Raw genomic sequence first — 71,609 nt, 5'->3', positions numbered from 1 at the left:
TTTCTACAAATGTTCTATTTTTTTCTTTTAGCCAAGCTATTTTGTTCGAGTGTCGTAGGTGCAGAACATTGATGAATAATTCCATGTTGTTTCCAAAACAAATTAAAATCATTGAAAAAATATTCATTACCTCTATCGCTCCTTAAAATTTTAATTTTCTTTTTTAAATAATTTTCAACCTCATTCTTATATATCTTAAACATGTCAAAGGCTTCACTTTTATATTTTATCAAATAAACATAATTATATCTAGAAAAGTCATATCTAAAAGTTATAAAATATTTATTTCCACCTCTAGTTAACATACCATTAAGTTCACATATATCAGTATGAATTAATTCTAAAATATTAGAGGTTCTCTTAATACTTTGACATGATTTTTTAATCATTTTAGATTCTACACATATTTTGCATTTATATTCATCATTTTCATCAAATGAGATCAAGTCATATTTTTTCATGCGTTTCATTGTATTTCTACCAACATAACCTAATCTAACATGCCATAATGAAAATAAATTCACAACATAAGTAAAATTACTTTTATTCATTTCATTGTCAACGATACATAATTTGACCATTTCTTCACACGAATAGCATTTTTCAACAAATTTCCAATTAAGGGATATTACAAGTTTGCCGGACTCATAAACACATTTGATGCCCGACTTTCCCAAGAGATTGCCACTAACTAGGTTTCTATTCATATTCGGAACATGTAGTACATTAGTTAGAGTAACGATTTTCCCAGAAGTGAAGTTAATGTCTACACTTCCTTTTCCAAACACCTTAGACCGTATCTCGTTACCCATTTGAATATCTTGTTCTTCATCCACTTCTTGATAAGTTTTGAACAAAGATTTATCATATGATACATGTACCTTAGCACAAGTATCATACCACCACCCAGGAACATTTCCTTTGATTGCGTTTACATCACTTATGGTGACCATAATTTTGCCATCTTGGATGGAATTCACTTTGGTCTTGAAGTTGTTTTGTTTTCGGTGCCTACAATCCTTGGCATAGTGACCAGATCTTCCACATTCAAAGCAACCTCCTTTTGTCTTCTTCTTGGACTTCTTAAAGTTTCTAGAAGGCTTCCTTTATTGTATTTTACTGGCGGTTCTATTTTTTTCACAGCATTTGCTTTAAAAGAGCCCTCATGAGAATTTTTAGTTTTATCACGTATTCTCGACTCCTCTTCGATTCAAAGATTCTTTTCCAATTGTTCCAAAGAATAATTTTCGGAACTATGCATGATCTTCTTTCGGTATCATTTTCAAATTTCGGGAAGTTTGGTAATTATAGCCCCCACTTGAAAGGTCTCCGGTATATCAATTTTCACCGCCTTTAATTTGTTGACAATCACTTGTAACTCATGCACTTGGGGGAAGAAGAGGGATATTTTCTAAAAATTTAAAATCAAAATACTTAGAAATCAAAAATTTCTTTGTACCTTTTTCTTCCTCCTTGTACTTACTTTCCAATGCTTCTCAGATTTCTTTCGCCGAAGTTGTATTGGTGTTAGATCATACAAACGATCCGACAATGCTTTCAAGATGTGGCCACGGTAAATCAATTCATCTTCTTGGCATTTTTGTCTCTCGGTCTTGATTGCTTCGGATTCTCAATTCGTTGGTTCCGGAAAAGGCGCCAAATCTGGATCAAGACTATAAAAAATCTTCAACGCCGTAAGGAGGAATTTCAACTTGTCTTGCCACCACGTGAAGTTAGTCCCGTCAAAACAATCCAATTTAACCAAATCATGATTCATGAGTTTGATGGTTGTCATAGTTGTATCATTCTCCATTGCAAAATATAGTTTGAGATTGTTGGAAAATAAGGGGTTGAAGAAGAAACAACAACAAAACTATAGAAACAAAATGAATAGAAATCACGAAATAGGTCAAGAACGAATTTGAGGCTTGAACACGAGATCGTTGTCCTCAAATTATATTTGCCCCCTCTCAGGATTGAATGAGATGCTTAAGGATTTTGACAAATGGTTTATAGGATTATATTAAGCCTTGTAAATGATTTAACACCAAAGCACAAGTGCAATCCTTCAAAACTTTAAGAACACAAAAGAAGATCTTGAATATGAATGTAAATCAATAGTTTGATTCAATATGAAATGATATATGGATCTCAAGATATTTTTAATGATTCTAATAATGTTTGTATTGATCATTCATCACCTATTTATAGGTCTCAATCAATACACCACGAAATGGTGCCAAAACAAGATGAAGAGTGGCAACTTTTCATCCAAAACGGCTCCCAAGTTTCAAATTGAAAAATTAGCCAACGACTATTTTTTAACACTATACATACGCATAGTATAATCCGTGCGTACGCATAATAGAAGCAAAATTCAATTCTGATTTTGCCAAGACACATCTCGCGTACGCACAAAAATAAGTACGCACGTGCAAAAAATCAAAATTTTCATTTTTCAATTTCTTTTGATTCTACCAATTCCACAATTGAGTTTAATAATTAGTCCATTATCATTCCGTTGATTTTGAACAAATATTCAACAGTTTCACTTGCCAGAATGTACCCGATTCATGACAGCATTTGGTTCTCAGAACATAAACATTATTGTAGGCATGGATGGGAGATAAGGAGCACTTTGTCATCATCTTCCATTTTTTTATTACAGTAATTTAACATTTGTAACTTAAGCTTTGCATTTATATCCAACCATTCCACGAGTTGAACACATTAAAATATTACTTGACAAATTTTCGACTATTTGGCATCAGGCCATCTCCAATGTATGCACCAATTCACCAAAATGCACCAAATTTTGGTGCAAATTTCCTCCAATATGGCACAAACTTTGCACCAAAATGGTGCAAAGTGTATAATGTCATTTTTACCTTTGTTTTTCCTTTTTCAAATAAATTGATTAAGGGTATTTGTATTATTTGTGCTATATATTTTTTACTACAATAAATTATTATTATTATTTATTATTTTTAGTATTTGCATTTAAAATAAATTTTAAATGTTAAAAATAATAATTAATGAACTAATTAAAAGAAGAAAAAAATAAAATATAACAAACACGATTATTTCTTAAAGTTAACATGAAATATATTAAACGATGACATACTACGATAATCTAATTGTATTTAAAGAAACGATATGAATTTCGAAAATTAAATTGTAATAATATTTCGATTTCGTAATATCGTAATATCCTAATTCAAAATGCATTGCACTATTTTTTAATGACATGATTTAATTTTTCATTGTTGTAGTATTTTTATTATTTGTACTATTTTTTTATATTTATTAATGAATTTAATCTTTTCCGTAATTTAACTTAATTATTTATTTAGTAATTTATGTATTTATAAAATAATTACATAAATAAATTTCAAATAAGTAAATTATTAATCAAATACCTCAGCTTCCTTGATGAATAGAATTGTGAACCCTCACAGTTTCGTGAATCATTGCCCATTTTGCAACCTACTTCATGCTGTCTACCACTATACACCTTGTTGCAATACAGAGGACCAATCCAGGAAAGATTTTCTGAGCCCACAGACCATCACCACTAGCCCACAGCTCTTATTCAAAGCATACTATAGTGCACTCTATTTCTCATTTGGCTGCACAGGAATCTGCACCACAAGTAGATTGTTTGGAGTCTTTGAGGTAACCATTATGCTATCGTGAAAACTTGCCTTTATTTCAGTGTTTGGCCTTTCATTTTAAAAACAGAACAAAGAGTCACATAATTGACATGTACAAATATTAATGGAATAAAAGGGATATTTGCTTTAGTTTTTATATCTAAATAAAACAAAAAAGTCCTCTTACACCACATACACTACACATAACAACTCTTATACTCACAACACATCATTAGGTCTCCACCATGATCATGTATCTTCTCCTTGCATTTACCCACATAATTTTCCTCCATCTGGAAACTTTATCGAGGATGCACATTCATTTTCTAGGCAAGCTGCATTCCAATTAAGAGACTTTGATGGTCTCACTGGTCCTGACTCATTTCTTGATTAGCTCGATAGGCTTGAAATGTTCTTTGCCTATCACAATTTGAGTGACTCCCATAAACTTTGTCATGCTAATATATCATTAGTTGGTCTTGCTAAGACTTATTGGAGATCATATTTATGTAATCATCTAGGCCAACACATTGTCACCTTATGGGATGAGATGAAAAAATTCTTGAGTCTTAAATATGCTCTTGTGTATTATCGAATTCATTTGTTAAATCAAGTCTCTTTGCACTGCAAGCAAGGTACTTCCACTCTCAGTGCGTATCTAACCCATTTCAAAGAGTTATTGAACAATTGTTATATTTATGAAGCTCCCCAAATCATAATGTCTAGATTTATCAATGGTTTGAAACCTGAAATTTTGCTTAATGATATTCCTGCATTCCAATCGTTAGACAACGCTTACCAACAGGCTAACTTATGAAACATATCCTTTCATCTTCACCAGGCATGTCATAAGTTAGGCATATCTTCCCAGTCCCAACAATCATCTCCCGAGTCTAGTTGTATTCTTCTTGAGAAAGATAATGAAGTTGTCATCGTTGAGCCAACTGAATATTTTGATAGCGAGGATGAAAAATTATCTATAGTGTTACCACCTAAGTCAAACAGTCCACCTATTCTCAATTACGTGCCCAAGTTGATATTGCTTAATCTGTTGCATGATTCCAATGTTGACTTTGATATGATTTTACCTCCACTCTGTAATGTTTCTTGAATTACCACATTGTCCAATGTCATTGTTCATTCAATTACTTTTCCCGCACATGTAAAGAAAATATTGAATTTCTCACTTGAACTTAATTTATTTGATTGGCCATTGCACTTAAAATGAGGGTTTTATTTTAATTATAGCAGAATTATTTCCTTATCGAGGCACATTAGAGCCATTAATGTCTCACTCCTTTGTTTCTACAGATCAGTCTATCATTTTAGTACATCATGGTCCTCATGCGGAATCCATGGTACATTGTTGTGGATGAGTTGCACATATTGTTGCTTACTGGGGTTTCTCATCGATATTTGGTTAAAAAGAAGGATCGTCCACCTTTGTCAATTCAGATATTTGGGGTTGATATTCAGTTTCAGTTGCCGTCGCCTAATTGCTTCCTTTATCTGATCAAAAAGAAAGATCTCTCTCCTTGGTTAAGAAGTTGTAGTCTATCTCGTCGAAGTCGAGTACTTTCAGTCGGGGATAAATAATGGAATATTAGATTAATATTATTATATTTAGTTTTCCAATTTTAGTTCGTATTTTAGGAAACATAATTAAGTTTAATTTAGTTGCTTTTATTATATACTAGTCAAAGTTGAACGTGCATTGCACGTTATTTAAAAATAATTTATAAGTGATGAAAAAGTAATATTTGATATCAATTTGTTGGGGGATTTGATGAGTTTAGGACGGATTAAAGAGAATAAAATTTAGTATAGAAATTTAAGAGAAGAAAATTGCACTCTTACAACTCAATATCTATGATTCAAATTTTTTGTAATGATGAAATATTATAAATGAGCAATATTTTATATTACATTTGATACATAAAAATTAATTGTTAATACATAAATTTAAATATCCAATAAAATCTCTAGATACATGATGATGCGAACCCGCGTAGCGCGATAACTACCAAACCCACAACAAATTGAGAATCAAACCCAAGAAAGCCAAAAACAAGGTTTTAAATTAAACCTAATAACCTAGAACCAAGGAACCCGAATCGCCGACAATATGCGGACATCTTGATTACGCAATTTAAATGAATCTTACCTGATTGATTTGAACGTCACAAGATTAATCTTGATAAGTTCACAAGTTGTTCAACGAAGAACGAGAGAAAGCAATTAATGCTTCACGAATAATATTTAATAATTTGAGAGTTGTAATGTTTTACAATAAGGAATAAAGCATTTATAATATTCTAGAGAACCTAAGTAAACTAGGAAAAATATCTAAAAATAATGCAAAATTCGTTCACAATAGCCTAATTATGGTAAAAATCTACTAATAATGAAATTCTATTAAAATAAGGAAAAACGCGAAATTTGAAAAAATTCGCCTCGGACTTGGCCTATGCGATCGCATAGTGCGATTGGTCTACGACTTTGGGACTTCTACTGGGTGTATGCGACCGCAGGACTTTAGACCTGTGCAGCCGCATGGTTTAATGCTCCCGCTCCGTTTTCTTTAGCTTTAAATACGTTGATCCAATACTCTTTGACTTTTGTCCCCAACACGAAACTTGCTCCATTTTACATCCTGAATATTTTTTCATCAACCGTTGCTTTGACGAGCAATTCCATCGTCTCTTTCACACGCTTGGCTCTCGATTGTGTCATTGGCCCCTCGACTATCAACGGATCTTTCCTCGGGTTTGACTCTGGACTTGACTTTGGTACTTATGCTTCCTGGATCACATCATCCCTTCCCTCTTCGAAAGGATTCGACCTCGAATCTGCACCTGCATCGAAAAGAGATAAGCCAGAAACATTGAAAGTTGCAGAAACATTATACTTACCTGGAAGATCTATCTAATAAGCGTTGTCGTTGATCTTCTCAATCACTTGGAACGGTCCATCTCCTCGTGGCAATAACTTTGATTTTCTTTGCCCTGGGAATCGCTCTTTCTTGAAATGTACCCAAACCCAATCTCCCAGTTCGAAAGTGACATATTTCCGGCCTTTGTTTGCATGTGTTGTGCGTTGATTGTTCTTCCTCTCTATTTGCTCCCTTACCTTTTCATAGAGTGTCTTCACAAATTCGGCTTTCTTTTTCCCATCCAAACTACCTTGCTCATTCACAGGTTAGTATATCAAATCCATAGGTGTTAAAGGATTAAAACTATAAACAATTTCAAATGGTGAAAACGACGTAATAGAATGCGTGACCCTATTATATGCAAACTCAATGAATGGCAAACATTCTTCCCAATTCTTTATATTTTTATTAAACACAGTGCACAATAGTTGTGTCATTGTTCTATTCACTACTTCAGTTTGACCATTGGTTTGTGGGTGACAAGTTATAGAAAACAATAATTTCGTGCCTAACTTATTCCACAAGACCCGCCAAAAGTGACTAAAAAACTTAACATCCCTATCGGACACAATACTTTTGGGAACACCATGCAAACGCACTACTTCTTTGAAAAACAAGTCCGCAGTGTTAGTGGCATCATTGGTTTTGTGACATGGTATAAAGCGTGCCATTTTACTAAACCTATCCATCACAACAAAAATTGAATCACGCCCCTTTTTAGTCCTAGGCAAACCTAACACAAAATCCATTGAAATGTCAACTCAATGTTCGCTAGGTACCAGTAAAGGTGTATAAAGTCCATGGGGTAAAACCTTTGATTTAGCCTTTTTACAAGTTATGCAACGGCTACAAATTCGTTCTACATCAATCTTCATTTTAGGCTAATAAAAGTGTTTATTTAACATGTCTAAAGTCTTTGCTACTCCAAAGTGATCCATTAAACCCCCACTATGTGCCTCCCTAACCATTAATTCACGCATTGAGCAATTAGAAACACATAATTTATTTTCTCGAAACAAATACCCCTCATGCTTAAAGAACTTGTCAATAGCCCCCTTATTACATGAATTGTAGATGCCAGAAAAATCAAGATCGTTTTCATACATGTTCTTAACATACTCAAAACCAAGTAATTTCGCACTTAAAGAAGTGAGAAGCACATACCTTCACGATAATGCATCAGCTACTATGTTTTCCTTACTTTGTTTGTATCGAATGACATATGGAAAAGTCTCTATGAATTTCATCCAACATGCATGTCGTTTATTCAACTTACCTTGACCCCGCAAATGTTTCAATGATTCATGGTCGATGTGAATAACAAACTCCTTCGCCCATAAGTAGTGTTGCCATATCTCAAAGACTCGAACTAGAAAATAAAGCTTCTTGTCATAAGTAGGATAGTTAAGAGCTGCCCCACTTAGTTTCTCGCTAAAGTATGCTATCGGCCTCTTTTTCTGCATCAAAACTGCTCAAATACCTATTCCTGATGCATTATACTCAATCTCGAAAGTTTTGTCAAAATTAGGAAGTGCTAAAACAGGTACTTTACATAAACATTCTTTGACGGTGTTAAATGCATGTTCTTGTTCTACACCCCATTGAAACCCAATGCTTTTTTTTGACAATTTCAGTAAGTAGTGTGGCAAGTGTGCTAAAATTCCTAACAAATCGCCTATAAAAACTAGCTAACTCATGAAAACTCCTAACCTTGGTTATGTTTTTAGGTGTTGGCCAATCTTTAATAGCTTTTACCTTTTCCTCATCAACTTCAACCCCATTAGCACTCACCACAAATCCTAGAAATATGATTCTATCCATGCAAAATGTGCACTTCTTGAAATTAGCATAAAATCGTTCATTTCTTAAAACCACTAGCACACATTTAAGATGTTCTAAATGCTCTCCTAGTTCCTTGCTATATATTAGAATGTCATCAAAGTAAACCACAACAAACTTTCCAATAAAAGTACGCAAAACATGGTTCATTAATTGCATAAATGTGCTTGGTGCATTTGTGAGTCTAAAGGGCATAACTAGCCATTCATACAGCCCATATTTCATTTTAAATGCTATTTTCCATTCATCACCCTCCCGCATACGAATTTGATAATACCCACTTTTAAGTTCAATTTTAGAAAAGATGCAAGCACCATATAATTCATCTAACAAGTCATCTAACCTAGGAATTAGGTGACGATACTTTACCGTAATGTTGTTGATAGCTCGGCAATCCACGCACATCCTCCAAGTTCCATCTTTCTTTGGCACCAACAATACGGGTACGACACATGAACTCATGCTCTCCCTTACATAACCCTTGCTCATCAACTCCTCCACTTGCCTTTGAAGCTCCTTTGTCTCCTCCGGATTACTTCGATAAGCTGGTCGGTTTGGTATGATAGCTCCAGGAATGAAATCATTTTGATGTTTGATCCCCTAATGTGTGGCAATCCACTAGGCACGTCTTCCAAAAAGCCGTCGTCAAATTCCCGCAATAAAGAAGTTGCCAAACTAGGGAGGGATGTGTTAAACCCCTCAAAATTGAGGAGTGACTCCTTATATACCAAAAGAATCATTGGTTGTCTCTCCACTATCGCATTTTTCAATTCACTACCTTTTGCAAAGAAATTCACTTTCGACTTTTCTCTTCTCCCGAAAAACTCTTTCTTTTCTCTCATGTGGCCCCACTCTTTTTTCTTCCTCCCTGGCCACCTCACTATTTTCTCTCTTTTTCACTAACTTTTTCACTCTATTTTCTTTCTCATTTTTCAATTTGATTTGGTACTCATACACTTGTGTCGGTGTTAATGGCGCAAGAGTGATAGACTTTCCCTCTTTCACAAAACTACATTTATTTTTATACCCATCATGAATTGTTTTCATATCATATTGCCAAGATCGTCCCAACAAAATATGCCCCGCATGCATAGGTACAACATCACATAACACCTCATCATGATACTTCCCAATGAAAAAATTAATCAACACATTTTTTGTCACCTTAACCTCCCCACATTTATTTAACCATTGCAACCTATAAGGTCTAGGATGTTTTAATAGTATTAATCCCAATTTTTCCACTAAATTAGTGCTAGCTACGTTTGTACAACTTTCACTATCAATTATTACACTACATACCTTACCGTTGACGTGACACCGTGTGTGGAATATATTTTCCCGCTGCTGCTCCAAGTCATCCGCCTTGATTTGAGCACTAAGTGCTCGCCTCGTGACCAACAACTCCCCAACTGCATACTCTGTGGTGTTTTCCTCGTTAATGTCCTCCAACTCCGGCACGTCTTCATAATCACCTTTACTCTCGGTCTCCACTTCCCCGCCGTCTCGCAAAATCATGGTTCTTTTATTTGGACATTGTAATGCAATGTGTCCAACTCCCAAGCAACAAAAACACTTGACGTCCCGATTCCTTGATGGCTGGGATTCTACCTTTGGTGTAGTCTTGCTAGCTCCTTCCTCATTTCCTCTCGGTACTTCCGATCTTGCTCTTGCATTAGCTTCATCTTCTTTATTATTTTCCCACCTCGACTTCCAAGAAGGATTAGAAATCGAAGATCCACCTTGATACCTTGTTGTCCCCTTTCGCTTCAATTGTTTTTCCACCTTCATGGCCACATGTAGCATGTCTTCAATCTCCACATAATGTTGCAATTCCACTACATTGGAAATGTCCCTATTCAATCCCCTAAAAAACCGAGCCATAGTGGCTTTCCTATCCTCTTCCATGTTTGCCCTAATCATAAGCATCTCAATCTCCTTATGGTAATCCTCTACGCTCCTAGTGCCTTGATATAGATTTTGTAACCGTTGATGAAGCTCCGGGTAATAGTGATTAGGTACAAACCATTTTCACATTAACATCTTCAACTCCTCTAAAGTATTTATAGGTTGTGCCCCAATCCTCCGCCTCGTCGTCACCACTTGATCCCACCAAGTTATTGCATAGTCGGAGAACTCAAAAACCGCAATTTTCACCTTTTTCTCTCCCTAGTAATTGTGGCAATCGAATATCAACTCAATCTTCTTCTCCCATTCTAAGTACGCCTCCAGATCACTCCTCCATTTGAAAGAAGGAATGGTCATATTAATATTTCCCAAATTACCATCCCACTTGTCTCCACCAAGATTCCTACCTCTCACACCTTGCTTAACGCCTCTATTCCTAACCCTTCCAACCTCCGCATCCACAAGTGAATCCTCATCGAATCCACTGTCAGCCTCAAAGTCATCCTGATCATCTATCCTAACTTCCCGCCTTCCATTCCGTCGTGCATTATTGGCTCCTCGTTGAGGATTAGCAGGTATTGGATTAAGCCTGTCTAACCGCACATCCTATCGATCCAACCGATCCCTCACGTCCCCCATCATCCTTTCCATCCGCAGTATCGATTCCACCATCATGTTAAGTTGATCATTGTCCTTGCCAAAATGTGTTCCTTCCATGTCAGACATCCTATAATCTAACTTTTTTCTACCTCACCAAGTTCGTTCGGAATTCACTCAATTTGGCTTTTACCCTCAATTGATTTTACCACTCTGCCTTTTATCGCTCGTTGCTTTCACTACGTGCTTCAAAAAAGAAATTGGAACTCAACCAAGGAATTAGTCTCGTGAAATCCAAACCGAATGTGATTGAGATTACAAAACAAAGAAGGACTCGAATTTGGAAGTTTTGAAATTCAAGAAAGTGGTTCTTGAATTGATTTGAACTAAGAAAGACAATTTAAGAAAATAAGGGACTAATTTGCAAGCAAATAAATAAATAAATAATTTTTGAACAGTAGACGTGAACAGTACGGACGGGAACGGTACTTTTTTTCCTGCTACTGTACGATGAACAGTACGATTTTTTTTGCGACCCGGACTTTAACTACGATACCAACAAAAGAAACGGAAGTTGTTTTGGATTCTAAATGAGCCCAAAAAAACTTTTGAAGTTTTAGATGAAAAGAATTCAGATCAAAGACTCAAGAATTTTACTGGATAGAAGAACGCAAAGAACGAAGAAAAACTAGAAACAAAGACTCAACAAGAATTTAAAAGGGTTATAACCTTGAATTAGAGTCTAAGCTCTGATACCAACTGATGCGAACCCGCGTAGCGCGATCACTACCAAACCCACAACAAATTGAGAATCAAATCCAAGAAAGCCAAAAACAAGGTTTTGGATTAAACCCAATAAACTGGAACCAAGCAACCCGAATCGCCGACAATATGCGGACCTTTTGATTACGCAATTTAAATGAATCTCACTCGGTTGATTTAACGCGACAAGATTAATCTTGATAAGTTCACAAGTTGTTCAATGAAGAATGAGAGAAAGCAATTAATGCCTCACGAATAATATTCAATAATATGAGAGTTGTAATGTTTTACAATAAGGAATAAAATATTTATACTATTTTAGAGAACCTAAGTAAACTGGGAAAAATATCTAAGAATAATGCAAAATTCGTCCACAATAGCCTAATTATGGTAAAAATCTACTAATAATGAAATTCTATCAAAATAAGAAAAAAACGCGAAATTTGAAAAAATTCGCCTCGGATTTGGCCTATGCGGCCGCATAGCTTTAGAGCATGCGGTCGCATAGTGCAATTGGTCTGCGACTTTGGGACTTCTGGTGGGTGTATGCGATCGCAGGACTTTAGATCTGTGCGGCCGCATGGTTTAATGCTCCAGCTCCGTTTTCTTCAACTTTAAACACATTGATCCAATACTCTTCGACCTTCATCCCCAACACGAAACTTACTCCATTTTGCATCCCGAACATTGTTTCATCAACCGCTGCTTTGACGAGCAATCCCATCGCCTCTTTCACGTGCTTGGCCCTCGATCGCGTCATCGGCCCCTCCACTATCAACGGATCTTTCCTCAGGCTCGACTTTGGACTTGACTTTGATACTTATGCTTCTTGGATCCCATCACATGAATATGAATATATTAATCTATAATAATTCTAGATTCATATAATTTAGGATTCATCAAGTAAAAATTCATTGAATCTAGATGAATGTGAATGTTAGTTAATTAAGAATTAATAACACAAATTTCATAAACGACAATAATTATGTAGTATTTATTATATATCAAAAAATGAAAAATAAGTTATTATTGAAATAATTGAATTGTTGGAGGTTAAAATTGTCTAAAAAATAATTCTTCCTTGATGTGATACTTTAATAGATAGATATGATTTCCTACTTAGAATAGAGTCTTTTACAACCCTATATAAAGGAGTTATGTGAACAACCTTTGAATGAATAAAATTTGATATTTTGTCCCCTATGTCATCTTCCTCTTCTCCCTCTTCTTCTCTCCTTCCCCCTCCTTTCTCTTCTTCTCTTTCCTTTTCCCTTCTCTTATAATTCTCCTATTACATCCGGCGTCAGTTTCACTTGCCAGAATGTACCCAATTCATGACAGCATTTGATTCTCAGAACACAAATATTATTGTAGGCATGGATTGGAGGTAAGGAGCACTTTGTCATCATCTTCCATTTTTTTATTACAGTAGTTTGACATTTGTAACTTAAGCTTTGCATTTATATCTGACCGTCCAAGAGTTGAACACATTAAAATATTACTTGACAAATTTCCGACTATTTGGCATCAGTGATGCTCTTTTTCAGCAGTCACATTAGAAATACAACTACTTGAAGTTCATCATATTCACTGATCTCATTGTGTTACTTTCTTTTCACGATTATCAGTTTCTACAGGTGCAGTTTCGATCCAGTAAATGGAGGGTCGATGGTGCAGCAAGAACATATTCGCTTTCTGAAAATCTAAACTAGACCTAGATAGGGCTAACTTTGTTCTGTACAAATGTGACGAGAATCTTGTAAATGTACATATAATGCAACGCCCCAATTCAACAGGTAATCTATTATGATCTTGTAATTGTAAAGATTTTTGCCGTATGTAGAGGAACTACAGAATGCTCACATGGGCTGGACCTAGCGCAAGCAAAATATTGTCAAAATAATATCCATCCACGCCCTATTGTATGTGATCTAGAGTGTAGCCTCTCTCAGTTGTAAATAACAAAAACTTCTACCTTCATTGGTGACTACATTGATGGAAGTCTGAAATTTACAATGTCCCTGTTTTGTGGCTTAAAATTTAAAAAAACATACTTTTGAATAGTATTTTTTGGTGAATGTGTGGCTAAAATGTAAGGAAAATTTTTATATTTATGTGTACAATATTTTATTGTATGAATGTGTAGTTAAGAACGAGTAGAAGAAATAAATTAAAGTAAAGTAACGAGAATCAAACAAGATTTATATGAACAGTTTATAAAGTCTTTAACTCTTATGATCTTTACTAAAGGCTAAATTGCAAAATGGTCCCTAACCTTTGCTTGCTTGGTGGAAACATGAGCTATCTTTCTAAACTTGCCATTGATATCTTCATATCCACCTTTTCCTTCCGGCGAAGGCCCTTATCGTCACCTACCGTCTCCTTTGTCAGACAAATGGAGCGTGCCCTTCACTTGGCTTAATTCATAAAGGTATAATAGTCCTTGCACTCTATTTTCAATTTGTTATTCATCTTAAGTTTAGTAAGAAATAGGAAAATGAAAATATGATTCATCTTCTAACACTCAAAAAAGACTATGAGTCTTTTCAATTAAAAAATGACTTTTAACACTCAGATAAAGAAAATGAAATATCGATAGAAATGACTATCTTCGCACTAGAAGGTTCATATGAGAATTTCAGTGTGTCCTACGAAGAGGAATCTTATGTAGTGGTATTTAACATCAAATTAAATATCAACAGATATATCCTTATATTTAATTGAATTGGTCATTTTATGTCACATATATTGATACCAATGACGTTAAATGGAATTATTCTCCTTCCAATAATTGAACGTGAGTATATCAATTTTTTAATTTTTTCTTTAATCTTAAACTAAAGATTGACTTTGAACGTAAGGGCTTGTATTTAATTTATGTATTTTCAAACTAATATTACAAAATATTTTGCACAATGCACATTAATATCAATGATTCTATCAATTTTGGGGTGTAATAGATAATAAATAGTTAATCACCAGGTGTGATAGAGGGACTTTTTTAAATATCAATTGAGCTACGTTTGGAGAGTAATTTCCAATGAGTCATCCATTTTAGGATGTCAATTGCCAAAATTTGTATTTTTGAGGTGCAAAAGGAGAAATAAACAAACTTTAGGAGTACAAATTGCCAATACTTCTTTAATTGGATAAATTGTTCAGCTTGTTCGGTCTCCCATTCATTTCAACTCCCACAAATTTCAGTATTCAATTTATTTACTTGTTATACTAATACGAAAATATATACTAGATTCTTTGAGGAGCAGATAATGTATATGTGTATTTCTGGAGTGTATGATCACAAGTTTGTTTTCCTTAGCCTCCCGAAATTACAAAAAATTGTTGGGCTTCAATCTGAAGCTAAGAGCAGAATATGGAACAATTCTTCTTTTCCTTGTAGTTTCAATTTCAAGAAACCCATTTTAAAGCTGGATTTTCTTACCAAAGCTGCATCTGCTTCTTCCCTAAGTGGCTCCGGCGCCGAATGGAATGGTAACAATTTCATAAAATTCAAAGGCCTCTATCTTGTTATCCTTTGTTAGATTATACTGGTTTCCGTTGACATATATGTGAATTATTTATAACCTGTGTAAAGGAATAGACAGAAATATGAAGAGCTAAGCAAAATTCTGTATACTGGGCTTGCGGGTTAGGGGGTATGAGGGTTTTAGCCAGTCATAAACATCCTTTGTACTGTTCTTAGTTTAGAATTTTATTGGGCTTGGTTCATTTTAAGATTTTCTGTATATTGCTTCTAAAATTTTCCCCTCATTCTTTGGGCAGCTTTTCAGCGTTCTTCATAATTGGAGTTGTCTAAACGAACTATTTGCTGTTTTCCTTCAAATTTTCACTATATATCAAGATTCTTTTCTTTTGAGTGCTCATTACCATATCTTAATTTTTGATATTCTATTGAAATAATTTTTACTGATTGCCTGAGAATGAAATGTACGATCTTTGTACAAAGGATGGAAGAGAAAATGGTATTGTTGTTGAAAGGTATGAATCTAACCAGCTCCATCTGATACTAATGTTTGAGAGTTTCTCCGAACAACTATAAAACTTTGGACTCATTTTCTTTCACTAATTTTTTGGTATCTAGAGATTTGGACGGTTTATACAATCTTCCCTTGATTTTCCCAGAGCAAGTCCTGGTCAAACGGAAGAAAAAAACCCAAGGTGTAGCAGGCATAGATCAGGATGAATTACAGGATCCAACTCATCTAGCTGATCCTGACAGTTCTTTTTGTGAGTTCAATGGGGTGCAACTACACCACAAGATTTGTGATGCAGTAGAAGAATCATCCAGATCGCAATACCCTCACATGGTAGAAGAAGCATCCAGTTCACAATACCCTCACTTTGCTAAAAGGGTTAACTTCCCTATGATCTTGTTACATGGCTTTGGAGCCTCGGTCTTTTCGTGGAATCGAGTGATGAAACCTTTAGCACAGGTCGTTGGTTCAAAAGTTCTTGCATTTGATAGACCAGCATTTGGATTGACATCTAGGATAAATCCTGTTGAGCATTCATCTCCTGTTAGCCAAGATACCAGAACTTTAAATCCATATTCGACGATGTTTTCTGTGTTGGCAACTCTATACTTCATCGACTTTTTAAAAGCTGAGAAGGCCATCCTTGTGGGGTATGTTGCTATTTGTATCTTTCGTTTTGTTCTCATTCATACTACAAAGAAAAAAAAAATATTGGTATCTCACTTGATGGTAAAGAATGTTCTTAGATTTACTAACCTTTGCAAAATTTTGACTCCCCCACCACACCCACAATTGATATTGATGTTCATTTCTTTTCATGTAAATTCTTCTATGAAGCACGTAAAATTATGGATAGATTTTAGCTACTATTCATCTTACTCCCTATGAAAACTTGAACCTCTATTAATTATTCTCGTTCTAGAGCGAAACTAATTGGATTAGTACCCTAGACCAGTTGTATATTGGATTTGTACTTGAGAGTCAATTTTACAGATTACTAGTACTTGTACAATCACTTGAAGTTGGTAATATTTGATGAACTATTCTGGTTCTCTTCCTATCCTTTCTTAAAAGTCTAGCCCTGGTCTAACCCTGTTAAACTAATGGAATGCCAGGCACTCTGCTGGTTCCCTAGTAGCTGTAGATGCATATTTTGAGGCACCAGAACGTGTTGCTGCTCTAATCCTTGTTGCCCCTGCAATTCTTGCACCATTCATTGCACAGAAAGTTGTCAAAGAAAAGCAAGGTGGCAGAGACAACCAGATCCAAGAGAGCAGCTTGGATTCAAATAACCCTGATAATCCATTTCTCAGAATTTGTAGCCTTTTGTCAAAGTTAACTAAATATGTTGCGGAGGCAATAGTGAGTATGGTAAAAGGGATGGGAGGAATGATAAACTCTCTGTATAAGAAAGCTTTATCAGCAATTCTGCGCTCTGCATTTGGTGTGATGGTGGTAATGAATTTTATTTTTGTTCAATTCCCTGATTTGCTAGGTTTAAGTTATTTGAATCTTCACTGACTTGAGGCACTGTTTACTGGCCGAGAATATTCTTGATGCCTCTGTAAATTTCCTATCCTAAAACATCATTCTCTTTGCTAAATCTTTCATACACATCATGCTTTAATTTTAGCATATGTATCATGCTTTATATAATAACTATTAAGCTATCCTGCTTCACGGTTTCAGGTAAGGATGATAATCAATAAGTTTGGTATACCTGCCATACGGAATGCATGGTACGATTCAAATCAAGTTTCTGATCATACTTTACAAGGCTATACAAAGGTGATTTCTCTTAAAGCAATTTCACTGCTGTCTCATGACTTTGGAATGTATGATGAGTAGCTGTTGATCAACAAGCTAAAATTATTTTGAAACATTCAGCCACTGAAGGTCAAGGGCTGGGATAAGGCTCTTGTGGAATACACTCTGGCAATGCTAACAGATTCTGCATCTAAACTGAAGCCACCACTGGCAGAAAGGCTGAGCAAAATCTCATGTCCAGGTATATTGTACAACACTTTCAATCTTTTGTACTATTGAAATTGTGCACTTGAAAAGAAAATAAAGACAAGAATATTAGTATGATTCGCAAAAGAAAATTGAGAAAGAAAAAGTCTTGTTGAGGTGAGGGTGTTGATGGATGAGCTAATTGTGTGCTTTAGTTTTGGAACAAATGTATGTATCCGGTGCATTACTTTAAGTTAGTTATATATTTGAGTCATTTTCAACCTTAATTAAATAGCCTTCTATATGAATGCATAGAATCTAATTATGGTGATTCACTTAATGTACCAGTTCTCATTGTCACCGGTGATAGTGATCGACTTGTCCCCCCATGGAACTCTGAAAGACTTTCACGTGCCATTCCGGGATCTTATCTTGAAATAATCAAGAATTGTGGTCACTTACCCCAAGAAGAAAAGGCAATTGAGTTTGTGTCTATTGTTGAAAATTTTCTTCTGAGAGTATTTGGCGCTGCAGAAGAGGCACACCTGCAAGCGGTAACTTGATATTGGTATTGATCAAATGTAACACAGTAACAGGGCCATGTAGGAATCTCAACCAAGATTGAAGATTTGAAATGAAGCTCGTATATTGAGGGCTGCACGGTTTCATCAAGGAATAAGTTCCTGACTTCAGGATACAAACAAAATATCATCATTGAGGCTATGGAAACATCAATACGGTATATGGACATAAGTTTGTAATTATGCCCGTAAGTATTGCACACTTATATAGCTGTAAATTTACAAGAGTATATTTCGAGCATCTTGTGATTTTTGTGTTCCTATGAGAAAGTAATGTTTCCAAGATTCACGTTTATATATTCTTGCACATGTAATTACATATATAGAGTTTTCAACAAAGAAACATTCAAAGTTACAGCCGCTGATACAGTACGAATGAATAATGATATAGCATTTCTAAAAAGGAGGATTAGCTGATATGGTAAGACTAGCATCTTGTAAGCCACCAGAAAAATCAAATCCTGACATGAAATCATCACCGAATATCATAGCACCAGCTGCTAATGCTCCTGCTCCTACCCCCATTGCGAAACCAGGCCCACCCCTTCCTGTTCCTGGTGGTCTTGTAGAAGATGGCATATTTACATAACTAGGCGGCAGATTACTTGTTCTTGGGAGGAACGTCGGTACATAACCAACATTAGAAGGCGGCGGCAGTGGTGGCGTTCGAGGTGGTTGATAGCTTGGTCCACCAACCGGTGGATAGTTTGGTGGCTGGGAATAATTTGTAGGCATTGGCATTGGATGGACACATTGGCTATTTGTCAGTGGATGGCTTGCTAGTTGTTGGGGTTGTGTCTGGGGCAGTTGTGGCTGGTTATTACCTTGGGGTTCATATCGACTAACCAGCTTAATTTCACCACTGTGATCCATGAGTTTAGTAATGGCAATTTGCCCCGCCCCATCGTGGTCCTCGCCCCACCCCGAACCCGCCCCATGAAGAAAAAGTAAAAAAATAATTAAAAATAATTTTATTTTTAGACAATTCATCCGTCAAAAATTTATTTTAAATTTGTATTTTATTCTCTAATAATAACATAATTCGAAACTTTCAAAATATAAAATAAATAAAAATTAAACGGGGCAAAAAGTTGCCTCGTCCCCGCCCGCCCCGAACCCGACTTGTTGCCATCATTACATGTGTTTAAACTCTTCCCGTCCACCTGTAAAGACACTCGATATAATACATTTAGTGCTCAGAAAAAAATTAATGTTACTAGAAAGAATTATCTAGAGAGGATGGACCGGGATCTTTCCTTTCCTCCGATATAAGGATTGAGATATCAACAAATCCTTGAGGTTTGTTGGAGTTAATTTTTCTCAGCTGAAAACTCCCTACTTCTTCAACAGGCTTTGGAACCTCAGAACTACCAATGTATTTGTCCATAAATTCTTTCAAAACAAGAGTTGCGGATCCCGGGAGACTTTGCCTAAGAAAGATTGGTTCTCTACTGTAAACTTCAACATGAAGGGCCAAATCTTGAAAGTTTGGTTCAGAAGTGTCTACAGCAAATGAAAACTTAGTTTTCCAAACTGGATTGTTGTTCCCTGAAGCATCAATCTTGGTGCAATACTGGTTGCCAGGATCAATCCATCCAACTGCCAACCATTGTAACTTAAAAAGGGACGACTTGCGCCGGAGTCCTCGACCTGAAATTAAGCACATCTCAACCCATATTTTCCTCATCTCAGGCAACCTTCAGCTGTGTGATGAACAAGTAGTGGTAGAAGAATTTGTCCAATGGAAGGTCCTTTTCTTGATGATGAAGTCAATAAAGGAGACGAGATGTCTCCAACTTTGCATAATATCAGAAGGCTACCTTGCTTTATACCAAGGAAATTATTTATTAATTGAGTAGTGTTATACAGAAGCTTTATCATCTTTTTCTATAGAAAGACCCGTAAATGCATCACAGGTGGAAAGACATCCAATTGCGAAAAGTCAAAGTTTCACTGTATAAACTCAACATTGCAATTAACCAAATTTTAGGTTTGTTTTTCTTTCTTCAACTGTCCAATAATATGCAGTCCACCATAACATACATGCTAAAAGAGTATGTCTCATGAACAGTAACTTCTCCACAAATTTGTGCATAAACATTGCAAAATTATTAACAGAGGCCTAACATTTTTACTGCCATGTCTTTCACATTGGATTGCCTAGAAGGTGAAATCTTGATCACGCCAAATTTCAAGATGAAATTTTGATCGGCCCAATACTAATGAAAGCATCATATTCCATTTAAGTTGCTCAAGGACGGAATCAATGGCAGCACAACATGGCATCATAATGAGGATTGGCGAACGGATTATGATTTTAAGAGTTTTCTTAGAGGGGGGACTAACAATTGCTTTCTACCAATGGCTAATGTCTCCTCATCAATGGAATAGCTAGAATTCCTTGTGTACATCATTGTGGTCGATCCCAATATATCGTCTCCAAATCCACATGCTCTAAAGAATAACCTGTGGAGAATTCAAAGATAAGAAGGCAAGACAAGCGAAACGTTCATGCTTATTTGTTAAGATAATGAATGATGATAAAGATGATAACTTCCAATGTGTATACATTTTACAAATTCAAGGCAATGGATGTAAAAGGGAAACTGAAAACGAAATCATAGCCTACGAGACACATTGCTTTTAATTAGCTATCTTGGTAGTCAAATTAGGTTTTTAAATAAAGAATGAGACATATACAGAGAATAAACAAGCACCCAACACCCAAAATGTGCCCTGCATAGGTGATCTTTGAAATCCCCCAGTAACTGAGTTAAACAATGTAGAAAAAAGCTAGGTCGATCTGTCGGAATATAGTGCTCAACGATTCTATTAGTCATATTATCAGTATCCTTTAGGAACAAAGAACTCCACTCAGTGAGAGAATCAATCAATGGTCCCAGGTGTCAAACCATCGCAGGATAACTTCAAAGACGGAAAAGTAGCTCTTATAAAAGGCGCTCAAGATGCACAAGATCTCCCATAAGCATCAAACAGATATACATTTTTGTGCAATGAACTTAGCTAGGCTTTCACATCATTCCCAAAAAGGTTAAAAGTTTACCTTTCGTTATCGGAGCAGAGAGCAGCTATATCATATATGTCTCTGTTCGTCAGCATTCTATGACAATAAGGGAAATTATCAGACCCTAATAATGTTTGCATATCAAATGCATAAAGAAACCAGTACCAACCAGTTGTGTACCTATCAATATGTTAGGCATGCAGTAGTGAACAAGATTGGAAACCCATTGAAGATATGAACCTATTTTTCTTGTTTAATACTGTCCCATCCATTTTGCTAAACATGCCAATAAACCTTTTTCTTGAAATTCCAACTTTAATAAGTAGTATCTTTAATCAATGAGACCAACCTTACAATTTTCTGAACTATCATTCGGCCAATTCCTCTACCTTGTAGAGCAGGCAGAACCTGCAAGACTGAAACACTATTATATAAACTTGTACAGCAGATATATTTCTTGTCAAAAACTATCCACAGAAAATGTAATAAAGCAAAGTGAAGCAGAATATAATCCATCAAAACAAACAATTTCTCATAAGCATTATGCTATCTTGGCATTCACTGATGCATCTTCCTTTTAAATACCTATTCCTGTTCTTTCTTTTTTCTTTTAGTGTGAAACAATGATATTCAGTCAAATGTTATCATTACAATGCACATGAACTTTATCACAAATCAAAACTAAAAAGGCTCCGATTCACAAGATTGACACAATCTCGGTAGAACAAGTCAAAGAGGGAGAGTTTTATGTTGTAGTTATTAAGGATAAAATCTTCCAGTAATATAGCAATGACCAATGGGTAGAAAAGGATCTAAGTAGCTGACCTCAAATTTATTTACAACCATGCTTAATTTGCTATTGTTCTTTTTGTTGGGGAATACACCGATTCAAATGTACATATTATATTTACAAAACGTAACTTACATGTTCATGAAATCGAAACAAGGTTTCGACTTACCGAAATATATTGTGAGAAACTAACCAATGATTATTAAATCTGATTATTCCCATTCTTGAATTAAAACATGTGATTCTTTTTATCGAACTCTTTCCTTAAGATGAATTTGTTCCTCATTGGTGCTAACGATTTTTCGACAATCATCTCCCAAGATATAACGACCACGTCAAGCCATAGGAGCACTCCAAATGGTTTCGATCAACGAACTCAAACGGAATTCCCCCTCTACAAAGTGTTTTATTTAACATGAAATGAATAATATGAAATTATGTAATGAATTGGAATAACAAATACACATCCAAGGGGTCATATATATATAGAAGATGAAGGGTTGTGGGTAAAGGGACACACCCCAAATCCAGCATTTTTCATGGAAAATTGCAACACTTCATTCTTCCAACTTTGGACAAAATTTCTCATTCATACGGAATTGGTTTCAAGATTTCAAATATACCACGACGATTTACTCGACAAGTAGAATAAGTTGATCTATTTACTTTTGTAATTTAACCATCAGATCAAGTCCGAACATTCAACCAAAGTTGACACGAAGTCACACATTTTCATTTTCCCAATTTTACACTTAATGAATTTTCGGTTAATTTTTGAACCAATTCCAACAATCCCCCGCATGAATGAAAATTCGAGTATGCAAATGTAATGCTATGATGTGATGCAAGTAGAGAGAGAGCAGAAAGTCACTGCATCGGGGATAGTAGCTTCTGGGCTAGAACCTCCCGTAGTGAAATAACATTGGACTTACTCGGCTAATTGGTGAACGTGATGTATTAAATCATTCAACCTTTAATGTAAGCCAAGACAACGACACTCACACAAATGTCTTTCCTAAACCGTTCATGGTTCTCATGACTTGGTTCATTTTGGCCATGAATCCTTCTTGATTCTGCAAGTGTTTAGAGAATTCAAGCCTTTAATAATTCTCAATGAAGCGGCCCCACTTCACACTTACATAGATGATCTCTTATTAAGAGTATTCTGCCCTACTCCATTTGACTTAATCAAGATATATGAATCATTAAAAGATTATTTTAACCTCTTACAACTCTACAAAAAGCACTTTAATATTATAGGAATGAGTTAGGAAACTATTTTCCTTAGTGCTTCATGGAATTCTCATAATTTAGTTGTCCCTTTGAACCAAAATCTTGAGATCTCCAGTCAACAAAGTAGGGTTACTATTACAAGAACTCTAACATAAAAGGCTTTACCTCATTCCCTTCGATATGCAGTATTCTTGATCTCTCTTAGTAAATCTCTTTAAAGGTACCACGAGTTTGCATTATTGAGATTATCTGTTTAATGATATTATGTTTATGACTTATACGTCTAGACCTACCATTACATGTGACTTAGTATCTTATCAAATATTGCTAGCCAATGATCGATTCACTTGATAGATACAAATTATCGCCACCTAGAAATCCTCTCATGAAACTACATGCCTCATTAGCTTTATCTAAAACTTTATCAATTTCCAAACAACACTGTTAGAGGATTTATATCTAATTATTACACTAGTCAACCATGTTTACAAGTGGATGGGTATTCAATATCATCATTGAAACATTACAGTGCATTCGAACTTTATGAACATTTTTCATATATTCCAATTGTTCTTGCATGTCTAAACAAACGCCATAATCGGCTTTACAACCCATTTCATCCACTTTAGACTTAGTATATATCATCCTTATAATTAGTATAAGGGTTTTCTATCTTTCCACCTTCATAGGTATCGTTCTATGATTATAAGATAGAAGCAATCGTAACTGTTAAACTGAGTTACTCCCACAATTCCTCAATAAGGAATACATATGCAATCTAGTAATGTTGCTTCCACAAGTTTTGAACTTTCAAGTTCACGAGCATTAAGTTTAACCCTTTCACATTCTTGGGTTATACTTCAACTTAGAGTTCATCAACTCTTTCATAGTTCAATTTATAATATCCGTATCGAGTGCATTGTGAAAGTCTATATACTTTCAAAGTAGTGGTCATCAACTTGCATATAATGTACTTCAATTTAATTAATTTTGATCATCCAAATTAAATCAAGGCCATTACATGGAGCAACAATACTTTCAAAACATATACCAACTTAATTGGTTTCATGATTGAAATCAATTTCAAAAGTGAAAATAGCTAAGCATCTTGATTTACAAGAATTGCAACTTCTCCAAACATATGTAACTTATCACATTTGTGACATTTCACATGATAGTTTCATTTCATGTTAAATAATAAGGTACATATTCACCTTATTTACCATATTTAAACTTGAACAAACGAATCAACCATAGATTGAAAAGTTGTGTTCTCAAAAGATACAATCCTATAAAAGGACACACCTCTTGGATTAATCTCTATGAAGAGACACACCCATTGAAAAATAATTATATCAAAAGCCATGATTTTTCATATAAAATGACGCACCTTTTCATCTAAATTGATCCTCATCAATTTAATTATATATATAAAATATATATACATACCTTTTGTACAAGCAAGCACCTCAATTATAACCACCACGTAATGGATTCGAATTGAATGAATACAATTCTCTATTAAAGTTTCCAATGACATTTACAATTTCCAATTCCCTGATTTAGAATGCAAATAAGTATTTACTCGAAATACAACATGCATGTAAGCAATGAGAAATCCCATATACAGACAATATGGAAATTTCAAGTTTTGCATAAAAGGCCTCAATGATTGTTACACAAAGTTATTTGAGATCATCACTGTCAGAAATGACATATGCTTCTAACATTTGCCTTCCTTAGTTTCCACAGAATGCATGTGAAATATATAATTAGATTCTAAAGTAATTTAGAATATTTACATAAATTGAACAAACAACTTTCCATAAAGGTAAAACAAAATCCAATGGTTTCTTTCCATGTGCAGATATATGTATGGTGTTTATTTACCATAACAAGCAACGGTTATCGGAACCACCATAAGTAGGCAATTACCACTGACTTTTCATGAGAAATCATGCATTTGAGGAAACATATTCTCAATGTCGGCATCGATTCAATTTGAGACACCATATATAAACTTGCATGAACTGATTCAATTTTGGAACCACATGCATATATTAATTATGACTAATGCAACCAACAGTTGTCAGGAAAATCATATATTAATTGTCTCGTAAATGTAATCAGATCTTAAAAATTTATTAATTTCAAGTTATTCCTTCCATGGCAGACAAGGATGTCAATTATTGAATTAAATGAATTATACAAATCCATATAGAACTTATCTGTAGTTTCTCCAAAGGTGGCATAAGTTAACCAAACACATTCAACAAAGAAAAAATAAGCATCAGAATTTTAGGCAGTTAACATAATGATTGGCATGTACATATTCATGCCCCTTCATAGAAGAAATAGATAACCGCAAACCATATGACAAATAAATTCATGCTACATAATTCCAAAAAGGTCACACCATTTCACAAATTACTAAACTGTTTTAACAATCATGCATATACGTGCATTCATTTATTCATTTGGAGACTTTAATTTGGCAAATGGAATATAATTTTGGACAAAACCCAGTTGGAATATGTAAAATAAACTTATTTTCCTACCACAATTTCCATTGTCAAACCATGCATGTAACTGGGTTTCAATATATGAAAGGGTGTGTATTTTCATTCAATAAACAATTAACGAGATTATCCCTTAGGCAACTTAGCATATACCCCTTGGATTACAAGTGCCCGCAAATAAACTGCCAGTGTTGACATAATAATTTCGACAAAATGAAACTGCTTTGAACATGCAATATTATAATACCATCAATATGGATGCACAAACTCAATTTGCACACTTTACAGTATGCATATTATATTGTATGGAATAAATGGAATGTCGAGCATATACAATTCTGGAAATGTGAATATAAAACGCACGGGAAAAAGATTCAAAATTTATCTTAAAATTGTTCGGAATACACCGATTCAAATGTGCATATTATATTCACAAAACGTAACTTACACGTTCATAAAATCGAAACAAGGTTTCGACTTACCGAAATGTATTTTGAGAAACTAACCAATCATTATTGAATCTGACTATTCCCATTCTTGAATTAAAACATGTGATTCTTCTTATCGAACTCTTTCCTTAAGATGAATTTATCCCGCATCGGTGCTAACGATTTTTCGACAATCATCTCCCAAGATACAACGACCATGTCAAGTCATAGGAGCACTCCAAATAGCTTCGACCAACGAACTCAAACGAAATTCCCTCTTTACCATAACAATGATTTTGATGTAAAAGATAATCACTTCTACAAAGTGTTTTATTTAATATGAAACGAATATTATGGAATTATGGAATGAATTGAAATGACAAATACATATTCAAGGGGTCCTATATATAGAAAATGAAGGGTTGTAGGTGAAGGAACACACCCCAAATCTAGCATTTTTCATGGACAATTGCAACACTTCATTTCAAACTTGCATCCTTTCGAAAAGTTGCAACACTTCATTCTTCCAACTTTAGATCGCAATTTCTCATTTATCCGGAATTGGTTTCGAGATTTCAAATATACCACGACGATCTACTCGACAACTAGAATAAATTGGTCTATTTACTTTTGTAATTTGACCATCGGATCAAGTCCGAACATTCGACTGAAGTTGACACGAAATCACACTTTTTCATTTTCCCAGTTTTACACTTAACCAATTTTTAGTTAATTTTTTAACAAATTCCAAAACTTTCTGTTGGGACAAACAGTGATATCATTTACATTTTTATCTTTAAAAATTACATGAACTTTATCAGAAATCACAACAAAAAAGAATAAACTTGTGATCACAAACTTGATTTGTGAGCTTTAAAAAAATAAAAATAAACATGACTATTAGTCTCTTCAAATCCATCAGCGTTAATTTCTCCCCTTTCCCTCATATGTTTAATCAAAGCATTATATAGGACCGATTAACACTGACTAAGATCAAAACCACACTGACTGAGTTTCTGAAGCAATTGAGATCAATACAAGAGATGATAAATATAATCGAAAGGGTTCTTCGAATTTCTAACCATGACATCATAGATAGAAGCAGTCAATCCAAAATCCGAAACAGCGCGACCAAACCCTATCAACTGCCCATTATCAGGCGTCACTGGCGTCACTCTTTTGATCCAGTCTCCACCAATGCCCATCAAATTTGACACTTCCACTGGAGAAGAATGCGTTGTTAAAAATTCGGGCTTGGTGAAGACCGAAACGACGACGGAGCTGTGGAAAATGGCGGTACGGAGCTTGCCAGCATCAACGGCCTCGACTCTGCCCGTGGCGTCCACGATAGGGAAGCGGTGGCAGGAGTGGTTGCAGAAGGTGTAGAGGTCTTTTAGATGATGCAGATTCACGTGGGATGGATTAGTGGATATATATATCGGTGGGGGTGGCGAAGGCTGTTTGATTTGGCCGGTTACTTTGAGCGGTGGTGGCAAAGAATGAATTTTGGAGGGAAAATAGCCACCGTGAGCGGCGTTTGCAACCGCCATTTGAGTCGCCCTTTTCCCCTCCGCCACCAAAATTCCTTCTATAGTTCACTTTTTCTTTATTCAATTTTCTTTGCAGTGGTTCAAATTCTTTGTAAAAGATTTTTGTCAGTTTCTTTAAACCTTCAAAGAGGGAATACATAAATTCTGTTCGCATTTTTAATTGTTGTTTAAAGCCACAGGAAGAAATTTGTAGATTGGCGGAGTCGAAATTCTCGACTTTTGAGTATTTCTTTAATATTTTTATTAATATTCAGCGTGGTAACGCTTGAAAAGTTAGAAACTAGCATGGTATAATATACACTTTGGACCATTGAATTTGAAATGTAGCCCTTGATTGAGCCTCATTATTTTCATCAAAATATATTTTTTAATATTAATTTGATCTCATTTCAATCACATATTTTCATTAACATAATAATATATACAAATTTAAAACTTTTTTTTTATTTTTTTAATCACATATTTTTCAATCAATACACTATCAATACATTGTTCAAAAATGATCTTTTTTTTTTCTTTTTTCCTTTTTGTCGAGAATGGGGTTCAAACAAGGGCCTAGCATCTTATCCGTCATTTTAAAATTGAGTTATTTTCATTTTCTCAACATATTTTGTAATAGCAATTTTTAATAGTTTGATGGATCTCATGACAAGTAATTTTAATATTTGATAATTCATCCGAAGAAAAAACATTAAACATGCACGACGCATTATGCCGGTTTAGGAACTCCTGACCACAAGTCAACTAGAAAAAAGACTTGTGAGAGTTCCAAGTTTTAATTCAATAGTCTACAAGCATGTCCTTGAAAGCAAAGTTAGAAGAATTTTTATTGTCATATATCAAACAAAATAATAGACGATATCAACAAAAATGATGTTGTAAGACATTTCAATATGTATCATTTATTATGGAATCCATTATAAACTAAAGAGTAATAAAAAGTATTATACATAGAATAAAACAACAAAGATTAAAGAAAAATGTGTCTAATTTTACATCTACCAATGACGAAATGTGATTAAACCCTACTTAGAACATCTTTGAATGAGTAAATTCACACCATGACCAGGCTCTACAATCATTCTATAGGCAGGAGAATGCTTATATTTGGGAGACAAAGAAATGTTGAAGTTGGAAATGATAAGTGAAATGACAATCTTCAACTGAACCATTGCAAAATTTCTGCCCAAACAAAGCCTAGGCCCTAATCCAAATGGAATATAAACTTGTGGAACTTTGCATGCTTTTAAAATCCCATTTGCAAACCTTTGAGGATTGAACTCATTTGCATCTGGCCCCCAAATTTCTGGATCCCTATGAAGAGTTGGGATCAAAGTCCATAGGCATACACCTTTTGGTACAACAATGTGGCCTATTTGGGTTTCTTGGAGTGCCTCTCTTGACACAAATGCTGCCGGTGGATACAATCTCAGCACTTCTTGAATTACCATTGTGACCTACAATTAAACGGTCCGTGGTTGACTCTACAGTACTCAATAATATAATATTCAGAAGGGAAATAGAGGGTGCGTACCGTTTTCAGCTTGGGTAGCAAATCTGCGTCAATCTGCTCACTATCTGAACATGCTTGAGCTATCTCTTTGCGTATACGAGCTTGCCATTCAGGATGCAAAGATAGAAGAATCAAGCACCATGATGCAGCAACAGCAGTGGATTCGTGTCCCGCGAAATATATGTTCTTGCAATTATCAACTATGAATTTCTTGGATGAATCCTTGCCCACATCATTTATGGCTCCCTCTAAGATTAACTGCAGTAGATCCTTTTCAAGTGATGATGTTTCCATGCATTCCCTTTCCCTTTCATTTACTACTTCCAAAATCAATACCTCTATCTCTTTCTCCAAATTCTTGACTTTCTTTTGTTGCACACTTGGAAGTAACCTGCCATGGTGCACTCGAATAGGTTAAGCTTCTAGACGAGGTGATTATTCCAACATATATACACTTCATTTTAGGGAGATATTCGTGTGAAGGGATAAATTTTACATGATGAAATAAATGTACAGTAAATATGTCATTGGGTTGCTAAATTCAAATGAGCAATTTGATTTGACTAGAACTCTAACGAGCGCAAAGAATAATGATGAAATAAATATATGATGGAACCCAAGTTCTAATACTTTGTACGTACCCAAATGCATGGAAACCGAAAAGAATGCTCTGGTTAGAAATGGCTTTCTGAAGTGCTCTAAGCTTTGAGAAAATATCTTTTCCTTTCAAATACGAGCTCCCAAAACAAGCTTTCGAAATTACATCTCCTGAAAGACTCCTTAAATCCTCTTCAGCTTTGATCTCTGCCATAATTCCACCTTGTGATTCTATGCATCCCTCCCATTTGCTAGTTAATGTTTTAGCTGACTCCGACATCAATCCAACCATACCCTGCCATTCCAATAGAGGGCTTTTGAATCACACTTTCATTAGAGATTCACAAAAAACGATGTAAACGTCATGTTACATTCGACTCAATATGACAGGAGTGAGGTAGTTTCAATCTTGTTGGCAGTCGGAGTGTGAGAGTTTGACTCCTGATATATGAAATTGGACTCTTTGTGGGCACCAATGTACGGGCAAACTCTTGTTCCTTGGCCTGTTGGGGCACATCCTGCGATTTACCTCTCACGATGCTCCAGGGGCGGGGCGGTGGAGCCCTCAAGGTTGGGGTTCGATCTTTTTTTACATTCGACTCAATAGTATAATTTTTTTCTTTTTTTGAAAAAATACACGATAAACTTGTCCTATCCGTTCACGTTATCAAATATGCCCAGAAAGTTTCTAAAAATGATCAGTATTGATAAATTCTAGAAAAATGAAATTTACCTTAACTTTATCCATGAAGAATTCTGGGGCAACGATTTTTCTCTGTTGGGCCCAAATATGACCATTTGATCTCAAAATGCCATTCCCAAGCATGGGAGCTAGTCTTTTTGTGACATATGAAGGCTTGCCTAAATCTAAAGACATACTTTGATTCATCTCCTTTACTAGCTCTGGATGGTTCACATACAAATGCTGCTTGTTCCCAGTTGAATATGTGTAAATTGGCCCTGCGTCGATTCATGAAAATCTCTTAAGTGCACTTATAGTTCCTTAAATATTAGATTGTATTAAAAATAAAAAGAAATCTAGTACCAAAATCGTGGTTTATGGTACCATCGAATTCGGTCTAACGAGGCCCACACCAAGTACAAAAATCAATGAATATTCTCATACACACTGCTTATGGTCTTGCATTATTGAATACATGCATGTGAATTTGTTTGTTATACACATTTCAATTTATTTGTTTTGTCTCCCATGAAAAAAAATCTCAAATCAAGATGGTCCTAAGTTTATCGGTCGATATAGACATTATGCATGTCAAGAACACGAAAAAAATAATTATACAAAAGTTCAAGGACTTCAAATTAATCTAAGAAACCGTTAAATTTGTACATGACATGTGACCTACTCTTCTCAACATTCTTGATTGCTTTTTGACCATGCTCAAGGCCAGGCCAAAAAAACACGTCGGCCCCTTATTGGTGGGGTGTCTGTCGAGCCTGGCCAAACAGTGTTATGCTATTTAGTACGATAATAATATACTAGATGGGGTGCCTATCGAGCCTGGCCAAACAGGGTTATGCTATTTAGTATGATAATAATAGACTAGACGAGGCACTGCTTATGATGGGTTCCAAACTATAGTTTGAGCTTTCAATAAGGGATTACCGTATTGTCCACTTTTGGAATTTGTTTATAATCTGTAGAGATATGGGTTACAACTGTACAAGTTTAAATATGGGATGAAAATCGGACATGTGACATAACCTCAGAAAAAGCACCACTTTATATGATAAAATTGTGGATATTGGACATGTCAGACAGGTGTGATGCCCATGGCACAAATGGCACCCACATCAGAAGTTCAAGGGTGGGGTTGTCTCGATTTGATTGACTTGAAACAAGTTGTATGTGTGTAGATCTGTCTGAAAAGATGGGCTATGATATCTATTGCAGCGGATATCTTTAAAACTAAACAAATTTCTTCTAGATTTGCTAGAATAAAGTGCATCATCAATATATAATTTTGTATTATTTGTCTTGAAAAATATTTTTTTGTCTTGAAAAATAGTATGTGTACTTGCACTATCAATCAAGCAAGTATCTTGACAATTTATCATGAATCTATCAATATAACAAAATATATATATATGGGTTCCTTTTTTTTTTTTTTTTGTGAAAAAAAAAAAGGGTTCTTGAGAGATCAATAATCCGTTTAATATGATAAATTCTGTTTTGAATCGAATTCTATCAAAAAAAAAAAAAAGGGGTTCTTGAGAGATCAATAATCCGTTTAATATGATAAATTCTGTGTTGAATCGAATTCTATTATACAGATGTATCTATATTCTATACTACTTACAAAAAATTAATTAATTAATTAATTAATTTTAAATTTGTAGTTACAGGTTATGGACTTTTCAAGAATTATTAACCAATATTATTACAAAGAAATTTGTTTATTATATATTCTCCAATAATTGTATCTACAATAGATGTCATCTAGATGTTACAGCAGCAATTATTCAGGAAAATTTAATAATATATTATTACAACAATACATCCTCAATTATTGGAACAACAATAGACCAAATCATTATTAAAATTTCGAATAATGCTATTTGCAGTCGCTCACTGCGGCAGTCGCCCTACGTGGCATACACATGATAGATGGTTATTTGATGCATTAATGAATAAAAAAGCTACCACGTTAATGCATCAAATAATTACCTGCCATGTGTATGCCACGTAGGGCAACTACTGCAATGAGCGACTACGAATAGCATTACTCTAAAAATGCACAAGTTGATTACATTGAGCTAAACTTCAAGAGGTTGTAGATGCTTTAGAATTGGATAAATAAGATGGGATCATACACGGTATAGACCTAATTGCCGCTTAGACTATTGCTAAGCAATTGTAATATTACATGGCATTACTCTTTTCAATAAGTGCAAACTAGCTGCCACTTTTCAATGCACATAACTAGCACTTGAATGAGATAATGCATTTCTTTTTCTTTAACAAGCACTAGTGTCTTTTCTTTAAAGATTAAGTGTTAGAAAGATAGTATGTTCGACCTTACTTGGGCCCTGCTTAAAAGCCGACAAGAATAGGTTGTTTTGGACAGTTCGAGTCTTTCAAACTGATCGATCATGTTTAGAACTGAATAATATAATAGACAAATCGGCTTTTAATGAACAATTAAGAAGTTGCAGAAATGGAAGTTTCTATGAAACAAAAACCCATAGATGATGCCATATTTGTTTCATATTTCTTCAAATGAGGAGGAAAGAATATAAGGGACTTAACTAGCATGAGTATGAAAAAGAATAGAGATTGTACTTTACCATATTGTTTTCTCCATTGTTCAAAATATGGGAAGAGTGTTGATGTATAGTCGTGTGCAACAAATCCAGTGTTTTCTGCACCAGTATTCTTGATTGATGATGCTTGAATCCTCTGCATCTCAGGTACATTTCCATACAGAAAACATGGCCTTGGTCCTCTGATTCCTTGCTTTTCAAGTCTCCGCCGTAGACGCCATGGATTCACCCATACAGAAACTTTCTTGAATACAAGTATAACTGCAGAAAGAAGAAGAAAAAGATAAGGGGCTTTCATTCTTGGGCTTCTATTTGATTTCTCCCTATTGTTTTTCTTTCTCTTTACACTATATATACACACGCTTCAAGTCTTGAATTGGTTAATATAAATTATCGCACTAGTGGATCATTATCTTTAGTTAATTAATCAAACAAGATATGTATGAGTTTAATATATAAAACGACTAAGAGATGATTGGAGCAATTGGAATGATTTGTCAAATTACAATAATAAGTGACACATTGAATCTATACAATCAGCAAATAAGATTTTGATTGGATATGAAAAATGTATAGAGCTAATAAAAGGGATTATTTCACTGTCCGCACTAAAGACAATGGGTGCATGACAATGGGTGCATGTAAGGTTAGAGTGGAGACACAATATTTCTAAGTACAAGAAAATATGTTGATGACACTTTTGGTATTCTCATGGAGATTGGAATGAAACTATAGACTTTGTGAATTTGGGATACCGTAACAAATTTACAAAATTTTCTTCTAGTAGTGAATCTGAAAGTGATTAGGTATTAGAAAGATATTACACTTGACATATGATGACGAAGAATACGACTAGGGAGAATGTAGTGTAGTTCCTTTTAGGATGGGCGTGAGTCTAGTTTTGTCAGGTTTGTGCCTACCCGACCGCTTGGCCGACTATTCATGTTAGGTAAAAATCCAACTCGAAAATAAAATTGAATGAGTTCAAAGCCACTCCGATTTGGGTTGGTTTGTTGTTTCAAGGTATTTTTCACCTTTAGATTTTTTAAGCCAGCTATTAAAATCGAGATTTTTTTTTTTTTTTTTTTTGCCCGCCTCTAGTTTCTTTAGCTCTTACATTCGGAAGCGAATGTGATGTGTTTAGTTTTATTTCTTTTTGTACCATTAATTGGAGGTCAGGAGGAGCTTTCCTAAATACGTATTTTGTCGTAAATTATGCCGTAGTTAGGGGCCTAATAAATGATTAAAGTATAAGTATAGAAAAGTAAGTGACGTTCAGTTTTAATTGTTCAACGAAGTTAGAATACATTTTTTTTTACTTTTTCGGAGAGCATTATTCTAAAATAAGTAGTGCCAAAGCATCTTGCGTTAATGACTTTCTTGTGATTAATAATAGCATCAATGCATATGGATTACTACAGCCTGCATGTGTCTTTTCCTGACTACTTCATTAACTTGTGTGCTTCACCAATTACCCATACACGTGATGAGTCAATAGGACATTATGAATGATTAATTTAGAATTTAGTAACATAAGTTCTAAATTAACTAATTACTTGCCTCAGCTTTTGAACGTGGAGTCCATTGTATTGGACCATTTTCTTGAAGTCAAATCACCCTAGACTAGAGTGTTTAAAATATATTTATTATAAATATTGTTTGATTGATATGGCAAATATCACCTAGAAAAGAAAATATTTTTCTTGTTTTGAGGAAAATAAAAACCACATTCATCTAAAGAAAATATTTTTTTTAAAAACAAGGAAAATTAGATATATTTTCAGAAGTTAGAAAATATTTTCAATGGAAAAAAATAACAATCAAACACTCAAAGTAAGAATTGGAGTGGAAAACTTATATTTTTCATGAACATAAATAATCATCCATTAAATGTTCAATCAAAATCAACATAAATTTTGAGTCTTCATTAGAGACAACATTGGTACGTTGGGGGGGGGGGGGGGGGGGGAATTGGAACAAATTCTATCCACAATTATAACAAATTTTATCCCTTTAGTTAACAATTTTAATGAAAAATAAAGCCAAATGAATATCAAAATATAGAAAATTTCAACATTTTTTAGGTGAAAAATTATACTAATCAAATACATTTAATTGACAATTTCTAGTAAAACAAATTCTAGACAATTCAATTTTGTGGAATTCATTTTTTTCCACCAAATTTCATCATTGCAATCAAACGTACTCTAATAAAATCTCGACCAGTTAATCGTAGAAGAATTGGTAGCCATTTAATGAAAAAATTAGTTATAAGATACCTTCTAACTTTTGTTATACTTCTCGTTATCGTAAGCCTTGAATATATATTACTCTAAATTTTCCATATAAGGACGCATAGTCACTATTAAGATTGAAATATAGCAGAATTCATCCAAAAATAGCAAGAAATGCCAAACTGCCGTGAAGAAACTACAAAACCATCGGAGAACTTAAGCAAAAAAATGTGGATACTTTGATCCAAGACGTATTATATTGTTGAATACTCAACAGATTATTAGGATTCGATTTGTGTAAGTTATCAAACTTGGGTTTGGCTTGACACTTGTATAGGTTTGTTACAACGAGTTGTATATATGTGTGTAGCTGTGCCGTTCAAAAAAAAAAACACAAGAAAAAAATACGGAATGAGTCTAATTTATACTCCATAATTTCTATTCAATTGTGTTCCTTTCATTCATAATATTGGTCTGTCATCTTTTCTTATATGATGCGATCAGAGTGCAGAATTTTTGTAGTTTCAGCTTCTTCAATGTATCGTTGAAGCCTAATATCCAACAACGGATGAAAATTCAACAATAAGACACGGAATTGTAAGATTAAAAGTTTTCATTCGATTTTAAACTGTGCTTCAAATTTTAGAATCCCTTTGTATTTTTTATTCTTGTTCACTATAAATGAAGAGAAAAATTAGTTATAATCAATCGGTGGCAATGGAGAAGAGGCTTCAATATTTGTGATCGAAACACATCGGTCCCATGTTTCAACACTTCTATTCATAAAATGTGTCATATCGCTTCCTTTTAAATCCGGTATTGCTGCAAGAATAAATTCAGAGATCGCTTCGTTGCAGCGCGGCCCCGCAGCAACCAACCAAAGGCAGCACTTATCGGTGACACTGTACTTAATCAAGATGCTGTTGATGATTTCGCTTTCGCACTCAATCGATATCATGTTCAGACACGTGTCTACAAAGGCATCAAAATCGGTGTAGGGCTCTGAAGGCAGAGTATACCCAGTTGAAGATGGTGCCTCCGCCACATGAGAGGGTGGTTTTTGGTATTCAAGGGCTAGTGCTAGATGTGCTGAAAATGCAACAAGAGCAAGGGTCATAGACAAGAATCTGAGTGTCGTCATTTTAATTTAGGAAAGATGATTTGTGACTATTTGAAAAACAAAAAATGTTGGAGAATTTAGAAACGTTTTATAAGCATTAGTAAGGTTTCAGTTTTTATTGAACTGAAAAATTTACTGTTACTCATTAATATCCTTAATTAATGAAAGAGCCCATTGATTAGAAATTAATAAGAAAACGTTAGAAAAGAGAATTTGAATGCCAACCCTACATTAAAAGCTTAAACTGTTAAATAAACGACATGAATACATTTTAAATATTGTCTAAGGTCCTACGCACCAAACATACAAAACTACAAACTAGTAACAATATTAGCAGCAGTTAGCATAGAAGCAAGAAAAGAGTAACCATATAAATACAAACAAAAAAATAATAAATAAATAAATAAATATGTAACACAAATTTGGTGTGATTTATGATCTACGGAAATTGCTAAAATTTACACATTTATCTATCACACAGAATAATCAATTTACACATTTCATTGAAGTTACTCTTTAATGTTAAATACTAAATCTACAAGTACAACAATTTCATCACAGCATACAGCAGACAGAAGGATAATCTCGTGAATTTGAACAATGACTTCTGGCCAAAACAGAAACAGCACTAGATCAATCCAAGTAGTTGGCCACTTTCCAAATTCTGTATAAATTAGTTGTTTGAGCTTCTTTTTCTATTTGTTTCCCTTAAAGGCCGAAAGAGAAAAGAACGACCTAGTTGCTGAAAGACAAACATTGAAATTCAAAAAATAAAAAAATTAGAATGCTGTATCACAATGCCGTGAAAGTAACAAAATTAAACAATAAACCGAATTAACCTTTTGTTGTTGTCACAGATGCTGAGACATGACCTTCCTGTAACTGTTGAGTCAAGCTTGGAGCACTGTATTTGCTTTCATTTGATTGAGCTGAGATTCAAAAAAAAAAAAAAAAAAAAAAAAAAAAAAAAAAAAAAAAAAAAAAAAAAAAAAAAAAAAAAAAAAAAAAACCCCACCCTATCAGCATCTGGATGTGGATCCATACCAGCAAATGAGTGAAATGAGACTATGATAATCACTAGAGTAGAGTGTAATAGTTTTAATTATAAGTGGTTCATTTTCGCATCTCTCCTGCAATCTATTTGTCAAAATAAATATACTCTCTCTAACAACTTAGGCCCCGTTGGGTACCCATTTTTTTCAAAATGCATTTTTCTCTCTCTTCATTTCAACCATATATTCTTTATTAAAATAATATTACACGTAAATCAAAAACTTTTTCTTATTTTTCAACCACACATTTTCCATCAATTTACTATTCAAAAATACATTTTTACATGAAAATGTCTCTCAAACACCCTCTTAAACTTTTTACGAGGTAGTTCAACATAATATTAAAGAACATAATTAGGAAAGTTACATATGTGAGTCCTTTGATTAAAATTTGAATTTGGTCCACATGTGAAGAGGTGGTGAAGACAAAAATAAACAAATAAATTTAATTCTTCTACAGCAGCTTAAGCTTTTCTACGAGGTGGTTTCAACAAAATTAGTTATTCTTTTATTCTTTCTCTAACTATGCTTGCACAAATGGGAGGGAATTGATGATTTGCACTTCAAAATGAATCTATTAATTTCTAACAGAAAAAGGATTAAGAGAACTTACCAAGATGTACATAATCCGCTGAATGTTTCTCATAGGTTTCGTGATGCCCATTGTTCTTCGAGTGAAGAGCTGCCTTCTTTATGAGATTTTCAGCACTTCTCTTGCTGGCAAATTTGGGATACTCTGTCTCATCCTCTCCTTCGGAAAAGACAGACGGACTAGACCAACCAGTTGAATTTGCATCAGTTTTACTCTTTCGAGCAAACTTTAAGAGCCTCTTGAATCCTTTGGGCACATCTTTATGGTATATCATTGCTGGCGGGTTTTCAGCATTTCCCCAGTCAGAGATATCAGGTTCACCGCTCTCCTCAAGCAGCATTTGTGATAGAGAATGACGAACACATGGATTTGATGCTCTAATTGGTTCTAAATAGACTGGGGATTCAATTTGACAAATACCGTCACCAGAGGTGATGGGTATATCATCAAGCTCTTCCATTTTCACCGAAGCTGTAGGGGAGATCGTTGATTCTTCTTCAGCCTCAGCTTTTGTTTCAGGCTCTACCATCCTGTCAAAGCTATTATTGTAATTAGCAAGTGTAACTTCAGTGGAGCTCTCTGTGTCTTCACACTTAAGTAGGCTTGCCGGGGTTTCAGAATCCATATCTGCAGGAACTCTCAACTGTTCACTTTCCATCTCTTGCTGCTGAACGACTGCATCAGAAGAGTTAGAACCCACTTCCTTTTCCCCATCTGCAATTAGATCTGCAGAGTTCCACGATGTTTCCTTCGACTGAGTAGATGTTTTCGTCTTCCCTGCTGGATTAGAACTGGATATAGTCCTAGAGCCTTTGCGAAGAAAAGGCTTTGATTCCAGTGGATCCACACTGCTCTTCTTGGCTACTTTGCTGTATGAACTAGGTTTTGCGGAGGAAATAGGATCTTCAATGGCATACTGAACTTTGCTTTTTGGTTTTCGGCTCATTTTTGTTAACGTCTGCTGATTCTTCTCAGGCACACTTCTACCGCTCTTCTTAGTGTCATTCTGATTTGGTTTTACAGGCTTAGATTTTGGTTGTGATGCTTCCACTTTAAGAGTAGATCGCAAAACTGGTGATGCTGGCTGTGATCTTCTACGTGTTGGTGTGGTAGCAGTGGAAGTTGCTCCTGCAGGGATTTTAGCAGGCAATGTACCAGGAGCTCTTGGGGAAGGTGCTGATGGCCATGACTTACGTGTGGCAGGCAAAGATGACGATTTTGAGACAGCTTTCATCACGAGATTAGAATTTGTGCTTTCTGCATTACGATATGCAGATTGAGACAGATTTTTTTTTGATTCTTGGACTTTCTTTACATTATTTCGTTTAATAGCCTGACTCACCACAGGAGAGGTCATTTTAGCCTTTCTTGAATCAAGAATATTTTTCATTGCACAAAATTGTTTTTCTTTCTCAACTCGCTTTCTATTAGTTTCTCCTCGAAGTTTTTCATCTCTCTTCTCCTTGTAATGATTGTACTGACCACCTCTCTGCTTATTGGGCAACCTTTCAGATATACTGTTGTCAGGTGCCACATTCCGATATTTTACAGGCTTAGTTTCCACCATCTTCATCAGCAACTGATTCAGTTCTGCTTCCTTTTGACGACTCCATTCAGCTGAGGCAGTTAATTTTTCACTAACCTGTGTCAATTGTGAGGGAAGAGACTCTTCTTGCACATCAGGCGCAGTACATGCCCCTTTTTCAGGTGACTTCATTGCGAAATCTACCCCACGAGGCTCACCAGGCATGGTTTTGGCTTTTGGTGAACTATGACTTATTTCCCCGTTTTCCAAATTACTGTGAACTGCATCTTCAGAATCCATATCTGGGGAACACCTAGAACTTTCACCCACTGCACTACTCCATCTTCTCAGTACAGATTTATTTGCACAAACAGAAGCACTTAATAAAGCCCTTGCCTTCTGAATATCCGTTGTTTGATCTATCTGTTTGCTTTCAAAAAGATTGATTGCATCTTGCACACTCATTCTCCGTACATTAGTCTCAGATTTTTTAGGAGCTTCCTCATTTGCTTCTTCATCACTATTATCTGCATCTGGATCTTTAGGCAAAACTGACCTTTCTCTAGCTGGAAAATAATTCAGAGACTTAATAGTTAATGCAGTAGACCTCCGGGATCCAGATCGTCCGATTTGGACCCTCCGCATTGGAGATGCTGCCCTCCTAGGTGAAGCAGATCTTATAAGAGTCCGACTTCTTTCCACAAATGGTTGGTCTTCCTCACTAGAGAAAGAAGAATCCTCACTTTCTGTTGAACTTTTCCTCTCAATCAGTGCAACTTTTGCAGGAGAAACACCATACTTCACTGGTGTATCTGAAAACGATGATTTGATATGATTTTTCCCTTCTTTTCCATTGACTTCATCATTCCCATTGTTCTGTTTATCAGAATAGGTATCAACTGCCCGGTTTCCTTGTCTCAGTTCAACATACTTGTGCAAGGAATCCCTGAAACGAATTAACACATAATAACTGTTACTCATAGACACTCAGTATAAAATGTGTCTCTTATAACAGGGGAAGAAATCAATGCTTTACAAGTGACCATGAATTGAGCACCCTAAGCTATAACCAGAGGTACCTCAAGTCTACTGATCCAAAATGATTAGAAAACTTCTCTATATCAGTGATCTCCTCAACAGAATATCTAAAACCAGCAGCTTGGTCGAAAGCAGCAGCCAGTTCTCCTCTCAATGCAGCTATTCTCAATTCCATTGCTTGCAGCAATTCATCCCTGCCAGCAATTAACGGTTCAGATTAAGGAGATGATACAATGGAAAAATTTACTGATTTTTAAGTTAGTTTTTCCTAATCAAGTTGTAACTGAAGAGTCAGCAGACATACTTGGAAGCATCTGATGGCTCAGCATTGCCTTCAATCTGCAAAACACCTTTCATAATATTAGCAGCAAAATAGATACATACAGTAATTCATTGAATATTAAATGACAAAGACAAAAACCAAGTAACGAATAACAAATTACTTTTGGGGTGGATGCCGTGCCAGTAGAGTAGCTGTTGTCTGTCAAAAGTTTTAATAAATATTAATCAGTATCAGCTGCAGAATGATGTGAACTGAATATACACCTTATCTTTACATTTACTAAGCCCTGTCGTGATTAGTTTTTCTATCTCTTGGTTGATAAGAGCATATGGCTTGTTGAGAAAAATATGGGAGGCTAAAAACTAAACACTTTTCACATTATGAAAATTAGCAAAAATAAATAAATAAATAAATAAAAATAAAAACCATTAATCAGGGCAGGCCATGTCAGAACACCTTCGCATGGAAAGTCTAGAAAAATAACAATGACTATAACGCAATTCTACCATAACCTGATTCACCATTCTTTTGCAGTTCTGGAGTACCCTGAGAAAAGAATAAATGTGAGGTTAATTCAACAAGGAGAATTAACAGAAGAGTATAAACAGATGTTACCTTTTCATATAAAGAAAGCTGAAATTTGCGAACTTCTTCCAGCTGAGAAATTTCATTCTTCACAGTATTGGTAATATTGAGTATGTTTGATAAACCAATGATATGCAGAAATCTGAGTTAAAATAAAATAGAAATTGCAGTAACACGGATTTGAGAAGGTTAATTCATAAAACAAGAAATGCTTGTTGAACCTTAACAATGTTGATTTTGTAAACCATTTGGCATCAGAAATATTTTCAGGCGGTTGAAGTTTAAAATTGGCAGTGGATCCTCTCGACTGCAAATTTTTCACTTCAGCTGAATGCTGTAACAGATGCTCCAGAAGTCCAGATGATACTTTTTCTATCTTGTTGTCATAGCATACACATGCCTCGTACCTATATAAAGAATAAATAAATAAATAAATGAGAGATGCAAAGCACTTTTATGGTGGGATATGCATTCTTAAAAGCAGTATTTTGAAGTATCAATGTCCAAACCTATTCTGGCCGGGAAAGATGTAGAACTCAATGTGGTCAAGTGGCACACTGATATCTATTACTCCGTCCATGTTACCAGTTTATTTCAAATTTGTGATAACCTGATCAAAGAAAAGAAGAATAATCCATTAGCATTGATTTCATATTTATTTAAATTTAGACTTCAGTAAAAATGCAAAAGTTAACTTGCATGCAGACCAAGTTTTACTGAGCCTTGGGCATTCAAATTTTACATTCACAACGTTCAAGCAGACCTGCTACACATATCAGTAACAAAATTCCATAACTTCTCGATAAACAAGGAATACGAGTGCAAACATTATGTAAAAATAAGTTTACTGACGGATAAATACCACGTAATATACTTGACTGCTTTGAGATATAAAATTTAATTTAACTAACATTATATATGAATTAGAAATAACCAAAAAACCACACCAAAAATATAAACATTCTTATTAAATAAACTAGGCAGGAATTCTTTCCTCACATTCAAAAATCAAATCGAACGATCTAGATATTTATTAGAAACAGAAATCGAGTCAAAATACTAACAAACACTAAACAAACCTCAGAATATCAGATCTAGCTTCAAAAACACTATACTAGATTAAAAATCCAAAGCCACCGACAGAACAGAAAACAGTTACTGAAGCATCCAACTCAATACTGAATGCCAAATCATAACATTCAAAAAATTGTTTCTACGAATTAACAGAAGCATAATAATAAAATGCAAATGAAGCGAGAAAATACTTACTTACCAGAACTGAAAAGGAAGCAGCGCCTAGAGAGAGAAGAGTGAGCTATATATTATATTTAATTTTATTAATGGCGAAAGTGAGATCTCGAAGAGAGCCGATTCATTATAAAAGAAAAGCATAAATTCTTAACAGAATTACTTTTTTTCTTGTTCGGTAGACAACAAATTTATGGATGTGAGAGAGTGTGGAGGGTGAAGAGTGACCTTTTGCTTTAAGAGAGGGAGAGAGTGTGCGTGCTGTGTGGTCGTGTGGAAGATAAAAATAGGGGGGCAAAGCAGGTAGTGAGAGAAAGTAATTGCTTTTGTTTTTCTATTTATTTATTTATTTATTTATTTTTTTTTTTTTTTTGGATTAAAAACATACGAAAAAGAGACAGAGTGCTATTTTTGCGACAGATTTTACTATGACGCATCTGATGTCACGTTTTAGGGCCATTTATTCTCTTCTTTTTTTTTTCTTTTGTAGATTTTTGTATTTTCGAACTCTATTAATCTCTTTTTATTTTTATTTGATAATTCTATTTCAAAGAATGTCAAAAAAATAATTTCGAAAATCATGTCATAACTCAAAAAATTCATGTCATACTAGCACGGAAAATTCAATCTTCAACTTAATTAAAACTTATATAATTATTTTAGAACGGATTATACAACCTAAATTTAAAATACTTGATTAAAATTCGATATGAAAATTCAATCAATTCAGTACAAGTTTATCGATTAGTTCAACGGTACACAATATGCGTGCTGTCTTTAAATGGATAATCAACTCAATATATCATGAGAATTAATACGAGTTGACGGTTGGAACGTATATTCACACGTAGAAAAATGAGAAATGGGTCGAGTTGACCCACCCCGTGTACATTAGATTTTTTTTTAACATTGGAGAAATGAGAAGGATAATGTTGCCTGCATAAAGCAAATATGGGGCCTACAAGTAATAATTAATTAATTATTGAGTTACAATTCTCTAAACTCCAAAGGAGTCAACCTAAACGTGATTAAGTGACGGTGATTAATTAATTGTTTAAAAAGGTAATTAATAAAAGATATTTTGAATATAACAGAAGTGGGAGGAGTGGAGTCAGTGGACCAATGCCCTGGCCCATTATTAAATTAGTGGATTTATGGGCTCAGACAATCAGCCGATTGGTTGGGCCCAACACAATCATTTACAAGTCAACATTTTCGAAATCTAAATTGCTTGGGAATTCTTGGCTACTTTCCATTTTCTTTAATTTTTGTGCGAGTTAAGGTTGTTCTCACCTTAGGGTTACCCTAAACTTGGAAATAGATATAAGATTATTACAATAATAAGTTTTTTCTCTCTCTCTCTCTCTCTCTCTCTCTCTATTTGAGCTCGTGCAATTATATATCTTTTAAGCATTAAAAGTTAATCTTATTCGTGACATTCAAGAATTGTTGAGATTATTACGAATGATTCAATTGGCTCAAATTGATAGTGATAATGACTTTTCCAATCTGATCTAGCTGACAAGCATTCCTCCTAATGGCCATGCGAAGCTAAATAACTTTCTATGAAAGAATTGGAACTCAAAGTTAGAGAGAGAATATCATAAACTCACCTTCCAATTCATATTATTTATTCCTCCAAACCGGTTCATCTTTACTTCCTTGCATGCTGTTATATTAGTAATTGATGAAACTCTCATTCTCAAATACAATTTACTTTTTGACCTACAGTGAAAACTCTGACAATCACAATAAATAGATTTTGTAATTCCACCTTATTAAACATGTCATCAATGTGTGAATTCGATAATGTTTGGAAGACAATGCTTCTGTTTTTGTTTCTTCAAAGTGAATGAAATGACCACAACTTTAAAGTTTGCAGCAATGCACGTGAATGAGAGTAAAAGTGGACGTTGTCGGGGCTGAGTCTTGCCTTAGAAGGTTATAGGCAAAAGTTGGGACATCGTGAAGTAAAAGAGTGCTGGAAGTTTCAGTCTTGGGCACCCCACGGTAGGGTGCACAAGGATAACTTAATAGAATGAATGGCCGCTTCATTTGCCAGTTAATCAAATACCATTATCTTGTGCAAACACTTGAGCTCATCCTACTAAACACACAGTTTGAGGTAGGTTCCTTTTTTTCCTACTTGATAAATGTAAAATTCTAATGATCAAAAATTATGTACAAGTACACTGTGCATACCCAAGCAAAACAAATCAAATGACTCATACAATTAATCTGGACATACTTGGGCAAATAAAAAGAAAATATGTACTAACAATAAGATTAATGACCCAAAACTAAGAATTCAAAATGAATCAAGACATGCGGATACAAAGAAAACATAACTTTGTATCCATATGTCTTAATTCTTTTCACAATACTATCTAAATGTGGTTTAAGATTTTCAAAAATCTTCTAGAGATAGGCAGTAACGAATCTAGGATTTTGAGTCAGCATGGGCGGTCGTTGATTGTCAGCCGCAATAAAGTATTAAGAGCTCGTTTAATATCTTTTTTTTTAACAAAAAATTCATTTTGAAATAATGATTTCATGGAAAACGTGAGGTAAAAGAAAAAAGAAAAATGTTTTTAATTTGCATGTAATATTATTTTATTGAAAAATGTATTTTTAAAAATAAGATAGATAAAAATGTGTTTTGAAAAAAAAATGAAAATAAAACAAGACCTAGAATTTAAATATAACAATTATTTTGTTCATATTGAACATATATAATTCTGTTATAAGAATAAAACGTATATTCACCAAATGACATTGTTGTCAAGTATCGTATAAGCCTCCGTTTGGCCCCCATTTTTGGTAATAAAAATGTGGGGAATAGTGTTTTGTTGAAAAAATGAGTGGTTGAAAAAGAAGGAAATTTTTTTGATTTACGTGTAATATTATTTTATGAAAGATTGTGTGGTTGAAAATAGGAGAGAGAAAAATAGCATATAGTGAAATGTAATTTAATGAGGATCAAACAGGGGCTAATTTAAAAGAAGAGCATGATTTTGAATTTTTATAATTTTATCAAACTCAATAAATGTAATATATATTATTTTGTTAAATTAAATGTTAAAAGCAATAGATGCCACAATGGTTAGGCTTTCAATGATTATAATAGGGGTTCAAGGTTCGAATCTTATCCAACATGTTCCTATTGCATTAATTTTGATAGTTGTTGTAAACTAAAAAAATTGCACAATGAATTGGTTGTGAAAAGAATCGAAATCGGGGCTTGCAAAATGTAAATACAAGTTTTAACCACTTCAACTGAAAGGAGAATTTGGAAGAAAAAAGAATTATTAGTAATATAACCTAAAATCTTAATTTATTGTTAGCCAAAAAAAAAATGGCTTCTGGCGGATCCAACTAGGACGGCCGCCCTAGCTTGCCACTACCTAGATCCACCACTGAAGGTAGGCTCTTTTATTTAGCTTATGTTTGAGTTTTTTCGAACTCATTTTCAGTCACACATTCTATCAATAAAATAAATTTTCACATAAATTCAAAACATTTTTCCACATTTTAACTACACATTTTTTTTTTTAAAATATATTTTCTCCAAAATGGGACTCAAACAGAGCCCCAGTGAGCGTTTAGGAGGACTTTTTTGAAGCCCAAAAATACTAATTGAAAGGGGGAAAAAAAGGAAAGAATTCTCGTTCAAATTATTAATATTTAATTAAATTCATTAAGTATTTATTGAACAAAAACAACTTTTTTGGAGGAAACTCAAATTTTGAGCTTCTATAATTTAGTTCGAATGGTTCTCTGGGGCCTCCCGCCAGACACAAGGAAGATTGTTTGACATACTTTTATACAAACTATGTATTTTTTCGATTAAATGTTAATAATTTTGTATATAGCACAATTCTATGAGATTCATATATTTTTCTTTCATAGATGTTTTTATTTTAAAATAATATTTTAAATAAATTATCACTGAACAATTATTTTAATTTGCAAATTATATTATTTAAAATTTAAGTGTTCAATTATATACATGATGTGTAATTAATATTTTATTTTTTAATACCTAACATATTATGTTCTTGATTGGGCTCCATTTTAATTTTAATGTATTTTTCTACTTCTTCTTTTTCAGGTATGTATTCTTTAATAAAATAATATTATAGGTAAACTCAAAACTTTTCTTTCCTTTTTTACCACAAATTTTTTTTAAAGATAAAAATCACTATTTTCAAAATATATTTTCCTATAAATACTAATTTTAATGGAGCCCGAACAGGGGCTACATATATTTGTAACCTCATATATATTATTCGTTTGTCTATCATTATTGAAGGAAAATGAGTTTTGAAATAGTGAATTTTCAAAGAATATGAGGTTAAAAAGTATGAAAAATTTTAAATTTACATGCAAAATATTTTATTGTGAGGATGTGTAGTTGAAAATGAGTTTGAAAATTAAAAAATATATAAAATAATGATAGACAAACAGTGAGGTATAAAAGTAAAACTTATAACTTGAAATGATAAATAATTTTAAAATTTATAATAAAACATATAAGTCCTCCCAAAATTATTTGGTATATTGTAGGGTCATTACTTTTATATCCCTTATTTGGTGGCCATTCTTTGGAAAGGAAAAGAAAAAATAAATAAATAAATTTGATTAGTGTTTTCAGAGAATGTATGGTTAAAAGGTAATGAAATTTTTTTTTTTTTTAATTTACATACAAACTATTTTACTGTGTAAATGTGATTAAAATGATTTTATAGAAGAAAATAAGTTCGAAGAGAATGAGAATCAAACAAGGGTTAAGTACTAAATTTTAATCACAACCAAACAAGAACTAATTATTTTTTTGATCTATAGATGTGTTTCCAAATTTTGAATATCTATGGAAACTTTAAAAGTTCGATTAAACGCAATTTCAACTCCATATAAAAATGCCGGCTTAATCGATTAGGTTCCAGTAAAAATTTTAGTGAATTCGGTTTTCAACATGGATAAATTAAAATGTATAATTCAATTAAAATATACTTTTTTACTTCGTTGTTCTCTAGCTATAATTTTCCTTGAATCTTATATTTAAATAATCTACCAAAAACAAGCAACCAGAAGGCAACATGGGCAAGCAATTTACAATGCAACCAGAAAAACTGTTACAATTCAAATTCATCCATCACAAATACATCAACCCGCTTAAAACGCAAATGCAAAAACCAGCGGCTCACTAAAGTTTACTTAAGAGCCACGTCTACAAAATAAAATGCTCTAACATCCGAGTCTCTCGGCTACTGCCTGATAGGCCAATTTGATAAAGACTTGAAAGGTATAACATGCAAGTGGGATGGATACAAGGCATAAAAATGCCATGGAAGGAGGAACTAGTGAACAAATTCAGTGGTATTTACTTGTGCATATGGAAACGAGACAACAAACAACTTCAGTTAGCCCATACATGGACAAGGCCGAACCGATTGCCAGTGTATATCTCGTTGCGATCTTCATCGTAGAAGAGAGCAGTGATGTCTTCCAAAGCATCTGTAACAGTGCTCCTTATTCTAGAAGCTTGTACATGCTTCCTCGAGTTGCAAATTTTGCCCCCACAACTCGCACTTCTGCTGCAATCATCCATGAGAGAACCATTGGTTGCTTTTATTTTTGCAAGGCACTTCCCTGTCAAGATATTGCTGATATTGATCGAACCAGCTGCAGCAATGGTGAAAAAATTTAGATGAAGATAAAAACTAAAGCAATATCCAATTTGTCAAAGAGAATCTATATTTCAGCTGAAATATTCGAAAGTAATGCACTTTGGTAGAATAATAAACTCATTTGGTTATACAAATCTTTTTATCCAAAGTATTGACTTTCCTTAAGAACATACCGTTTCCTTCTGACAGTGGATCATCAGAATCAGCTTTGCAATACGAAATGATAAGGTCCTGATCACTTGTTATGTATATGTTGTTCGTATTGCAATCTGGATGCCATAAAAGGTGATCCTCAAATGAAGTCACAAGCTCCCCTCGGAAGTTCCAAACAGCCACGGTTCGGTTTCTGAATGTCAGGAATAACTGGTTCTCGTACAAAAATATAAATGCTGATGGGGTCATGAACTCGGTTCTGCTCACTTCTATTAATTCTGAATTGCGAACCTACATAGAAAATATGTCAGAATCCACAGGATTTATCAAAGCGAAACGAGATGGCAAACAACTTACATCAAGAATCTGTAGGTTCTCATTTTCTTGCTTGACAAGAAGCTTCTCGTTGAATTGTTCAATGAAATCCACCTTCTTGTTTCTATGAAGGAGATGGCTGAAGGATTTAAGGACAGTCCCATCCTCAATGGACAGAATTTTTAGAGGAACGTGGCCACTAGCTTTGTTAAATATCAGTAACATGATTCCTGGACTGTTTCCAAAAGGACAGGTATGAAATACAGGTTAAATAAATATAATTTCGTACACTGGCAAGGATTTTGTTGACAGTTCAATATCTCAAGACAACAAGCAATATTCATTACATTCTGGAACACTAAGGTGACAAGATGAATGAGCTCAACCACGATTTCAGGCATCAGCTTCATATGCTCTCATAGAAATAAATACTTATTAAGATGTATCCGCAAATGTAGTCAAAGGCACACCTTTTCCAATCAGAAGTACATGAAAATAAACATTAGCATCACCCAGTTCGGAAAGGCCTATTTATACTTCCATAGAATAAGAACATAGTGACGAGTGACTACATTGTTTCTACAAAAACATTTAAACGTGCAGCATAATGTCTTCCTAACTAATAAATAATTTGAAGCCTTATATATAATTTTCATCTTTGCCACAGACGGGGAATACAGCATTTTGTAGAAATGATCCGCCTAGCATTGAAAAAAGCACTTTAGATAAGTTGCTTATGCTGGAATGATAAAATGTAACTACATGATTTTGCAGAGCAGGAGTGACATGATAAGAATCTTGTCAAATTACATAAGATAAAGGTTTATCATACTTGGACTATTATCCCAATGCGTTCAAAGTATTCTCCCAGATACATACATTTAAGTAGACACATGTGGATTAACATAAACATGCAGTATTACCTGATTTTAATCTCATGAACATTTTTATCCGAGATGGAGTACAGCATCATATAGTTTTTCAAGTCAAACACCTTGTATATACTGGAAACAACCAGAAGATTAATAGCTTAGCTAACGGCAGCACTTTTTGAAATATAAAAAAATACATTACTATATAATTATAGCACACCTGTCTTGTGCAGAATAAGTAAGAACCTTCCCATTTACATCATCAAATTCCACAAAACCGGGCCACTTCAATGACTCTGTTTCAAAGAGAGGAAAACCGGCATCTTGTTTACCCCTTCGTATGTATCTGAAACAGATACTGATGTGATATGAGTAAGAGAAACAATAGGAGAATGAATAGAAACCGTGCAAAATGGAAGATGAAATTTCTTACTCGATCCCCGTGGTTCTGCATTTCAAGGAACTGAAATGATCTGAAGCATAAACAGAAACGGTGATGAGGGAATCATTATTTTTATTGTAAAATAAGCTTCGAATAACTTCATCAGGAGTTACATTCAGAAAGCATATTCTCTTGTTAGTCACTGCAACGATCAAGTAATAAATATTAGCACCTTTCAGATGACAAGTGATAGGAAAATATTTGAAAAAGTACACAATATTTCATCTATGATTTTACCTCGGCAGAATGCTGCACAAACACCAGATTGAGCAAGAGCAAAGACAATATCATGAGCAGCAACTATCTCAATAATTTTCGACCTCTTCTTGAGAAATGGCAACATCATGGGAAAGTGACCCTTGGGATCATGAGTATCATATTCCTCCTGAACCAAGCATATACATAGTAAGCCATCATATACAGCGGCAGAGGATCGTTGAAAAGTGAAGTATGAAGTAATGAGCAGAGCCATTCCTAGTTTGCTGCATGTCATACCATCTTAACAATGCAAGTAACATCACATAATATAAGACATGTCATATGTAGCTATCGCCACCTCGTAAATGTGACACCACATTATTCAGCTGACTCAGTCCAATCAGGGTGACTCAAATTGGACACAGAAAAAACTTTGGAATTGCTAGCAAATATACAACAGAATGACCTTGCTGAATTAAGTGTGATACTCGACCATTTCAAGACCTGACAACAGATGTGATGTATCCTTCTCAATTGTACAGATGTTCCCCACCCAAATCCATTAAAGTGTACGAAAGTTTGATATTTATATATATATATATAACACTGTCTGGTCAACGAGCCACAATCCAATCCACAAACTCCGACTTCAATTCTGGTTTCATTTTTTGTTCCAAGAAATTCTGAGCTTCTCTAGACACATCCCAAAGAAATAAACCCAAAATAATCAGTGATGAGGTAGAGCAGAAGTTAGAAATATGGTAGGTGGGATGAGTGGTTTGACTTAGGTTCGTTTCTAATGGTGGATGGGGCTCCAACTTGTACAGATATGGCTTCTGCACTAATAATAGCCATAAAAGGCCTATCAGATAGTTATTTTGTTCCTGTTCATTCACTAGAACAAAACAAACTAGTCAAATAATGTCATGATCATTTTTCTTCAGATATTATCTTGTTAGTTCTTATTTGTGAAATTGCAATGCCGCACAAGGGTAATGATGCAGCAGCAAGTTTCATAAAAAAATGCTGGCTTAAAAAGCTTGATGCTTTAATATGCACATAAAATAAAATGTGCTTTAGGTCCTGTTTGAGCCCCATTAATTTCTTGTAATGTATTATGGAATAGTAAATTGATGGAAAATATGGTTAAAAAGAAGGATTTTTTTTTTATATATGTAATATTATTTTAATGAAGAAAATGTCGTTCAAAATGAGTACTGTAGAAAAACTAATGGGAAAAATGAGGCTCAAACAGAGGCGTATTATACATATATATAAATTCTATACATATTTTGTCACCATATAACTTTGTCAAAACTTACCTGGTAAAAGTCTGGCAGAATCTATTTTTCAAAGTCCAGATTCGTGTTTTTAAACATTAGCACAAAGACTCAACTGGCCACTTGTAGCCCCTGTTTGGCCCCCATTATACTGAGATTTTGGAAATAATATATTTTGGAACAGTGATTTTTGGAAGGATGTGTGGTTAAAAACGAAGAAAATTTTTTGGTTCACGTGTCATATTATTTTATTGAAAAATGTGTGGTTAAAAAGGAGAAATGAAAAATGTATTAAAATTTTAATGGAGGCCAATCAAGGGGGCGTAATATACTTGACAAATGAAACAATGATGGAAGAATTTTACGAGTCTAAAAAAGATGTTCTTACAACTATAAGAAAAATGCATAACTAAATAGAAAGATTACGAAGAATATAAAACTTAGCATATTTTTTCAACCCAAGAATTTAGAAAATAAATTATTTCCGAAGTACCAATCTTTTGGCAATTAGATGGACAATCAAAACACCAGTAGGCAAATCATCCAAAAGATCTCATCCTTGTGACATTTCAAGATATTCAATAAGAAATCTTCAATGTATTCTCCAAGGAACGCCAATAAACAAGTATCTGTCCAATTTCTACTCATCCATTTCTGATATTGACATATACATCTATCTCAAAAAATATATATCAGATTAAGCTGATAAACGGAAAGTTCATAATCTCCCATCAAATTATAAACAAAAGAAGCCCTTTCTCGAGGACCAGAAACCCCAATTGCCAGTTACAACGTCTATCATCACATACCCAACCAAGAAAACTTTCAATTCATGGGATTTTTTCCTAAAGCCAATTCCATAGCTCAAATCAATTGGGAAAAAAAATGGTAATTATAAAAATAGAACAAAACAAATCATCAACACTTTCTGGAAACGAACCTGCAAGCAGATGTTGCGGAACCGCTCCTGAGCATCGCTCATACGGAAAGCACGGTGGCGCTTTGACGAAATCTCACGTCTTTGCAGCTTTTTCACGCAATTAACAAGTCCATCTGAGCTCCGAAGCCGCTTCTTTGCCACCACTCGCCGCCCAGAGCATGGCCGCGGACTCGCTGTTATTCTCCTTCCATCCATCTTCGTTCACACAACACCGATATACAATCTTCGCAAAAAAATTAAAAATAAAACCCTAAATTTTTTGAACAGACAATTTATACACACGCGTATATGTATTTCAACACGCAACGTATATAATTCTGGGTTTGAGATTTTTTCAGCGAACAAACCCTAAATCTCAGAACCAAGAAAGAAGTTAATAGGGATTGTCCACCCCATTTTCTGAACAGAATTCACGAGATAAATTTCACTTGCTCTCCCGTTGCAAAATGGGGTACTGAATACTCTCTCCAAACATACGCGCACATACGTATGTAAATATGCCTCTGTATATTGACAGCCTATGTAGATTGAATCTCTCTAATGTGCGCGCAGGAAGTCTAGAGATATATCCCGTTTGCCCCCCTTCTATTTTCCAAAATAAATTTTGTAAAAAGTAGTATTTCTTTTTTAAATGCTGGCTCAAAATTTAAACCCTTGTTTCATCCTCATTTTTTTTTCAAAATATGTTTTCCTTCCTTTTTTTTTTTTTTTTAAACACACATTCTTAAATAAAATAATATTATACGGAAACTCAAAATTTTTTCTTATTTTTTAATCACATATTCTTTATCAATATATTATTTCAAAATGCATTCTCAAAAAATAATGTGGTTCAAATAGACCCTAAGGAAAAATTGGATTTGTACACACAGTTAAAAAATAATTTGAGAAAATTGAATTTTAAATATTGAAACTCAAACATGAACTATATTCTCTACGTTTGGCCTTTATTTTTTCAAAAAAAAATTTTAATCATATATTCTCCTATAAAATAATTTTACTCATAAACTTAATTTTTTCCTTTTTTTTTTTTTTCAATCTCATTCATTAAAAAAAAATGACGCTATTTCACATTTTTTCATTTCAAAAATGGGTTTTAAAATCCAAATGAACAATATCAAAGGTGCAAAGCAGTGTAAGATAGTCATATGGTCTAACGGAATCTCTATTTGAACTTTTTGAAATGGATGATGGATGTCGCTCATCACGTTTTGTATTATTAATGGGAATGGTAAATAAATTTTAGTTATTATTTCAAAATCATATGTAAACTCATGAATTTATTTTCATATACACATAAATCAACTTTCATTAGTTAAAAGTAACAAAAAATTTATGTGACAAATGGAGCTCGTACTTGACAATGACGTGATACGTAATTGACAAGTATTACACGAAAGATATATTACTTTATCTCCTATTTCAAAAGCATATATGAACTCAAGAATTGTTTCATATTTGTATGTAAATGAATATTGCCTCTTTAGAATTATTATTCAATAGATCTTACTTCTTGTGGTTCGACGAAAATATAATTATTCTCATCAAATTGAGAGTTTCAAACAATCAATTAGCGAACAAGAGGTCATGATAATCATAAATTTTGAATCATCCATGACATTGTTATATAATTTTTTGTCATGTTATTAAGGACATAGAAAAAGTTCATTATGATTCGGACTAAAAGAAAGAGCGAAGAACAAAAATTGCCACCGAAAAGAAAGATCGTCGGCCAAAAACCTGGAACCGTCACCATACAAGCGACGTACAACTGTCACGAAGGGGCTAAACACGGTTTTTTTTTTATTTTCATAAGAGAGGACTCTCTTTGTTTTAGCAGGCTCCCTACTGCAACGGATTTGTGCACTGGTATGAATCAAGCTCGTAATAGCAACCTGGGCCAGTCCTTTTTCAGCTTTTCCTTTCACGTAACACATGGCCCCAAATATTATATAGGCTTGGTGGTCTCATTATCACAGCCTAAATCAGCTTACTTGGCTTAACTCAACGGAAAATTTCATAGATTAATTAAAATCCATTTTAAAATTAAAAATAAGATTCAAAACTTCAAAAATTATATATTAATTGAAATTTATTTATGAAATAATTGATTAAAAATATATTTTGTTAATTAAATATATTAATGTTACAATTAATCAATTTATAGTCACAATTACATAATTAAATGTCACAATTTATTTTTTAGTTACCTATTATCAAAATAATTAGTCATAAATTATTACTCGATCATAAATAAAAAATTTATAGATTACAATTTCTTCATCGATCACAAAATCAAAAATTTTATAAATCATAATTTATTTATCGAACACAAATCACAAATTTAATAAGTTAAATTTATTTAACGGTCACAAGTTATCAAATTAATTAATTACAAGTTATTTCTTAACCATTAACTTAATAATTGTGAGTCACAATCATATTTTTCAATCAAATATTATTTACCGGTTACAAAATTAGCCAATTTATTGGACACAATCAATTAATTTTATTGGTCACTAAATACTCTTGGTCCCAATCAACCGTCGTCGCCGCCACCTCTAACATTACCTGCACCACAATCATTGGTAACCACTACAACACAACGTTGATGAAAAAATAAACTTCCAAATGTAGGGTTAAGATCATTAATAAATTTATCAATAACACTTTTATTCATACTAGTATTATCAAAAGTAAAAATTCAAACCATTTCTTGTTTTCCATATTCTTGTATAATATCATTTAAAACCATGTATATATTAGCAGCATTATGTGGATATTTTACACATCTAAATGCAATAATCCCTTTATGTGGAAGTCACAGATGATCAATATAATGAGTCGTAATAGCAATATAACATTTTTTATTACTATCGATTCATAAATTAGAGGTAAACGATACAACTTATTTTCTTTTGTCATATAATTTTATAGTATCCGAACAAAGAGTAATTCTATAATAAGAAGTATACCTAGGTTGGAGATAATTCTACAAGAGTCGCGTAAAGTACATTGAGTCTATCATCGTAAACGACATCTCTGCTGCAACGATATATGCAGTTATTCCTCCATGAAATCTTTCATGTGGATATATAAAGGTGGAAAGAGTAGAACCAGAATTGCCAAACACTAGTTCAGTCTATTTCGAGTCGAGACCAACTGATATAATTTTGCATCTCCTTAATACGTGTCTATTAAAATGTGTTGTGCTTGAACTGAACTTCTAACTAAGTTTTTGGCTACAATAATTGTAACATGCTTTCCAAATATCAACTCCATTTTAAATACCAATTTTTTTTAAAGTATCATATGTTTCCAACAATCAGATAATTCTTTTCTCGACCTTTTAATCTGGAATACGTCTTCTTTTTTCGATATCCTCCAAATCAATTGAAATATTTTGAGATGCATCGTAATCGCTTGGAATACTTGAATTACCCTTAAAATGATTAATCTCATCACTAATAAAATTTATCTTTAGCTATTATAACAAAGGATACTGAATATTAAAATAAAAGAAGCTTAATATTAGAGTAAAGAAATTGAAGATTAAAGTTAAAACTAGAACACTGTAAGTTAAAACTAATCGAAGTAAATCGTTATTAAACTAAAAAATTTAACTCATATTTAGAGCAAAAAAAAAAAAAAAACAGTTTCTAATAAATTTGAAATTCAAATTTCAATTTGAATTTGAATAACAGGCAACGACTCTAGCTGTTTTGAAGTAGCTTTTTTCATTTGAATTTTTTCTTTTACTATTAAAGTTTTGCAGGTAGTTTTTTTTTTTTTTTCTAAGGCTCAACTTGTTATGAGTCTAAAATGACTTGTGACACCGGTCGGCCCTTGTGGCTTGTCGAGCCTATAGGCTGGCTCGGGCTGGAGTTGATGCCCTAAAATGGGGCTTTACCCGAGCTACGAGTACGGGTCGAATGGGCTTTTCCTAGGTCGAGTCATAGGTAGTCCAAGTCGACAAGTTAAATTGACACTCAAGTAGTCTCCTTAACACACCACATCCCAGCCACAGTCCGGTAAGTAGCGTTGGGCCACTATCATTGCACTGCTATTGCTGCAACAACAGCGTTGCCCAACGGTGGGCCTAAGATGGCAGACCGCTTGTGGCCAGACATGACACTAGTATTAGAGAAAAATTGGTGGTCAATTTTGGATTTTTATTGTGATTTCTTCCTACTCCAATATAATCTACTTAGCTCGAGTTTTGTGGTTATTTTTTTATGTTGGTTGTCAGTGGTTTGCTTAATTTCAGTTTGTCAATGGAGGTGATGGTGGTGGTGTTGGCAAGGATGACGACAACAAAGTAGGACCTAGTGTATTTGTGATCATTTATTTGAGTGTTGTGACTAATGAATTTGTTAATTTGTAATAAATAAATAATATGTGGTCTAAAAGAAGGTGTGATTGTGATTAAATTTGAAATCGTGACTAAAATTTGGTAAGTCGTGACCAAATAATTTGATAATTTGCGATTGAGAAAAAACTTGTCACCAATTAATTCAATAATATGTGACAATGAAATAAGTTGTGAACTATGATTTGAGACATATAAATTTTTTTATTTATGATTGATAAATAAATTGTGACTTATAAAGTTTTTGGTTTGTGACAGAAAAATATTTTGTGACCTATACATTTATTTATCTGTAACCGAGAAATAATTTGTTATCAATTAATTTATTAATTTGTGACCGAGAATTGTGACATTAATATATTTAATTAATATATCCGATTTTTGAAATTTTAAACATTGTTATTTAGTTTAGAAATGGATTATATTTAATCTCTTAGATATGAAATTTTTCTATTTTAAAATTAGAGTAAGCCTCTATTTGGTATATATTAAAATTCAATTTTAGATTTAAGTTAAAGTCAATAATTAATTTGAAAACTTAAATTTAATCTATATAAAATAAGAGCCAATGACTCATTTGACATGATTTTTATTTTTACATCTTGTATAAGAGTTTTCTGATAAAGTTATCTTGATTAGTATTCGAAATCTACTTTCTAAAAGATTTTTTTTTTTTCGAAAGAGCTTTCAGAGGAAGCGACACTCGATCAAGTTCCTTTAAAAAAATTTCTGACTAAAAAAAAGTACTTATAAAAATCAATTAAAACAATTTTTTTTTACTAAAAAAAAGTACTTATTAAATGGATCTAAGAACAATTTTTAAGTCTCAGAAACTTAGGGGGTGTTTGGTGGAAATTAAAATTAGATTTTTTAGTACATTGTAATGAGACCTATGAAAAATGTGGTTAACATTAATTGTTTGACTTTGCCTTAAATTAAAATCAGATTTTTATCCAAATCAAACAGGTTCTTGAACTTCAATAGCCCTCCTCAAGATGGGAGTAGAAGAGTAGATGTTTTCTACTCCCATCTTGGACAAATGAGAGTAGAAAATGTCAATTTGTGAGCCAGTCTTAACTTGTTTTGTAATAACACTCCCTTCTTGTATATTGTCACGCACCAGATGGCAATCCAACTCAATGTGTTTCGTTCTTTCATGAAAGATTGGATTCACCGCAATGTGTAATGCTGCTTGATTATCACAAAAATAATTCATTAGGTTGTAATGGGATACTCGTAGATCCTCAAGAAAATATCTAAGTCATGTTTGCTCACAACAAACAATAGCCATGGCCCTATACTCCACTTCTCTTGAGGACCTAGAAACTATGTTTTGTTTCTTGGATCTCTAGGATATCAATGAAGAACCAATAAATACACAATAACCTGTGATTGATCTTTAAGAATTTGGGCACGCCCCCCAATTTGAATCATTGTATGCCTTAATTTGTAAATCGGAGGATGAATAAAACAATAGTCCTTGGCCTAGTGATTGTTTGATGTATCTAAGCACCTTATGTGCAGCATACAGATGTGGTACTCTAGGGGTTTGCATGTACTGACTTAATGTACCGAGTAAGCTATATCAGGTCTGGTGATTGTTAAGTAGAGCAATCTTCCTACCAGTCTTCTGTATAATGTAGAGTCAGAAAGAACTTCTCCCTCATCTTTGGACAGCTTGGTGTTTTGATCCAGTGGAATTTTGGTTGGAGTGACTCCAATGGTTCCTGAATTGGCCAAAATATCTAATGCATACTTCCTTTGGAAAATTTGAATTCCCCTTCTGATCGAGCCACTTCTATCCCAAGAAAATACTTTAAGTTCCCAAATCTTTAATCTTAAACTTATCATCAAGTGGGGTTTTAAGGAAACTGACAACCTCCACATTATCCCCAGCTATTATTATTTCATCCACGTAAACTAATATTGCTATAAAAGAGTCATCTATGCTCCTTATGAATAAACTATAATTAGCCTTGGATTGATGAAAGCCCTGATCGATGATAATGATGGATAATTTTGAGTACCACTGTCTAGATGCAACCATACAAACTTTTATTAAGTCTGTAAACTTTTGAAGTCCCATTAGCATAATAACGAAGAAGTATATGCATATATAGATTTCTTCCTCCAAGTCTCCATGCAAAAATACATTGTTCACATCAAATTGGTGCAAGTACCAACCCTTTACTGCTACCACTGCAAGCAATGTTCTCACTGTTACCAATTTTGCTACAGGTGAAAATGTCTCATGACAGTCGATTCTTTCTAGCTGGCTATATCCTTTTGCCACCAGTCTTACTTTATTCCTCTTAACTATTCCATCAACTTTGAACTTCACTATATAAACCCATCTACATCCTATAGGTTCCTTTCCAGGTGGCAAATTCGTCATAGTTCAGGACTGGTTTAACTCAAGAACATCTATTTCAGCATGCATAGCTTCACACCATTCAGGGTATTTGACAGCTTCTTGATAGGTAGCAGGTTCTGGTTGTATGAGTATAGATGAAACAAAGGCTTTGTGTTTGTCAGATATCTTGTAATATGAAAGTGTTGCGCATAAAGGAAACGAGTGAGTGAGGATGCTTGCTGGCAAATAAAGTCTTGCAGGTAAGCATGTGTTCTTCTACTTCGATCAGATCTTTGAGGCATGTGGGAATTACCTGGGACATTAGGTGATGACTTAGGTTCATTAAGAAGTTCATTTGTTTCTAAAGGTTCTGTGCTTTGACTAGAATTTTGTGGTGGTTCTACTTGTGGTTGAAAATTGGAATTAGCAGGTAGTTTAGGTCAACATTGCTTGGTTGAGAGTAAGCTAAGTCCGTAGGACTTGGCAACTTATAAATAGGAGTTGACAGATTTTCATCAGCCTTAGTACTGGACTCTTTGTAGGGAAATATGTTCTCATGGAACACCACATTTCTTAGTATAAAATTTTTGTTGGTTTCCAAGTCCAGTAACTTGTAACCCTTAGTTCCAAATGGATATTCCAAGAAAACACATTTCCTTGCCCTTGAATCAAATTTATGTCTGTTTGTGTACAACTGTAGTAGCAAAAGCAAGACAACCAAACACCCTAAGACTTGAATAGCATGGCTTAGTCTTGAAAAGAACTTCAAAAGGTGTTTTGTTATTAAGAGTGGGAGTAGGTGTTCTGTTTATTAGAAAGACTACCGTTAGAACGCAATCATTCCAATATGTCGATGCTTTCTTTCAACAATAGCATTTTGTTGGGGAGTTTCTACACATGTGGTTTGATGTATAATGCCCTTTTCAGAATAAAATTGTTTTAAATTAGACTCCCTTCCATTATCAGTTCTGATAACTTTGATTTTGGAATCAAATTATGTTTCAATCGTGGCATAAAAGTTTTGCGAAGCAACAAAGACATCAGATTTTAGCTTTAACGAATAAATCTGAGTACATCAGCTGTGATCATCAACAATTGTGAGAAAATATCCTGATCTATCATAGGCAAATTCATTACAAGGTCCCCACAAATCACAATGGACTAAATCAAAACAATTTTCTGACCTGTGATGGCTAATATTGAAAGGTAGTCTATGTAATTTAGCTAAAGGACAGGTATGACAGGATTTCTTGGTGTCTTTATCTTAAGATCATGATGTAAATCAGCCAAGTGCAATTTAGAATGTGAGAGGTGACCCAACCTGAAATGCCACAGATCAAAGTCTTCTTGATTGAAAACAGTAGAAGTTGACAGAACAATTTTGTTAAATAATTTTGGTTAATCTTAAATCAAGCTTGGAGGAGAGACTTTTCTCTACACCAAATGATACAAGCCTTGCCTTACCTCACCTAGACCAATCGTCCTCCAAGTTGAAACGTCCTTCACATAACATAAATCAGAGGAGAATATGAGACAACACTTGGATGTTTAAGCAAATTTTCTAGCAGATATGAGATTAAAAGAAAAAGATGGGACACATAGAACATCATGGAGAAACAAGTCTTTTGCGATTCTAACACTTTCTATATGAGTAAGTGTCATATCTCCATTAGGTGGAGTAATAGATTGAGAGATTTTGGACTTTATGGTTGTGAGAAATGAAACTGAGACGACTATATGATTTGCAGCTCTGGTGCCAAGGTGTAAAAAGTCTAGCCTTATATTTTGTGTCGTAAGCTGATAAACATGTATAAGTACCAGAATTTTTGGATGTATCTATGTGTTTGGAAGAGATTGAATTCAAACCCTGAACATGTTTAGCCTTAAGTGCATGAGATTCACTGGTTTGTGGTCCGAGCAAAGCCATCAGTTGAGCATATTGCTCTTGAGTTAAACTGACTTGATTTCTGTCACCAATTTGCTCATGTGCAGGCTCCATAGGAGTATTCTGATGTGTGAAAGTGGCATTCGCTTGTGGCTTGTGAAAGCCCAAGAATGACTAACCAAGAGAGGGGTGAATTGGTTATTTAAATATTTTTCAATAATAAGTGCTAATAAAAATAATTTGTAAATAAAATAAAGAGCAAGCAAGATGACTTTGAAAAATAACAAGAGAAAGGGATAGAGAATGCAAATGATGTGTTATGGAGGTTCGATCCAATTACGATTTACATCCCCCGTTACCAAACTCTCCGTCACAAGTAAGGCCTTTTTCACTAAATGTGATTGACTTATGGTGCAATCCAACCTTCTACAAAGCTTTCAGTGACTTACAAATAAGGAGCACTGATCCTTTTATAACGTTGAGCTTTTCAGGACCCCAACACGACCCACAATTTAATCAAAAGTAAACTTTACAAGAAGGAATCTTCTTCCACAATAAAGATATATTCAAAGTTGAGTACAATGGAAAAAAGTAGGCTAACACTTTAATGAATGGCAATAAGTGAAGCTTAAGTGTTAGATTTGAAGAAAACTTTGATAAATGAAATGATTTTCAAAAGTAAACTCAATCAAAAGTTTTCCAAAAGTGAATGAATTGATAGAGATAAATAATGAGTATAGAGTCAAAACTTGAATGTATCTCAATTTAATGCTCTTGGAAGTGATAATAATGAATGCAAGAGGTTGGGGTATTTATAGAGTCCAAAACGTTAAAAAATCTGAATTTGCAGATGACTCGTCCGGTCGATCGCCTCTTGTCCGGAAGACTAATATAGCCATTTGTACAGTAAAAATCAGAAGTCAGAACAGTTAAATTCTGAACCATTGGAGGAAGTCCGATCGACCATCCACCGGTCGATCGCTTCTCTGGGCAGTTGACCGCCTCGGCAGTGCGGTCTTTTCACATTTTGATCTCGTTTGTTATGATTTGAAAGTTTTGAAGTGTATGGAATTTTGGAGAATATTTTTAACTAAATTTTCATAATAAAAATGTCTTTAAAATCCATATATCAATTTTAAAAGTCATTTTCATATTTGATAAAAAATGTTGCATTCGAATTATTTTAGTGCACAAAAATTGTTTTTAATGCATAGCAAAATTTTGAGCTTAACTATTCTTTGCCAAATATCAAAGCATTAGTACATTTATATTTTGCCTAAGAAATCAAGTCTTTTCTCTGAAGTATGCCTCATCTTGATCTTTCATTGATGTCGTCTCTCACACTCTTGATCTTGATCTTTCTTGAAATTTATCTCTTAAGCTTTTTGTCTCGAATATTTTGACTTGAATATATGGCTTCCACTTTCATCTTCATTTGAAGTCCGATAATACATGAGTGATTTGAACATTGAACTATCATTACTAAAAAGAATTTGTTAGAAATAAAAATAATCTTGTTTGTTATGATCAAAACATTAAGGATTAAGTCAATCATATGCCAACAATTTTTTCCTTTTTGATTATGACAAACAAGATTATTTGCAAGATGATTGATCATGTGATCTATTCCCCCTATCCTTTACAAATCATGACCATATATTCAAGGCATATATATGTTATGTTCAATTTAAATCTTGCATAATCATCTCATCATATTTCCCTCTTTTGGCATTAGTAAAAAGATATAGCATTTAAGAGCAATATAAAATCATGCAACATTCCCCCTTAATTTAACACACAAAACATAAAAATAGTTTAGACGCCATATATAAGTAAATTTAAAGACAATAGTAGTTAATAGTTTAGACCCAAATAATGAGTACAATACAAATGCATAAAATTATATCTAAGACTCCAGAGGAGGTGGTGGCCGGAAAAGTGCATCAAACCGAGCACAAAATGCTTTTTCTGAGCTTGCATGGCTTCCCGCTGAGCAATGTAATAAGTATAGAAAGCAACTTGTTGAGCAAGCATCATCATTTGTTGAGCTTTTATTGTGTCTTGCTAAACTTGCAATTGGTGAAGCATTCCGCCAATCCCGTCGATAGATGAGGTAAGAGAGTCAAGCCGGCCATTGACAATTGTAGTGATCCTCGGTAAAAGTAAAACGACTTGAAGGTGGAGGAGCACTTGATCCCTAAATGTCATGTGGAGGACTGGGAATGAGTGGTGTGTCATCAGCCTGATCATCTTCCTCCTTGTCATCTCCTTCGAAGGGTAAGGTTGAGGGCCTGAATCCAAATCAAACCCATTAGTACGGGCCACCCATTGCCCATGCTCCTTAACAATTTTCATTCGTTTAAAGGTATGAATGTTGATAGTGTCGGTGGGATGGAGAGAAATGGAGACTTCGCCATTTAGAGGAATTTCAAAATGTTTAAAGATCTTAATGAGTAGCATGCCAAATGTTAAGGCCTTTATGCGAGTGGCGGAATAGACTATTCATGTGACCAATAACAATAGTTGGAAAGTCTATTTTTCGTCCAACTAAGAATGAGTCAAGAAGGAATAAATTGAAGTGACTTACTTCATCGAGATGACCTTTCCTAGGTAGAATAATATGGGCGATGATGTTGTATAAAACCTTACAAGGTAATGTTAATTGATTTGAACTAAGTTTTATCGGGTGTTCAAAATTCTTTCCGGTGACTCTACTGCATGCAACAATAGGATTATTACCTTCAAAAGTTGGATGAGCCATATGAAAAAACACTTGATTTGAACAATCTTCTAACTCAAGAAGAGAACGTAGAAGGCCATGGGTAATTGTAATTCTTTTACCTTTGAGAAAACAAGAAATATTACCCGGACGAGGAATATAAACCATGTTTTTGTAAAATTCTTGCATAAGCTTAGGATAAGCATTTTCTTCCATGAATGCAATGGAAATCCAACCCATGCTTTTAAAGAACTCTACTATATGGAATGCAGGTGCTTGAAGTGTAAAATCGCCAAAATCTACAGTCTTACCTATAAGAATGGGAGATTTATCAAAGTGATTTTCTGGCACTTCGGGTTCGTCCTCTATGAAGGAGTTGGTAGCCTCTCCGTCCTTGGCTTCATTCCTGGCATTTTCACTGTAGGCTTGATGATTTAAATATGGAAAAACTTTAAAACCCGGTCGTCCGTTGAAAAGAGAGAAAGAAGAGTTGGAGTTGGAAAGAAATGGGGATTGTAAGAGTTTGAAGAAGAAAAAGTGAAGGATTTTGTGGAAATTTTAAGAAAAAGTTGCAGATCTAGATAGATTTGATGTAGATCTAAGAGGAAGAAGAGTAGAAGTGAGAAAAAATGGAGGAGAAATGAAGATGAAAGGGTTTTAAAACCCGAAAATCGTGTCGGTTCGGTCGACCGGCTAAGCCGTCGGTCGACTGGACATCAATTTTTTTTTCAAAACTCTGGTTTTTCGGTCGACTGGAAGTCATCCGACCAATTTTTTTTTCTTTTTTTAACCATGGAATTAAAAATCATGCAACAACACTAGTGATAAAAATTTAAACTTATATCACTTCACTTTCGTTAATAATTCCTAAACCTCTTCTAATATGAGAGAATTGGTCATGTGCTAAAGGCTTGGTAAAAATATCAGCTAATTGGTCCTCGATTTTGATAAATTTTAATTCAATATCTCCCTTTTGTAGATGATCACGAAGAAAGTGGTGACGAATTTCAATATGTTTAGTTCATGAACGCAAGACGGGAATTTTATATAAGTTAATAGCACTAGTGTTATCACATAAGATAGGTGATAGTTCTAAAGGGTTTGTTTCATCCAAAGTGTTTGTGCACAACAACTTGCGGCCGAAATGTATTCTGCCTCGGCGGTGGATAATGTAACGGAATTTTGTTTCTTGCTTGACCAAGACATAAGTACAAGGCCTAGAAAGTGGCAATTTTCGCTAGTGCTTTTGCAATCAACATATCCGGCCCAATCGGCGTCGGAATAACTAATTAGATCAACGTGAGTACCCTTTGGATACTAAAGTCCTAAGGTTTTAGTTCCACTAAGATACCGAAAAATTCTTTTTACGGCACGTAGATGTGATTCCTTAGGATTAGATTGAAATCTAGCACATATGCATACACTAAACATAATATCAGGTCTACGCAGTTAAATAAAGAAGGGATCCGATCATACCTCAATATTTTGTGATATCAACCGGAGTGCCATGCTCATCTTTGTCAAGCTTTAAAGTCGTGCTAATTGGTGTGTTCATGGGCTTAATGTTATGCATATCAAAATTTTTGAGCATTTCTAAGATGTACTTATTTTGATTTATGAAAATTTCATCTTTTATTTGTTTAATTTGAAGGCCAAGGAAATTTTTTAGTTCTCCTATCATGCTCATTTCAAATTCTTTACTCATACAATTTGAAATTCTTCACAAAGACTAATATTTGTAGCGCCAAAAATGATGTCTGTTGACTTCGAAAATTGGACCTCCTACGTGGCCAATCGATAGCTACTCCACGGGATCCTCCCTGAGCACAATCAACACATGGTCAAACGCACACGGTCGAAACCAGAGGGGGTAGCAGCGGCTGCATATACTCCGAAGGTCAAATTAGTATCCGATGATCGAAACAGTGCCCGAGTTGTGCAAAAGAGTGGGGAGGAGGTTATATATGTTTTCTTGTTATGGAGAGCTAAGTTGCAATAGTTTCATTACATTTGTCTCTTGTCAAACCTTGGGTATTGATTACGCCCAAAGTATAACGCGGTGATTGTAGTACAGCTTTGGGGTGTCGTATCCACGGGGAGATGGAAATTTTCTCAAAAAAATCAAACAAATTAGGGTTTTCGTAATTTTATGTGGGAATGATTTGTCACTTTGAATAAAAATTAATTATCAATATGCGACATAAGTGAAGCGTAGGAATTCCCCCATTGGATTGGATCAATCAACATCAATAATTCATGTATTTTTCCTCAATTAGATATTTTCTTCCCAACTCAATCGGAAGATTTAACAATAAAGTCCAATTTAATTCCAATTATATTGCTAGAATCTAGATTTTCTATAACACATTCGCACATTTTTTTATTGGAACAAGATCAAAGATCGACCATATACATCAAGCATAAGGCAGTAATCAATTCGCCAATAAAGTAATATTAAGATTAAAGTTCAACAATTATTTCAATCATTCGATAGAAGGAACATAGCTAGATCTATGAAGGATTTGATAAAGTTAAAAATAATCTCAACAATAAATAATTCAAATTGTAATTCAACAAGTTTTTCTTATATTCGATAGAGAAACCATGATTGAATCTATGAAAATTCTAATAATTGTTAAACTAACGTCAAAAACATATTCAAGATATGGAAATTCGATTCTAAAATTGTTTAATAATGAAAAACTCAATTACATGAATTAAAGATGTCGAAATCACCAAAACCGATTGGGATCCTTCGTTGCTTCACCAAGTTCCTTAGTTTTCCATGGAGTTTCTTGAGCACCAAGATGAAAGAAATAGGTCTGGGGGCGTCTAACTTCGTTCTGGGTGGTTTTGGGCATTTATATCCCGTGAAAATTAGGTTACCATAAGAGATTCAATCGTATAAGGAAATTGAGATTCGGCAGTCCAAAATAACTATGCGACCGCATGGTTATTGTCATTGCGGTCGCATGGTTATGCACTTTCAGCCTCTTCAATTCTTAGTATAGGTGTGTGTGACCGCATAGTAGAAAGGCATGTGACCACATGGTTCCGCCAAACAGCTTTTAGTGTTTTAATCATAACTTTCTTTCTTGATGTCCAATTGAGGTAATTCAAGTCGCATTGGATAGCTAACTCAAAGGGCCACAATTTTTACTCAGAAGTCATCTCCAATTCGATCATATTCCATGTCAAAAATGGGTCCCAACATGAGACTAAAAACTGGTGTGTTAGTTTTCGATTGGAAATTGATGTATTGATCAAACTTTGACGTTATTTCATCCCTTTGACTTCTTTCCTCATCCACTTGACCTCTAACACTTTCTAATCTTCATCATAATCTTAGACACAAGTTTGGATCATTTGCACTTTAGTCCCCAAACTTTCGTTCTCTTCTACTTTGGTCATTTTTCACTTGTTTCTTTCGAATTTCATCTTTTTCACCAAAATGCAACCTAAACCAAAATATAAGAGTAATGAGTACATTTTGGCATAATATAATCACATGAATGCAATAGTTAGGAAAATATAGTATTTTACACTCTTATCAGGTATTTATAGGTGAGGAGGACCGTTGGATGTGGGACACGCGTATGCATCTAACGGTGTGAGGTGTCTGTCCATATGCATCAATCAGTCGCGTCTATAGAGTGGGCAAGTAATAACTTCTCCTGAGTTGAGTTGACATAAAGTTGATACGTCACATTAACTAGACCTTTGGAGACTTAAAATCAATTAAGCATTGGGGACAGAGAGGATCTTGACACATATCTCTTTTTGAAAGTGGTGACGGATCCGCTGAAGGAGAACCTCAGAGTGCATTGCGCTTCGACGTCGAGGACACTTCGATCGGTTCAATAGAATTGTTTTGTGCCTCACAGTGCGTTAGTAACGCGCGAACATTGGTGGTAGAGTCACTTCGGAACCACTTCAGATTGGTGGTGGACACCTCGTATGATGCAGTGGTAGACTTTTTGAAGTGGTTCGGTTAGGGGTGTAACAGTGGTCCCCCCAAGTTCAAGCATGAATATTTATATTATGGGTGGACTTGTTTTCCCGATCGAGTATGCCTGCCTTAGTTTGTGATAGAGAACTGACGTGGAAGGGCGAACTGTGTAGATAGCCCGAAAGCTTTTGGATCGATTTTATGTGTTCACCGACGAGATATCGTTGGGAAAAGGTCAAAGCCTTGTGAAGCTTAGGATCAGGATACTTATCTGACTGAGGCGCTGACCTACAGAGACGACGCGTGGGAGATGCTGAAGCTTGTGAAGCTAAAGGTCGGGACACTTCGTCGACTGAGGTGCTAAAGTTTCGGTGCTACCTAAGGAAGGAGCTCATCTACCATCTATACACTGACTCACAGGGACGACGCGTTGGGAGACGGCTAAAGCTTTGTAAGCTTAGGAGGGAACGCATGATTGAAACGGTGACACATAGGGGACTCCACATCAGGAGCGTCTAAGCTTTGTAAGCTGAGTGAGGAACTCATCTGCGATCGATGCGAGAGATGGCTAAAGCTTTGTAAAGCTTAGGAGGGAAAGAAGCTACCGAGTTGATGACCCACAAGGGACTCCACGTCAAGTGCGCCTAAGCTTTGTAAAGTTGAGTGAGGAGCTCATCTGCCATCGGTACACTGACCCAGAGGGGACGACGTGTTGAAAGATGGCTAAACCTTTTTAAAGCTTAGGAGAAACGCAGCTACCGAGGTGATGGCCCACAGGAAACTTCGCGTCAAGTGGGTCTAAACTTTGTAAAGCTTAGGATTTCGATCTGAGGCGAACATTTATGACGTAAAATAATTTGATAGCTTTCGCGTATTTTCAAGGCGATAGTTGGCTACGATGCCCATTCCCAGAAAAGGCTGCTGCGGCTACTTATTGTAGACGGCTGATGGTGATCGAGGCAACGTGTTTTATGCGAGCGTGAGGGTCACAGCTTGATCTTGGGCGTAGATCAAATCTGGCTTTTCATTTCAATGGCTCAGATTTATGATGCGATGGACGACCTAAATTGATTGCGTTTGAATTCAATGGTGGAGATCAATTGAGATACTTTATAAAAGGCAGACTTGAGTATTTTGGGAGTTTTTCACTTTTGCGAAATCAGAAAATCCATTTTCTCTCAAGGTTCTTGCATTTTCCGGCGTTGTACAAGCATTTTCCGATGGCATTTCTAGTTTTCGACATATCACATTGGGTGTTGATCTTTTTCGACCATCGGTCCCTCAGTTTCTTGAGTTTCAGTAAGTATTTTCCCAAGTTTTTTAACATTTCTCTATTTTGCAATGGCTTCGGATGGTAGTGGGGCTTTAGGAAGGGATTTAGAGATGGTGAGGGTGGATAAGCCTATTTTGGCGACGTCCAGCGAGGTCGTCGAGGCCATTTTGGGGAAGGGAAAATATTTGGAGAAGGCCTGACAGCCTGGTAGATACATCAGAATACTGGGGGACTTTAGATTACCCATCGAAATTGAAGGAAGCTGATCTGGGTAGACTTAAGGCTGAATATAGGATACCTGATAGTGTAGAATTGATATTACCGGAGCCTGATGAGAGGGCCTGTTATCCTAGGCCGGGGTGTGTGGTCGTGAGTGAGGTACTTTTTAGGCCTGGACTTAGGCTTCCCCTCCATCCCTTTTTTTGGCTAGTGATGAGGTCGTATGGCTTAGCCCCGACCCAGCTGAACCCGAACTCCTGGAGTCAAATGGTGGGGTCCTGGATGTTATGGAAGGATGCATCGCTTGGGGTGGAGATGCTGATGTGATTCGAATTTCACCTCAGCTGATGAAATATTTGATGTATGTTGGCAAGAGATCGAGGCCAAGAATTGAGCTAAGTTTGGCGCCATTTGGATTAATAAAGCTGGCCTTTGATATGTTAGAGCTAAGGAGTTCCAAGTGTTGAAATTAATAAGCCAAGTCGAGACTTCGAAGGAGCTAACAATGTTGGTCATTTACAATTTCGAACAACGAAGTCCAAAATAATGAAGTTCATATGTTGGAGAGTAAGCTTGATGAAGGGGCCGAAGTCTAAAACTATTGGGAACATCATGAAATCAAGAAGCAAAACTGGAGGCCAACCGTAACTACCATGTAGTCGCAGCTTTAAGGAGCCATGCGATCGCACCAACTGAGGTAGGAATTGTTCGACAGATTTATAGTCTACCATGCGACCACGAGCATAAGAACTGTGCAGTCGCATAGTTATGGAGCTGGGCGAGATTTTCCAAATTTAGAAATTAGCTTATTGTAGTGGAATTCTATCGTTAGTTGGTAACTAGTGATTTCTTAGATGTAATTTACCTTTTTAAATTAGGACTTTTATATTTTAATTCCTTTTTAATTATTTTTAGGTATTTAGTATAAATAGGATTTTATTCTTCAATTGTAAGGAACTTTGATTATGAATTGAATGAGAATTCTCTCTTTTGAAGCTTTTACTTCAAACCTTCATTCTTCAGGACTTGAACTTATCAAGGGATTCGGTTGGGATTTCTTGTGGCGTTCGCAACCTTGGGCGAGGTTCTTAAATTGTGTAATTAGGAGGTTTTTGATTTAATATATCGCTGGTTGCTTAATTCATCGTTTAGGAATTTAATCCGTAAACTTCGAATCAAATTGGTGTTCTTGGGATTGGTATTACTCTCGTGTGGGTTCGACAGTGTTCGTTGCTATTCGGTTTCGCATCAGGTGGTATCAGAGCTTAGGCTCCAGGTTCGAAGTTATATCTTTCAATTTGTCTGGTTGAGTCAGTTGTTATTTTTCTTTATTGTTTTGTCGTGTTCTTCGAGTCAGTTGGTTTGTTGAGTCTTTGATCCATTTAAGTCCTATTAAAATTTCAAAAGTTGTTTTTGGGCTGATTTGGTATCCAAAACAACTTCTGTTTTTTGCCGGATTTGTAATTGGATTTTCTATCTAGTGAGTCAAAAAAATTACTGTTCACCCGTATGGTACTGTTAAAAAAATTTGACTAAAAAAAAAAGTGTCAAAAAAAGGGAGTACAAAAAAAGAGTCAGAAAAAGAGTTAAAAAAAAAGTGTCGAAAAATGTCGAATTCATACAACATGTCGGAAAGGATGATGAAAAGGTTTGAAAGGATGTTTGAGAACATGGGGAATAAGTTAGATAGGCTTGACATGAAATTGAAAAATATTCATGGTGATCAATGTGATTATGAGTGAATGTTAGGAAGCGGGAGCTTATGATTAAAATTTGTGATGCATATGACAATTGTGGTAATGGAGATGCATTGGTTGGTTTTGATTTACAGGAAAAATAGAGGCGATAGGTTTGGAGAATGGGATACAAAATATGTTGGGTATGGAGTTGGAAGGAATATGGGAAGTAGCAAAATATCACTTCCGCAATTTAAGAGTAGGAAAGATCCCGAGGCGTACATGGCATGGGAAGAAAAAGTTGAATTAGTGTTTGGATATCATGATTATTCCGGAGAGAAAGAATTGAGGTTAGTTGTGAGACAATTTGTGAATTATGTAGTGATTTGGTGGGATGAGTTGACGACATCAAGGCAGAAGAATGGTGAGAAGCCGATTGAAA

The 71,609-nt window shown here is 34.6% G+C and overlaps 6 protein-coding genes across 15 annotated transcripts; 1 reads left to right on the top strand and 5 right to left on the bottom strand.

Moving 5' to 3' along the window:
• The first annotated feature begins 14,861 nt into the window (after positions 1–14,861).
• On the top strand, positions 14,862–18,519 carry LOC111403931 (bifunctional epoxide hydrolase 2). Of its 3 annotated transcripts, none has more exons than XM_023032604.1 (6): positions 14,862–15,183; positions 15,835–16,336; positions 16,802–17,141; positions 17,376–17,474; positions 17,574–17,694; positions 17,988–18,519. In XM_023032604.1, the coding sequence occupies exons 1-6, from the start codon at positions 14,961–14,963 to the stop codon at positions 18,200–18,202; spliced, it is 1,500 nt and encodes a 499-aa protein (XP_022888372.1). In that variant the 5' UTR covers positions 14,862–14,960; the 3' UTR covers positions 18,203–18,519. The 3 variants fall into 3 exon arrangements, with proteins under 3 accessions (XP_022888372.1, XP_022888374.1, XP_022888373.1); XM_023032606.1 differs by lacking the exon at positions 14,862–15,183 and adding an exon at positions 15,211–15,690; XM_023032605.1 differs by lacking the exon at positions 14,862–15,183 and adding an exon at positions 15,211–15,690 and having other exon boundaries at positions 15,794–16,336.
• Positions 18,495–20,109, bottom strand: LOC111404641 (protein SRC2 homolog). Its single transcript, XM_023033421.1, has 3 exons — positions 19,438–20,109; positions 19,338–19,341; positions 18,495–19,132 (listed from the first exon to the last, which is right to left on the bottom strand). Exons 1-3 carry the CDS (start codon positions 19,905–19,907, stop codon positions 18,617–18,619), a joined length of 990 nt encoding a protein of 329 aa, XP_022889189.1. The 5' UTR covers positions 19,908–20,109; the 3' UTR covers positions 18,495–18,616.
• Positions 20,110–20,195: 86 nt separating this feature from the next.
• Positions 20,196–27,913, bottom strand: LOC111403932 (uncharacterized N-acetyltransferase ycf52). The gene is made up of 4 exons (XM_023032607.1): positions 27,298–27,913; positions 21,595–21,653; positions 21,285–21,341; positions 20,196–20,686 (listed from the first exon to the last, which is right to left on the bottom strand). Exons 1-4 carry the CDS (start codon positions 27,763–27,765, stop codon positions 20,530–20,532), a joined length of 741 nt encoding a protein of 246 aa, XP_022888375.1. The 5' UTR covers positions 27,766–27,913; the 3' UTR covers positions 20,196–20,529.
• Positions 27,914–28,649: 736 nt separating this feature from the next.
• Positions 28,650–33,498, bottom strand: LOC111403930 (cytochrome P450 714A1-like). Its single transcript, XM_023032603.1, has 5 exons — positions 33,182–33,498; positions 30,609–30,835; positions 29,920–30,170; positions 29,300–29,669; positions 28,650–29,222 (listed from the first exon to the last, which is right to left on the bottom strand). Exons 1-5 carry the CDS (start codon positions 33,453–33,455, stop codon positions 28,791–28,793), a joined length of 1,554 nt encoding a protein of 517 aa, XP_022888371.1. The 5' UTR covers positions 33,456–33,498; the 3' UTR covers positions 28,650–28,790.
• A 2,491-nt stretch (positions 33,499–35,989) lies between these two features.
• On the bottom strand, positions 35,990–43,105 carry LOC111403929 (serine/arginine repetitive matrix protein 1-like). Of its 6 annotated transcripts, none has more exons than XM_023032600.1 (12): positions 42,856–43,105; positions 42,294–42,352; positions 42,096–42,196; positions 41,808–41,993; positions 41,617–41,728; positions 41,514–41,547; positions 41,162–41,199; positions 41,023–41,057; positions 40,760–40,912; positions 38,177–40,626; positions 37,351–37,440; positions 35,990–36,480 (listed from the first exon to the last, which is right to left on the bottom strand). In XM_023032600.1, exons 3-12 carry the CDS (start codon positions 42,164–42,166, stop codon positions 36,086–36,088), a joined length of 3,564 nt encoding a protein of 1,187 aa, XP_022888368.1. In that variant the 5' UTR covers positions 42,167–42,196; positions 42,294–42,352; positions 42,856–43,105; the 3' UTR covers positions 35,990–36,085. The 6 variants fall into 6 exon arrangements, with proteins under 6 accessions (XP_022888368.1, XP_022888367.1, XP_022888366.1 ...); XM_023032599.1 differs by having other exon boundaries at positions 42,860–43,105; XM_023032598.1 differs by lacking the exon at positions 42,294–42,352.
• A 4,818-nt stretch (positions 43,106–47,923) lies between these two features.
• LOC111403928 lies at positions 47,924–53,313 on the bottom strand. Of its 3 annotated transcripts, none has more exons than XM_023032596.1 (8): positions 52,725–53,313; positions 50,544–50,691; positions 50,298–50,337; positions 50,085–50,210; positions 49,916–49,996; positions 49,035–49,227; positions 48,698–48,968; positions 47,924–48,519 (listed from the first exon to the last, which is right to left on the bottom strand). In XM_023032596.1, exons 1-8 carry the CDS (start codon positions 52,917–52,919, stop codon positions 48,254–48,256), a joined length of 1,320 nt encoding a protein of 439 aa, XP_022888364.1. In that variant the 5' UTR covers positions 52,920–53,313; the 3' UTR covers positions 47,924–48,253. The 3 variants fall into 3 exon arrangements, with proteins under 3 accessions (XP_022888364.1, XP_022888362.1, XP_022888363.1); XM_023032594.1 differs by having other exon boundaries at positions 50,298–50,448; positions 52,725–53,312; XM_023032595.1 differs by lacking the exon at positions 49,916–49,996 and having other exon boundaries at positions 50,298–50,448.
• Between the last annotated feature and the right edge of the window lie 18,296 nt (positions 53,314–71,609).

Source organism: Olea europaea, chromosome 11, assembly GCF_002742605.1.
Source record: "Olea europaea var. sylvestris chromosome 11, O_europaea_v1, whole genome shotgun sequence".
NCBI classification, from domain to species: Eukaryota; Viridiplantae; Streptophyta; class Magnoliopsida; order Lamiales; family Oleaceae; genus Olea; species Olea europaea.
This window is presented reverse-complemented; position numbering and strand designations above follow the sequence as displayed.

Coding starts and splice junctions, on each gene's coding strand:
- LOC111403931 (XM_023032604.1), top strand. CDS start 14,961: ATGTATATGTGTATTTCTGGAGTGTATGATCACAAGTTTGTTTTCCTT. Junction 16,337..16,801: donor GAGAAGGCCATCCTTGTGGG/GTATGTTGCTAT, acceptor ATGGAATGCCAG/GCACTCTGCTGGTTCCCTAG. Junction 17,475..17,573: donor CTTTACAAGGCTATACAAAG/GTGATTTCTCTT, acceptor TGAAACATTCAG/CCACTGAAGGTCAAGGGCTG.
- LOC111404641 (XM_023033421.1), bottom strand. CDS start 19,907: ATGAGGAAAATATGGGTTGAGATGTGCTTAATTTCAGGTCGAGGACTC.
- LOC111403932 (XM_023032607.1), bottom strand. CDS start 27,765: ATGGCGGTTGCAAACGCCGCTCACGGTGGCTATTTTCCCTCCAAAATT. Junction 21,654..27,297: donor CTTCTATCTATGATGTCATG/GTTAGAAATTCG, acceptor TCAGTCTTGCAG/GTTCTGCCTGCTCTACAAGG. Junction 20,687..21,284: donor CTCTGCTCCGATAACGAAAG/GTAAACTTTTAA, acceptor AATTCTCCACAG/GTTATTCTTTAGAGCATGTG.
- LOC111403930 (XM_023032603.1), bottom strand. CDS start 33,455: ATGAAAGCCCCTTATCTTTTTCTTCTTCTTTCTGCAGTTATACTTGTA. Junction 29,670..29,919: donor TTCGGTTTCCATGCATTTGG/GTACGTACAAAG, acceptor GCACCATGGCAG/GTTACTTCCAAGTGTGCAAC. Junction 29,223..29,299: donor TGCTACCCAAGCTGAAAACG/GTACGCACCCTC, acceptor GTTTAATTGTAG/GTCACAATGGTAATTCAAGA.
- LOC111403929 (XM_023032600.1), bottom strand. CDS start 42,166: ATGGACGGAGTAATAGATATCAGTGTGCCACTTGACCACATTGAGTTC. Junction 41,548..41,616: donor AGCTTTCTTTATATGAAAAG/GTAACATCTGTT, acceptor TTCTTTTCTCAG/GGTACTCCAGAACTGCAAAA. Junction 36,481..37,350: donor ATCTGTGACAACAACAAAAG/GTTAATTCGGTT, acceptor TTGCATTTTCAG/CACATCTAGCACTAGCCCTT.
- LOC111403928 (XM_023032594.1), bottom strand. CDS start 52,919: ATGGATGGAAGGAGAATAACAGCGAGTCCGCGGCCATGCTCTGGGCGG. Junction 50,211..50,297: donor TGCAGAACCACGGGGATCGA/GTAAGAAATTTC, acceptor TATCTGTTTCAG/ATACATACGAAGGGGTAAAC. Junction 49,997..50,084: donor ACTTATTCTGCACAAGACAG/GTGTGCTATAAT, acceptor GGTTGTTTCCAG/TATATACAAGGTGTTTGACT.